Source organism: Dasypus novemcinctus, chromosome 30, assembly GCF_030445035.2.
Source record: "Dasypus novemcinctus isolate mDasNov1 chromosome 30, mDasNov1.1.hap2, whole genome shotgun sequence".
Lineage (NCBI taxonomy): Eukaryota > Metazoa > Chordata > Mammalia > Cingulata > Dasypodidae > Dasypus > Dasypus novemcinctus.
In genome coordinates, this window is record NC_080702.1 from 26,544,787 (window position 1) to 26,613,497 (window position 68,711).

At 58.2% G+C, this 68,711-nt stretch overlaps 2 protein-coding genes, 1 long non-coding RNA gene and 1 pseudogene across 3 annotated transcripts; 2 read left to right on the forward strand and 2 right to left on the reverse strand.

Annotated features, from left to right (window-relative positions):
* Positions 1 to 7,126: 7,126 nt before the first annotated feature.
* TYK2 (tyrosine kinase 2) lies at positions 7,127 to 39,956 on the reverse strand. Its single transcript, XM_058290480.1, is given in 32 exon segments — positions 7,127 to 8,447; positions 8,449 to 8,463; positions 8,547 to 8,657; positions 9,351 to 9,468; positions 9,627 to 9,799; positions 10,522 to 10,640; positions 10,940 to 11,132; positions 11,470 to 11,576; positions 11,998 to 12,148; positions 13,830 to 13,984; positions 14,072 to 14,207; positions 15,083 to 15,210; positions 16,443 to 16,530; positions 16,611 to 16,694; positions 16,697 to 16,795; positions 16,889 to 16,992; positions 23,559 to 23,748; positions 23,852 to 23,960; positions 25,950 to 26,107; positions 26,197 to 26,373; positions 28,320 to 28,665; positions 30,132 to 30,211; positions 30,213 to 30,257; positions 30,260 to 30,298; positions 30,637 to 30,699; positions 30,701 to 30,739; positions 30,741 to 30,792; positions 30,937 to 31,007; positions 31,010 to 31,058; positions 37,167 to 37,378; positions 38,984 to 39,130; positions 39,883 to 39,956. Coding segments are annotated over 30 exon segments (3,513 nt in total). The 5' UTR covers positions 37,361 to 37,378; positions 38,984 to 39,130; positions 39,883 to 39,956; the 3' UTR covers positions 7,127 to 8,327.
* Positions 12,144 to 13,012, forward strand: LOC131276899 (uncharacterized). The gene is made up of 2 exons (XR_009184126.1): positions 12,144 to 12,487; positions 12,581 to 13,012. It is a non-coding gene; the product is annotated as an uncharacterized lncRNA (long non-coding RNA).
* On the forward strand, positions 20,286 to 21,345 carry LOC139437872 (acidic leucine-rich nuclear phosphoprotein 32 family member B pseudogene; annotated as a pseudogene).
* Positions 39,957 to 58,742: 18,786 nt separating the features above from the next.
* CDC37 (cell division cycle 37, HSP90 cochaperone) lies at positions 58,743 to 68,251 on the reverse strand. Its single transcript, XM_058290146.2, has 8 exons — positions 68,094 to 68,251; positions 62,784 to 63,065; positions 62,602 to 62,710; positions 62,407 to 62,522; positions 62,196 to 62,318; positions 61,156 to 61,338; positions 61,010 to 61,081; positions 58,743 to 59,259 (listed from the first exon to the last, which is right to left on the reverse strand). The coding sequence occupies exons 1-8, from the start codon at positions 68,193 to 68,195 to the stop codon at positions 59,104 to 59,106; spliced, it is 1,143 nt and encodes a 380-aa protein (XP_058146129.1). The 5' UTR covers positions 68,196 to 68,251; the 3' UTR covers positions 58,743 to 59,103.
* Positions 68,252 to 68,711: the final 460 nt, after the last annotated feature.

Here is a 68,711-nt window from a genome sequence, read left to right on the forward strand (position 1 = left end):
ATCCCAGATGTAGTTTGCATCCAGGTGTAACTTACATTCCAGGAGTAGCATGTATCCAGGAGTAGCTTGCACCCCAGGTATACCTTGCATCTCAGGTGTAGCTTGCATCCAGGTGTAGTTGGCATGTCAGGAGTAGCTTGCAATCAGAGGTAGCTTGCATCCCACGTGTAGTTTTCACCCAGGTGTAGCGTGTGCCCAGGAGTAGCTTGCACCCCAGGTATACCTTGCATCTCGTGTAGCTTGCATCCAAGTGTAGCTGGGACCCAGCAGTAGCTTGCGTGCCAGGCCTGGCTGGCCTCCCAGGGGTAGCGTGCATCCTGCGGGACAGCGCCGGTGGCCGGGAGCCCCGGCTCACAGGGCCGATGTGGAGCAGCCTTCATCGTATCCTCAGGGGTAACACGATGATGGTACACGCCCCCCGAGCGCAGCACCGTGATCTGGCACTTCGCTGCCTGTGCAGAGCTGCTACCCTTCACCCTCAGCCCTTGAGGTCTCCTTGTGTTCTCCGTCTCACAGCTCAGGGCAGTGAGGTGACGGCCCGTGGGGAGTTGGTGGGTGAAGGGGGCAAGGAGCAGGGGGTGGCAGAGTTCACCCTGTGTAGCCCCGTGGCTTCAGGTGGGGAGATACAGCTCAAAACTGCAAGGCTGCCAGGACGCTTCAAACCAAAGGACAAAGCAAACGTAATCCCGGGAGATCCGCCGACGGGGTATTTCCTGATGGTGTGAGTTGAATTCTATTCCCCCCCCCAAAAGGTGTCCCGGCACCTGTGGATGTGACTTTATAGGTGTACCCCAGAGAAACTGTGGGTCCGTTCCAGAATACTGAATATCACAAGGAAGCAAGGCACACCAATTTTTGGTGTTTCAGTACATATGAAAGTGATGTTCACTCTACACTGTAGTCGGTTAAGTGCAAAGTAACAGTCTAAAAAAAAGTATGGACTGAGAGGTGAAGAATCTTCATTTGTCTAGTTTTTGTTATTATTATTGAAATAATGAAAATGCCCTAATAATGATTGAAGGATGAACGTACAACTATGTGATTATACCAGGTACCATTGATTGGACACTGGATGAACTGTATGCTTTATTAATATGCATCAATAAAGTTGACTTGTATAAAAACAAAAAATAAAAGTACAGGGGAGCAGATTTAGCTCAAGTACATTGAGCGTCTGCTTCACATGTGTGACGTCCTGGGTTCAACCCCTGGTACCTCCTGAAAAAAAACATACACAATGTACATTCATTTTTTACTTTTTTTAAAAGATTTATTTTTTATTTCTCTCCCCTTCTCCCCCATTGTCTACTCTCCGTTCATTCACTGTGTGTTCTTCTGCGTCTGCTTGCATTATCCAGCGGCACTGGGAAACTGCGACTCTTTTTTGTTGTGTCATCTCGTTGTGTCAGCTGTGTGTGTGTGCGGTGCCACTCCTGGGCAGGCTGCACTTTCTTTCGCACTGGGCGGCTCTCCTTACGGGGCGCACTCCTTGCGCGTGGGGCTCCCCTACGCGGGGGACACCCCTGCGTGGCAGGGCACTCCTTGCGCGCATCAGCACTGCGTGTGGGCCAGCTCACCACGTGGGTTAGGAGGCCCTGGGTTCGAATCCTGGACCCTCTTATCAATTGAGCCACATCCACTTCCCAACATAATGTCCATTTAATTAAGACAATGGACATGTCTTAATTAAATGTGACATAGAGCATGAAGTGAGCACGTGCTGTGGGAAAAAATAGTGCCGAGAGACTCGTTCGATGACACGTGTTGGCCCCAAACCTTCAAAAGTTGTGAAAAATGCAGTATCTGCAAACTGCAATGAAATGAAGTATGCTGATATTTAGAAATAGTCCGTGCAGATGGAATTAGTTAAAATGAGGGCACACCGGATTAGGGTGGCCCTAAATCCAGGATGCCTGGCGACCACATAAGGAGGGTGAGATTTGAAGACAGAAGAGATGCGGGGGAGGGGAGGCAGGTGGAAAGAGTCACGCGGCCACAAGCCAAGGAATGCCAAAGGGGACTGGGAAACGCCAGAAGCTGGCAGAGGCCAGGAAGGCGTCTCCCTTGCAGCCTTCAGAGGGACGGTGGCCCTTGTCGACACCATCTAGCTTCCAGAACCAAGAGAAAAAAACATTTTTTTAAGACTTATTTTTATTTTAAAAGGTAATGGTTTTAGTTGAATTATGAGATGAAAAGATAGTAAAGCCCCGTTTACTACTTAGATGAAAGAAGATTTTTAAAAATAATCATTGCACAAAATACCAAGGGTGGGGTTATGCTGTGATGTTAAATCTTCTCCATATTGTTGGGTTTTTTTAAAGATTTATTTTTTATGTATTTCTCTCCCCTTCCTTGCCCCCCCCCCAGTTGTCTGCTCTGTCCATTCGCTGTGTGTTCTTCTGTGTCCACTTGCATTCTTGTTGGCGCACAGGAATCTGTCTCTTTTGTTGCACCACCTTGTTGCGTCAGCTCACCACGCCTGCCCGTCACACCAGCTCACTTGCTCATCTTCTCCTGGAGGCACCAGGAACTGAACCCCGGACCTCCCATGTGGTAGGCAGGAGCTCAATTGTTGAGCCACGTCCACTTCTCTATTTTGGTTGTTTTCAGTTGCCCAGTTTGTGTTAATTTAGGATGGCAGCCCTAGGAAATTAACACACGTGGAATTTGAGAAGCCAATTTAAAAAGTCCTATTAAAAATGACAGGGAAGCGGATGTGACTCAACTGATAGAGCGTCCGTCTACCATATGGGAGGTCCAGGGTTCAAACCCAGGGCCTCTTGACCTGTGTGGTGAGCTGGCCCATGCGCAGTGCTATGTGCACAGGGAGTGCTGTGCCATGCAGGGGTGCCCCTGCGTAGGGGAGCCCCACGCGCAAGGAGTGCGTCCCGCAAGGAGAGCCGCCCTGCATGAGAAAAGCACAGCCTGCCCAGGAGTGGCACCGCACACACGGAGAGCTGACGCAGCAAGATGACACAACAAAAAGAGACACAGATTCCTGGTGCTGCATGACAAGAATGCAAGTGGACACAGAGGAACACACAGCGAATGGACACAGAGAGCAGACAACGGGGGAGTCAAGGGGGTGAGAAGAAAAAAAAACTAAAAAAAATGACATCCTCCTATTTTGATTTGCATCCAAAACATGAGATGGATGAATGGGTAGATAGGGGATAGATGCTGAAAGATAACTGCAAGTTTATTTATTTTTTATTTTTTTATTTTTTAGATTTTTATTTATTTCTCTCCCCTTCCCCCCCACCCCCATTGTCTGTTCTCTGTGTCTATTTGCTGCAATCTTCTTTGTCTGCGTCATCTTGTGTCATTTCTCCATGTGGGCTGCGCCATTCCTGGGGCAGGCTGCACTTTCTTTCGCACTGGGCGGCTCTCCTTACGGGGCGCACTCTTCATGCGTGGGGCTCCCCTACGCGGGGGACACCCCTGCGTGGCAGGGCACTCCTTGCGCACATCAGCACTGCGCATGGGCCAGCTCCACACGGGTCAAGGAGGCCCGGGGTTTGAACCGCGGACCTCCCATGTGGTAGGCGGGCGCCCTATCCACTGGGCCAAGTCTGCTGCCCGGAGAACTGCAAGTTTAGTAACATGTTAATTGTAGAATCTCTCTCGGAAGTGGATGTGGCTTAAGGGATTGGGCCTCCGTCTACCAAATGGGAGGACCCGGGTTCGATCCCCGGGGCTTTCCCGGTAAAGGCTTGTTCACATGGTAAGCCACGCAGGGAGATGACGATGCGACAGAAAGAGACGGAGGGGAGAGTCGAGGCGAGAGGCAGCAGAGCCCAGGGGCTGAGGTGGCACAAGTGCCAGGGAATCTCTCTCTCCATCAGAGGTCCCCAGGATCGAATCCTAGGGGAGAGAAATGAGAAGACAAAAAGAGAAACAGAGGCTCACACAGTGAATGGACACAGCAAAAAACCCCAGCGGGTGGGTGGGGGGCAGGGGAAATTGTAGCATCTCAGAGGCAGGCAGATGGAAGGTCACTTGATAATTCTTTTCACCTTTTCTGGATGTCCGAACATTTTTCAAGATGAAATGTTGGAGCATTAAAATCGTACCCCTCGTGCATCTGGGCCTTGAGCCCTGACAGCCGCTCATGACACAGAAAGGAGGACAGCCAGACCTCGTGTCCTCCTGCGGTGAAGTCTGGCCAAGGAACAGAAACTGAATCTGACTACCTGTTGACAGGAAGCTCAGGGGACAGAGCGAAGTGTTAAAACTACGGCCGGATGATGGTATCATGCTGGGACAGTCAGCAACACCAGCGCCCAGGTTTCTTCCACAAACATGTTGCAAGAGAGAAAACAAAAAGAGAGAGCAAGAAAGAGGAACCCGGAGATGAAAAAAAGACTTAAAGGAACTCAGCTAATGCACTTTGGACACCCGGTTTGGATTTTTATGTGAACAAACTACAAACCAACAAACAAAGGACAATTATTTAAGAGACCATTGGGGGAAACCGATGTGGTTCAGCCACCTGGGCCCCTGCCTACCACACGGGAGGTCCAGGGTTCGATGCCCAGGGCCTCCTGGTGAGGGCGAGCTGGCCCATGCAGAGTGCCGGCCCACACGGGAATGCCGCCCTGTGCAGGAGTGCTGCTCTGCGTGGGAATGCCACCCAGTGCGGAGAAGCTGCCCCGCGCAGGAGTGCCGGCCGACACGGAGAGCTGGCGCAGCAAGGTGATGCAACAAGAGAAGCAGAGGAGAAAAATGAAGACAACGCACCAAAACAGGGAGCTGAGGTGGCGCAAGAGAGCGATCGCCTCTCTCCCACTCTGGAAGGTCCCAGATCGGTTCCTGGAGCCGCCTAATGAGAAGACAAGCAGACACAGAAGAACACACAGCGAAGGGACACAGAGAGCAGACGATGGGGGGGGGATGGAGTGGAAGGGGGGAAAGAGATGAAAATAAATCTTAAAAAAATAAAGAGACCATTGGGGAACTTTACACATGAACAGGCAATGCCACAGTGATGAAGGCTGAGGAATTATTGTTAAACTTTTTAGGTGCCACACCGATCATTGTGAGCAAATTCTTGTATCTCGGAGACACGGACCAAAGATTTTACAGACGGAACGATCGGACGTCCGAGATTTGTGTCGTATAAGTACCCAGTGGCGGGAGTTGGAGTAAGCCCGCTGCTGAGGGAAACTGTTGACACTGGCTTAAGTGGAGATTTATTCCGTAATTCTCTTTGGCTTTGTATATGCTTCAAATGAAAGGTTTTTTACAAAAAGTATAAGACCGGGAACTCTGTATTTGCTGTGTGATTTTTCTGTAAAGTAACATGTGCTTTAAAAGAATAAAACTCGAGAGCCGTTCTCCCCACGCTCCCGCGCCCTCTCCGGCCAGCTCGGCCCCTCCCATGCGCCCTGGGACCCTGTCTTGCGCCCCATCCGCAAGCTGGGCCCCTGTGACATGCCGGACAGACCATCGACAGCCCGGCCACTGCCATCTGCACCCCCTGCCCGACCCCAGCCCCGCACCGGACGGCCTAGAGCCCTGCGCTGGCGCGGCCATCACCGCGCACCACGTCCCAGCGACAGATGGCCGCCTTTGACCCTCGGGACTGGCCTACGAGGTATCTGAGCCCGGACAACGATCCAGATAGTCACCACCCAGCAAGCGGCCAGCATTCCACGTCCAGCGGTGCCCATTCCCGCCCGCTCCCAGGGACTTCATCTGCCCTGACCAGAGACGGCTGCCAGGGCCCGGGTGGGCCGGGCAGCCAAATCGAGTCGTTTTTTTCCCCCTGTGGACCAGTTATTTTTGCTCAGATTCCAGTCATCTTTAGTATTTGCAGCTGTCTCTCACAGGTGTGCCTTTCCCTCAAAACATTAAGCCCTGCTCTCTGCCCAGCTCCTTTACGCCACCAGGACAAAAGCCTTTTGATTATTTTCAATAAATGTGAGATACTATTAAAAAAAATAAAAAAAGTCTAGGGAAGCGGAGGTGGCTCAAGTGCTAGGGCCTCCCCCTACCATATAGGAGGACCCGGGTTCCATCCCTGCAGCCTCCTGGTGAAAAAGGAGAAAGCGTGCCCGCACGGCGAGCCAGTGCCCTCACGAGTGAGTCACGCAGCAGGATGATGACACAACAAAAGAGAGGAAGGGGAGAGTCAAGGTGCAGCGCAGCAGAGACCAGGAACTGAGGTGGCGCAATTGACAGGGAACCTCTCTCCACATCAGAGGTCCCCGGGATCGAATCCCGGTGCATCCTGGAGGAGAAAGATGAGAAAAGAAGACAGAAAGAGAAACATCCAGAAGATCACACAGTGAATGGACACAGACAGCAAAAACAGCAGGGAGGGGGAAGCGGGGAATCTCAATAATAAAAAAAAAGTCTATTAGAAAAAAGCACAAGAAGCAACAATAACTGCAAGGGTAAGCCACATAATTTTGTTCCGACGTGGTTAAGGAACTGGCCTAGCCAGTATCAAAACACATTCTGGGGGGGGAGGAAGTGGCTCAGTGGTTGAGCTCTGGCTTCCCACATACGAGGTCCAGGGTTCAATCTCCAGCACTGATACCTCAAAAAAAAAAAAAAAAAAGATTTAAAAGGAAGAAAAAATTAAAAAATAAAATTAAAAAACACATTTTAGGGAGCGGATGTGGCTCAAGCAGCTGAGCGCTTGCTTCACGGGAGGTCCCGGGTTCGGTTCCCGGTGCCTCCTAAAAAAACGAAAAAGCAAACCAGCAACAACAAAAAAAAACTCAGGGAGCCGATGTGGCTCTGTGGTTGAGCACCAGCTTCCCATGTATAAGGTTCCAGGTTCAATCCCCCAGCCCTGGGACCTCAAAACAAACACACCACCTTCTAATGGCAACAGCTTTCAGAATCGCCAGGCCCGGAGCCTACCAGCGGCCACTGCACTGCCGGCGGTTTATCACGCCAGTACTCTCACGCGCAGGTGGAAAGAGCGGCGCTCCGCGGTTATCTGACTGCGGCAGGGGTGAAGGGCTGGCGAGAGGTGGGATGGGAAACATCCCCGGGAGGGGAGAGGGCTGATAACCCTTCACCTCTGGCCACCACACAACCATCATCTACAAGAGAGGAAGCTCACGGATCCTCGGTGTCCAGGAAAACAGACAACAGATACAGAACCCCGCTCTGCAGGTTACCCCCTTTTTTTTTTGCAAAAAGACAGGAAAATATAACATCCGCACAGATTTCCTTGTGTCTAGATAAAATATCTCCAGAAACAAGACACAGGAAGCCTGACGACGCGGGCTGCTCCAGGGATGAGCCATGAGTGGCCAAGGGATAGGGATGGGAGATGTTTTACCACCCGCTCTTCTCTGTGCTGTTATCACTTGGAAATACAGCCCAATCTACTCGTTTCCGACACGTCTTTTAGTTATGATAAAAAATTATTTTAAGGAAATATTATAAAAAGCAACTGTTATTCAAATAGTAAGGAATTGTTCAGCCCGGAGTCTTGCAATGCACGAAGTCCCATGGCAAGGAAAATTATTTAAACGCCTTTCACAAGATATCTGGTTATGTAATCCGAGTCAAGGCCCCTGTGAAGTAGACACACTTTGGCAAACATCTGAATAACAATAATAATGTGTATTAAGCGCTTCCTGTTTGCTGGTCTCTCTGCTCAGCATTTTTCACACGTGGCCTCCTTGCTCTTTCGTCCATCCTAGGAGATAGCAAGATTGCTGATCCCCGATTTACAGCTGACGAGCGTGGAGGCCCAGAGAAGGAGCACCATTTGCCTGAGGTCACACAGGGAGGAAGGCATGAAACTGGCAGGGCCTTATCTTCATGGCACGCGCCGCCCCCCCCCCCCCCCGAGACTCTGTGCACTCTGCAAGTTGTGACTGAGCGCCTCCTGTGTTCCAGGCACTGGCCCGGGCGCCTGCTGCTGGTGATTTGGGGACGTGCAAAGGTTTCATGGTTAAATCCAGTTTCTTCTGCAGGTCGTCTCCCTTGAACCACAGGCCCCAGGAAAGCGAGGCTAGTGAAACGGCCTTGTCGAACGAGGGCCACTAGGACCACAGTCTCCAGCAGACGGAAGAGGAGTTGATTTCTGGCCTGCAGACAGGTGGGGCCCAGAGGTGGAAGCTGGGAAAAGGCAAAAGGATTTCATTTGCGGGTCTGGCAGGACTTCTGCCCCTCCTGGGTGCCTGCAGGACCACGGAAGGACGGCCAGTGCCCAGAGGTGGGGTCTCCCAGCTGGAGGAAGGCACGCGGAGTGGGCGAGGCGGACCTGCCCCTCTTGGGGTGGGGAGCAGGAGGTGCCCTCGGCGGGTGCCGCCTGGCCCGAGCCCCGTCCCCGGCGCAAGCAGGGCCGCGGGCGCGCTTCAGCACACGCTGAAGACCGAGAGCGCCTGGTCTCGGTACTTCTCCTGGGCGCTCCTGAGGATGGGTACGAGGTGCTGGAAGGTGGGGCGCACCGAGGCCTCAGTCTCCCAGCAGTTTTTTCATCAGGCGATAGACCTGGGGAAGGAGGAGAAGGGGAGCTGCGGGGCCCGCTCGGCCCTGGGGCCTGGGGCCTGGGCCGCGAGGGGGGCCTGTCTCACCTCACAGGGACAGCCCTCAGGCCGCGGCAGCCGGTCCCCCCGCTCCAGCAGCTCGGTGAGCCTCAGCACTGTCATCTGACCCTGCGCTGGGCCGATGAGCTCCAGGAACTTCTAGGGAAGAAGCAGATGAGGCGGGGCGGGACGACTGAGCAGCCAGGTGCGCCGATCCTTCGCCGCTGCCTCGACTACTGCTCAGCTGTGTGACCTCGGGTTTACAACCTCACTTCTCTGAGCCCTGGTTTTCTAATCGGAACAATCTCACCTGACAGCCACCTCCTGATGAACTGAGTCACAGGGTGACTCTGATCCAAGGGTTTGCTGTTCTTATGATGCCTCAGAGTAAGCCGTTTTTGCTGGCCCAGAATCATATATATATTTTTTCTACCAGTCCCCCTGATGTGTCCTGGGGATAAATCCCTAATATGCTCTTGGCTCCGCCCCCAAGCCCAGGATCAATCACTGTGGCCCACGAGTCAAGGGGATTTTTGCTGGAAAGAAAAGGGCCCTTGGTCCCCGCAGCTGGGAGCATGGGTACCGGGACAGCTAGGGGCTACTGCCACCAGACGGAGCATGTGTTTGAAAAAGATGACCCCCATAGAAACCAGGGACCAATCTTGATGGCACAGGGGGGTCAAGAGGCAGCCCCCAGCCACCCCGAGGTTTATAAACAGCAGCGTCAGCCGTTTCGATTTTGCCACAGTCCATTTGAGTGGGGTTTCTACCACCCCCTTGCTTTGCGAATGGCTCGTTTTACGGACGCGGACCCCCAGGCTTGCTGGGGGGAAGTGGGGGGGCGGTGCTCACCGTAGGGGGACTCTGCCTGGAGTCGCAGCGGGTCAGCAGCTCATACAGGGTGACGCCGAAGGACCAGACGTCAGAGGCATAGTAGAACTTGCTCTCCTTCAGGCACTCTGGGGCGTACCTGGGGGGTGGGGTGCTCAGGGCGGGGTACCCGCCAAGCTGGAGCCCTCCGCTGGGGTTTCCCGGGGGCCCTGACACCTGACCCCCGGCCTGCAGCTCTCCCCTGCCCGCGCCAGCGGGACCCCGGCCGACGCCCTCCCGCCCAGGCCTCCTGGTCACCAGAACGCGGGGCTGTCCCCGTCCTCGCGCACGCGGTAGTACTCGCGGCCTTCGGGCACGGCCTTGGCCAGGCCGAAGTCCCCGATCTTGACCAGCCTGTCGTTGTCCAGCAGCACGTTGCGCGCGGCCAGGTCTCGGTGGATGTAGTGCTGCGCTTGCAGGTAGGCCATGCCCTGGGGGCGGGGCGGGGGGCTCTGGGCAGGCGGCCGTGCGAGGAGCCCGGGGCGCGGGGCTCACTGGGCGGGCCGAGCGAGGAGGGCGGCCACGGGCCGAGCAGGAGGCCCAGGCTAGCATGCCGAGCGAGGAGGGGGCCCAGGGGCTGGGCGGGGCCGAGCGAGGAGGCGGGCCCAGGGTGTGGCTGAGCGAGGAGGCGGGCCCAGGGGCTGGGCGTGGCCGAGCGAGGGAGGCGGGCCCAAGGCACTGGGCGTGGCCGAGCGAGGAGGCGGGCCCAGGGAGCCGGGCATGGCCAGGGAGGAGGCGGGCCTGGCTGGTGGGGCGTGGCCACACGAGGAGGTGGGCCCGGGGGCACTGGGCGTGGCCAAGCGAGGAGGCGGGCCCGGGTGGTGGGGCGTGGCCAAGCGAGGAGGCGGGCCCGGGTAACAGGGCATGGCCAAGAGAGGACGCATCCAGCGGCGCAGGGCGTGGCCAACCGAGGAGGTGGGCTGGGCGGCAGGGCGTGGCCAAGCGAGGAGGCGGGCCCAGGTGACACGGCGTGGCCAAGCGAGGAGGCGGGCCCGAGGCGCTGGGCGTGGCCAGGCGAGGAGGCGGGTCTGGGGTTCCGGGCGTGGCCAAGCGAGGAGGCAGGTTGGCGGGCAAAGCAGCCAGGATGCAGCTTGGGGCCGGACAGGGCCAGGTGACAGGAGGGGGCGGGTGCCCGGGGCAGAGGCGGGCCCACCTCGCAGATCTGCTGGGCGAAAAGCAGCAGCTGGGCCAGGCCGACGCTGTGCCGGGGCAGGTAGTCACGGAGGCTTCCCAGGGGCACGTACTCCATGACGAGCTGTACCGATTTCTCACCTGTGGGCAGAAAGGGGAGGCGGATGGGGGCGAGGAGGAGGAAGGCGGGAGGAACCCCCACTCCGCGGCAGCAGGCCCCACGCAGTCCCCGATGGGGCGGACCCCTCAGCCCCGCCTACCCTGGACCCTGACCCAAAGCGGACCCAAGCTCTGAGTCCCTGGCCCCGCCCCCGAGTCACCAGGCCCCACCCACCTGAGGGCTCAGCCCCTGAGTCCATGGCTCCGCCCCCACCCAGCCCGCCTGGGGCCTCCCAGCAGCTCTGACCCCGGCCCCGCCCCCAGGCGCCGGCCCCGCCCACCTGGGTCCTCGCAGCAGCCCTTGTACTTGACGATGTGCGGGTGGTAGAGCGCGCGCAGGATGTCGATCTCGCGCCTCCAGCCCGGGAGGAGCTGGGGGCCGCAGTCCGCCTTCAGCGCCTTCACCGCCACCATCTCGCCCGTGCCGTCGTGGGTCGGGTCGTAGCAGCACAGGCTGACCTTGCCGAAGTGGCCCTGGCGGGGGCGCGCAGGAGAATGAGCCCCGGCCCTGCCTTCCGGGCGGGGGTGCTCGGCCGAGCCACAGGCCCCACCTGCGCCTCCCCTCCTGCTGGCCGGGCCCGCTCGAACCTGGGGAGGGATTCTCGGCCAAGCCCCGCCCACAGCCCCCCCATTCCCCCCACCCCCCCCCCCCCGCGGACTGACCCCTAGGCAGGACCCTCCTTAGCTCGTCCCCAGGCTCCTGCCTGCCAGGTGGGCCTCCCAGAGGCCCAGGCCCCGCCCCCAGGCCTGCCGGCCCCGCCCCCAGGCCTGCCGGCCCCGCCCCCAGGCCCTGCCGGCCCCGCCCCCTCACCTCGCCCAGATCCCGGATCTTCTTCAAATAGCGCTTCTGGAAAACCGTGGGGTCCGGGGCCGGCGAGTCCGAGTTCACGGCCGAGACATCAACGAGATCTGGAGGAGCTGCAGGGGGTGAAACGTGACCCCCGCCCCCTTTGCCAGCGGCCAAACAGCCGGCCGCTCCCCCAGCACCCCAGCCCCCGGGGAAAGGAAACACTTTTTGTTGGCAACAGCTTCCACACTCCATTTCCTGCCCAAAATACAGAGGCCCTGTCCAGACCGCTGAGTTGGGGGGTCAAAGTGGATACTTGTATGTTCTGAGATCGGGTCAAGGGCACCGATATGTCATCCATGGAGAAAAGAAGGAAAACACCCATAGGAAGAGGCCGTGGGTCTCTCCAAGCAAAACACAGGAGAGGTCTGAGCACCGCGGGCCCTTGAGGCACTTAAAACGCGGCACGTGGTCGCCCTGCGCTGGCATCGGCGGGGTTCCCTGCCTTGCCCCCACCGCCACCCCGGCCGCCCCCGGTATGGCGGGGCTCACTTTGAGGCTGCAGCCGCGTGAGGTCGCGCAGCACGGTGCGGAAGGACGGCCGCTGGGCCGGCTCGTAGGTCAGGCACTGGCTGGTGAGCGTGGCCAGCTCCGGGCTCGAGGGCTCGGGCAGCGGCAGCTGCCTCTGGTAGAAGCGTTCTTTCTGCAGGGGGAGGGGGGACGAGGGGGGACCCGCGGGGGTCAGCGCTGTCCTCCCCCGGGGGCTTGGGACCCCCTGTCCCCGTGGGGAGGTGCCGGGCCCCCGGGAGCAGCGGGGTGGCCTGGGCTCTGGGCACTTCCATTTCCTGGGTGAGGCAACGGAGGCTCCACAATGGGGAGACGCGTGCCCGTGGCCCCAGCGCCAGGCGGGGAGCCGAGCACGGCTGTCTGCTGAAGCAGCTCCCACGGGGCTCCCCTTTCTCTGCCTGCAGGAAGCTCCCAGGGGAGGCATCTCCCCAAATGCACCAAAGCCTGGAGGTCAAGGCCACGCCCACTGCCCAAGGTTGCCCCTTCTTCCCTGCCTCACGCGGGCCATTCTTTTTTAATTGTGTTAACACGCGGACAACATGGCATTTCCTGTTTTCATCACTTCCAGGTATAAGATTCAGTGGTGGACGGCGGACTTGGCCCAGTGGTTAGGGCGTCCGTCTACCACATGCGAGGTCCGCGGTTCAAACCCCGGGCCTCCTTGACCCGTGTGGAGCTGGCCCATACTCAGTGCTGATGCGCGCAAGGAGTGCCCTGCAACGCAGGGGTGCCCCGCGTACGGGAGCCCCACGTGCAAGGAATGCACCCCGTAAGGAGAGCCACCCAGTGTGCAAGAAAGTGCAGCCTGCCCAGGAATGGCGCCGCACACACGGAGAGCTGACACAACAAGATGACGCAACAAAAAGAAACACAGATTCCCGTGCCGCGACAACAACAGAAGCGGACAAAGACGACGCAGCAAATAGATACAGAGAACAGACAACCGGGGTGGGGGAAAGGGAAAATAAATAAATAAATCTTTAACGTGGTGCAATCCTCAGCACGACTGAACCACTGGGACAGTTCTGAGCTCAGAGGGTGTGGTGGTTTGGAGCTGTAGGTGCCCCCCAAAACCAGTTTCTTATGCCTCAGCCATTCCTTTGGGGGTGAACCCATTGCAATGAGGACCTTTCGATGAGGTGGCTTCGGTTAGGGTGAGTCCGGATGGGAATCTGTCCTACCACGGGAGTCCTTTACAATTAGCACGAAATTCCAAGGGAAAGCCACGGAGCAAGAGGCTGCAGGTCAACGGAAGCAGGAAGAGAAGGGAGAGGCGGCCATGGGCCTGGCCGGGTGACAGAGGAGCCCAGGACTGAGACGGTGGCAGCCAGGCCCACATGGCAGGCACCGGGAAGAAAGCATCGCCTTGATGTGCTCTCTTCCTGGCCGCGACATCCCTGCTGCTAACGGCGAGCCCTGGCACGGCATCTGCTCGGGCAGCCGAGGAAACGCCACCAGATCCCACCTCCCCGGGGAGCGTCGCCTCACCCCTCCGGCCGGGCCAGGGGCGCGGCGTGACCCGGCTGTGTGCCAGGGGCTGCCGATCCCCCCGGCCTCAGGAGTTCCGGACAGTTCTCCCCTAGTGACCGACGGCCTAACTGAGGACCAGAGAATGAGGCAGCTCGGGAGACCCCCGCCTCCAGGCGCGGGAGGCAGCTCGGGGAGACCCCCGTCTCCAGGCGCGAGCGGCAGCTCGGGGACACCCCCGTCTCCAGGCGCGAGATGCAGCTCGGGAGACCCCCGCCTCCAGCCGGCCCCTCTTGACACCTCATTGGGGCCCCCTCGGTGGGGAGGGCCCGGGGGTCCCCTGGACCTACCTCGGAGGGGCTGCGGCCCTGCAGGGGGGCCTCCCCGTCGAAGCACATCTCCAGGAGGGTGGCGCCGAAGCCCCACTTGTCGGCCGCGGGGCTCAGGCTGTGGGGCCCGCCGGCCAGGCTCTCGGGGGCCGTCCAGGGGATCCGCTCCACCCGCTCTGGGGGCCAGGGTCAGAGGTGACTGGGGGCGGGGGGGGCGCGGGGCGGCCCACCCCCCCGGGGGTCGGCCCCGCCCCGGGCCTCACCTTCCCTGGAGAGGGCGGCCAAGCCCACGCCGGGGTCGCTGAGCTTGACGAAGGGGCTGCTGCCCTCTGCCAGCCCCGGCCGGGCCAGCAGCAGGTTCCGGCCGCAGACGTTGCCATGCGCCAGGCCCTTGTCCTCCTGGGGTGGGGAGGGGGGCGGTGTGGCTGCTGGGGAGGGCCCCCCTCCGCCCCGCGCAGGGACAGCCCACGAGAGAAGGGTCATCACTGGCAGCGTTGGGGGCCTGTGTGCTTGTCACCGTGGCCGGGCCACACGGGGCCCAGAGCAGGTCCTGCCCGTTCTCCCATTTTCTGTGGCAAAGGCCCTCGAGCAGGGACCCCACTGCTGGCCTCCAGCCCCAGCCAGGCACGCCCCTTCCCCAGGGCCTTTGCACATGCCGCTCCCACTGCCTGGCACGCCCCTCCTCCCCTCTCTGCTGCCTCCTTGAGGCCTTCCCTCACCCGCCTATTTCAGACTTCAGCTCTCATCCCAAATGGGGCAGCTCCTTATCTCCTTCCGGCTTTATTTACGCGACCCCCCCCCCCAGTTCTTACTATTTTCTCATGTTACATACGGTACTTAATCACCGATTCTTGTTTGTCTCCCCCAATTTAAATGCCAGGAAGCCTGCCTGCCTGGTTCATTTCTCTGCCCCGGGGCTTCGGACAGGACCTGCCCACAGGGAGGCTGAGAAAACACTGAAAGAATGCACGAAGGGGCCCGCGGGGGGGCTCCAGGAACAGAGGGGCTGGGGGCTGGCGGCGGGAGAGTATTCCAGAGGCAGCGAGTCCCCAGGGCCTGGGATGCCAGGCCGCGGAGCTGAGCTGTTTTCCTCTTCTGAGGGCTATGGGAGTCACAGAGGGCGTGTGAGCAGGCGAGGTGCGTGAACAGACCCGGGTTTTGGAAAGACCTCCTGGGGCCTGTGTGTGGGCTGGGGGACGTGGCCAGGCCTCCTCACGCTAATGGCCTGCCCCCCCAAGCCCCGCCCTCCCTCTGCCCCAGGCCAGGCCCCCTACCAGGTAGCTGAGGGCGCTGGCCAGCTGCTGGGCCACTGCCACCTTCCACGCCACGGGCACGCGGCCCCTCTCGCGCCGCAGCCACACGTCCAGGGGCCCGTGCTCCACGTGCTCGGTCACCATGATGTCTGCAAAGGCCCGGCTGCTCCAGGGGCTGCCGCCTGCCCCCCGGAGGCCAGGGGCAGGGTTGGGGCGGGGGGGGGGAGCTTGGGGGGGGCTAGAGGCCGGGACTGGGGGTGGGGAAGGAGCGAGCCGGGTTTGCTCAGTGGGAACGTGAGCTTGAAGAGGGATTAGGGGAGAGCAGGAAGGCAGGTGCGGGCTGCGGGGGGCTTGGAGGGGGCCGTGAAGGGTGAGTGGTAAAGGCCAGAACGGGACCTGGGAGCTGGGGTGGGGTGTAGACGAGTGGAGGTGTGGGGGTGAGCGTCGCCTGTGCCCCCCAGGAAAGGCACGTGGACGTCCTCACCCCCGGGGGGCCTGTGGCCGTCGCCTTAGTTGGAAGGAGGGTCTCTGTGGACATTGCCAAGTTAACACGATGTCCCAGTGGAGCCGAGTGGGCCCTGAACCCCAGAGGACGGCGCCCCTGGATGAGGAGAGGCCCCGATGCGGGCCAGAACTGGAAGAGGCGGGGAGGCGTCTCCCCGGCAGGCCCCCGGGGGCACGGGGCCCTGCCCACCCCCATCTCCACTGGGGTCTCCAGGAGGGGGCGTTTGGTTAGGGGAGCCCCGGGCACCAGGGCGGGAGGAAACCTGGACCAGAGGGTGCGGCTGGGCCTTGGGGAGGGGCGGAAGGGCAGGGGCTGAGGTCGGGGGCGGGGGGGGTGTCCCAGAGCGAGAGGGCTGAGAGCGGGGACGGGCTGGGGGTGCAGATCGGCGTGCAGCTGGGAGTCGGAGCGGAGGACCGGAGGCCGGGGTGCAGGTGAGGGTTGAGGGGCAGAGCGGGGGCTCAGGGAAGAGGTCAAGGGTCGGCGTGTATTCAGGGCTTGGGGTGCAGGTGGGGGGCAGTTGGGGATCAGGGTTCAGTCGGGGGCTGGCTGCAGGTCAAGGGTTAGAGAACAGCAGGGGTGAGGGTGTAGGACGAGGGTCGAGGGTGTGGGCAGGGCCAGGAGTAGAGGTCAAAGGTCGAGGAGAGGTCAGGAGTGGGATGTGGGTTGAGGGATGGTGTGTTGTCGGGGGTCAGAGTGTGGGTCAGGAACACGGGCAGAGGTCAAGGGTCAAGGTGCACTTAGGGATCTGGGCCAGTCCAAGGTCAGAGTACATGAGCCAGAGCTGGGCTGGGGCGGAGCGAGGCCGAGGGGCGGGGCCAGGCCGAGGGGCGGGGCCAGAGCGGGGGCGGGGCTGAGGGCGGGGCCGGGCGCACTCACACTCGGAGCCGCGCACGCAGACGCCGTGCAGGAAGGCCAGGTGCGCGTGGGACACCTGGCTCATGAGGCTGGCTGTCTCGTAGAAGGCCTGCGGGGACGCGCGGCTCAGGGGGGCTGCCGGCCCTGCGCCCCGGCCCCCGGCCCCCCCCCAGGCGCGCCCAGGCTCACCAGCGCGATGTCGTGGTGCCCGGGGTCCAGCACCTTGAGCACCACCCGCAGCTCGGGCGCGCGGGGCGCCGCTGGGGGCGGGGGGCGTCCTGCTCGTCCTCCGCGCCCGCCTCGGGGCCCCCGCCCCCCACTCGCAGGAGCCCCTCGTACACATTGGTCCTCGTGCCCTGGCCCAGGTGGGAGAGCTGGGGGGGGGAGGGCGTCACCATGACGACGGCCGGCCAGGCCCCGCCCCCTGCCCAGGGGGCACCCCCCTCCCCAGGAAGTGGCCCTCGCACCTGGGTGATCTCATCCTGATGGATCTGGTGGAAGCTGAGCTGGCTGAGGTTGAGCTGCCCGGCGCTTTTCCGGGGTCCCCGCACGATGAGGAGGTTGGAGGCCTCTGGGGGGAGGACCCAGGGGGAAGGGGGCAGCGTTAAGGGTTGAACTCTGTGCCCCCAAAAGACGCGTTCAGCCAGGTGATTCTGAACGAGGGTGCTAAGTACACGAGGCGGGGGGACAGTCTCTTAACCAATGGGGCTGGGAAAACCAGATCCCCATGTGTGGAAGAATGAACTTGGAGCCCTACCTCACACCATATACAGGATCAACTCAAAATGGATCCGGGACCTAAATGGAACAGCTAAAATGATGACACTCTTAGAAGATAACATGGGGCAAAATTTCAAGACCTGGGATTCAGCAGTGGATTCTGGGATATGATGCAACAATAGAAAATATAGATCGTTTGAACCTGATTAAAATGAAAAACTTACGCATCAAAGGAAAGTATGGAGAAAGTAAAAAGACATCCTGCAGAATGGTAGAAAATAGTTTCCAACCATATAGTGGATAAAGGTTTAATATTCAGGAAATATAAAGAGCTCCTTCAACTCAACAACCAAAAGACAAACAGCTCTATTAAAAAATGAACAAAGGAGTTGAATAGACATTTCTTCCAAAGAAGACACGCAAATGGCCAATAAACAGATGCTTAACATCATTAACCATGGCAAAAGCCCATTAAAACTGCAGTGAGGGAAAAAGATTTGGCTCAACGGATAGAGCGTCTGCCTACCACATGGGAGGTCCAGGGTTCAAACCCAGGGCCTCCTTGACCCGTGTGGAGCTGGCCCACGTGCAGTGCTGATGCGTGCAAGGAGTGCCCTGCCACATAGAGGTATCCCCCGCAAGGAGCGCACCCTGCGTGAAAAAAGTGCAGCCCGCCCAGGAGTGGCGCCTCACACACGGAGAGCTGATGCAGCAAGATGACGCAACAAAAGAGACACAAGATTCTTGGTGCCACTGACAAGAACACAAGTGGACACAGAGGGACATATAATGAGTGGACACAGAAAGCAGACAATGGGGGCGGGGGGATAAATATAAATAGACAACTGGGGGGGAGATAAACATAAATAAATAAATCTTAAAAAAAAAACACCAAAACACTGCAGTGCGATACCCTTTCACACCCACCAGATGGCTGTTACTTTAAGAAATGGAAAATAAGTGTGGGGAGGACGTGGAGAAATTGGAAACCTACTGCACTGCTGGTGGGCATGTAAAATGGTGCAGCCACGGTGGAAAGCAATTTGGCGGTTCTTTAAAAATCAAATATAGAAGGACCATTTGACCCGGCATTCCCACTTCTAGGTAAAGACCCGAGGAGAGTGAAAACAGGGTCTCAAAGAGATCCCTGCACACCAGTGTTCATCACAGCATAATTCACAACAGCCAAGTGCCGGAAACAACCCAAACGTCCACCTCCCGATGAACCAAGAAAATGGGGCCCGTAATTCAGCCTGAAGAAAGGATGATGCTCTGAGACACGCTGCGACATGGAAGAAGTTTGAGAACAGGATGCTTGATGAAACAAACAAGACACAGAAGGGCAAAAACGTCTGCTATCACAGTTCTAAGAGATGACTAAAAATAGCAGATTTGTAAATAAAGAGATAAGAGGTTACTGGAGGACAGGGGACATGGAGGGAGAGGGGAAGGGAGGGGTAGTTGTTTGTAAAAATAAGATAAAATAAAGGAATGCCCAACGGAAAAGAGAAATTCTTTAGTGGAGGAGAGCTAGGGAAGAGAGGGGAAGTAGAGGGATGGCAAGTTCTCCGTGGCAGGACGATACCTACTAGGCTGAAGCAAGGGACTGAAAATGGCATCAAAGCCTCAAGACTGAGTGACAGGGAATACCATAGAAGCCTGGGGAGAGGGGCCTGGTTTGGGGACCCCAACTTGGGAAGACTCAGAGTCGAGAAAAGTGGCGGGGGACTTTGGGCGGGGGATTTTGAGGAAGTAAAAGACCTTCATTGTGCTTTGAGCCAAGGGGGAGAGGCAAGGAGAGTCACTTGACAAGTGTTGGAATCTGCAACAGGGGAGTGATGGTTTGAAGCTGTGTGGACCTCTGTAGGTAGGTTCTTAAAGCGAATGTGATCCTGGAGGTGTGGATCCCCGGGAAGTAGATCTTAAAATGAGACCCACCTCATTCAGGGCGGGTTGTAATCCTCTTACTTGAGTTCATAATAAGAGAATGAAATTCAGACACGAGAAAGGCACGGGAGCAAGAAGCCGGCAGCAATGAGAGCCAAAGGAGAAGGGAGAAACCAGCAGATGCTACGATGTGCCTTGTTGTGTGACGGAAGAGTCCAGGATGGCCGGCAGCCAGCCTTTGGGAATAAGGCATCTCCTGATGATGCCTCGATCTGGACATTTTCCTCAGCCTTAAAACTGTAAGCTTGTAAGTTAATAAATCCCCACCATTAAAAAAGCTGGCCCATGTAGCAGTTTGATATTATGGATGAATTCCAAAAAGTAATATTGGATTATGTTTGTAAACTGAGCTTCTCCTCTGGGCATATTAGATTATATTGGATTCAGAGGTTTCCTTGATTAAGTAATCATGGAAACCCCTTGTGCCAGTAGGGCATTGATTCCCCACACTTTGGTATGTGGGGACTCACAGATAAAAGGCATGGCAAGGGACAGAGTGGCGGGCTTTTAATATTTTGGGGTTTTGATGTTGGAGTTTGATGCTGATGGGGCCCAGGGAAAGAGACAGAGCCGTCCACCTGATGGTCTACAGCTGCCCTTGTGGAGAGAGGCAAAGCCTAGAGAGCCTCATGGTCTACAGCTGGCCTTGTGGAGGAAACAGAGGAGCTGAGCCCAGAGGAGCCCAGGAAGCCTGAGCCCTCGCAGATGTTGGCAGCCACCTTGCTCCAAACAGACTTTGGTGCTTTATGGCTTCTACCCCAAATAAATACCCTTTATAAAAACCAACGCATTTCTGGTATTGTGCATCAGCACCCCTTTGGCTGATACAGCCCGTTTCATGTATCTGCGTTTTGGCAGCCTCGCAGGTGAGAACGAGTGGCCAGCAAGGATCATGAGGTGTTTGGGTTTTCTCCTAAGGACAAAAGGGTTTCAAGTACGAAGTGGCAGATTGGAACTAGGAGCTCACAGTTAAAACCAAAATCAAGCCTGGCAGTCAAACCTGTCTGTAGCGGCCTGGAGTTGAGCCTTCATTAGAAAAGCAATAAAATAAAATAAAAGGCGAGTAACTTGGCTCCGGCGCGTCCACTTGCCCTCCGCTGCAAGCACACCTCACCGTGCGGGCCGGGACACCTCTCCCTGCTCCGCCTTCACTAAGAAGAGTTAAATTTGAAGAGGGGGGGAAAGAGGGAGCCATGGAAAATGAAGAGAAGGATCCACCTGGAGCTGAGGAGTCAGGCTGTGGCAGCAGTTCAAGAACTTGTCCTGGACAATCGCAAATGAAACGATGGGAAAACTGAGGGCTTAACAGCTGAATGTGTGAACTTAAGAGTTCCTCAGCTTAAAAAATGTAGGTTTGATTTCAGTGTCAAGTATCCCCAAACTACCTAAATTGAAAAAAGCTTACGCTCAGTGACCACAGAATCTTTGGAGGTCTGGATACGTGAGCAGAAAAACTTCTGGATCTCAACTTAAGTGGCGGGGAAGTGGAGGTGGCTCGAGCAGTTGGGCGCCTGCCCACCCTACTGGAGGTCCTGGGTTTGGTTCCCAGTGCCTCTTAAAGAAGACAAGCAAGACAGCAAGCTGACATGACTGGCGAGCTGGGCTGGTGTGGCTGGCTGACGCAATGAGATGACACAACAAGGAAACACAATGCGAGACACAACAAGCAGGGAGTGGAGGTGGCTCAAGCAATCAGGCACGGAAGGTCCCAGGTTTGGTTCCTGGTGCCTCCTAAAAAGAAAACGAGCAGGCACAGAGAGCACGCAACAAAGAGACAAAGAGAGCAGACAGCTAGAGCAAATGAGGGGGAGAAATAAATACTTGAGTGGAAATAAACTGAAAGATAGCACCTTGGAACCTTTGAAAAAGTGGGATTGTCTGAAGAACCGGGCTCTGTGTAACTGTGAGGTCAGGAACCTGAAGGAGGACCACGAGCGCGTCTTCAGGCTCCTGCCCCAGCTGACCCATCTGTATGGCTACGGCCGAGAGGACCGGGAAGCCCGATTCCAGTGCCAAGGTAGATGGTGTGGACGGAGAGGAGGATGAGGAGGATGAGGACGGTGAAGATGAAGGGCTTGATGAGGAGGAGGATGTAGGAGGGGAGGATGACGAAGATGAACTCAGTGGCGATGGAGAGGAGTTTGGACACAATGGAAAAGTTGAAGCCGAAGATGACGAGGATGAGGATGAGGATGAGGAGAAAGACAGCAGGAAGGGAGAAAAGGGGAAGAGGGAAACAGATGAAGATGATGATTAAGACCCCAAAGGGGAAGCGGACTTGGCTCAATGGATAGAGCGTCCGTCTACCACATGGGAGGTCCGCGGTTCAAACCCCGGGCCTCCTTGACCCGCGTGGAGCTGGCCCATGCGCAGTGCTGATGCGCGCAAGGAGTGCCCTGCCACGCAGGGGTGTCCCCCGCATAGGGGAGCCCCACGCACAGGGAGTGCACCCCGTAAAGAGAGCTGCCCAGCGCGAAAGAAAGCGCAGCCTGCCCAGGAGTGGTGCCGCACACACGGAGAGCTGACGCAGCAAGAGGATGCAACAAAGAGACACAGATTTCCGGTGCCGCTGACAAGAATGCAAGTGGACACAGGAGAACACACAGCGAATGGACACAGAGAGCAGACAACGGGGGAGAGAAATAAGTTTAAAAAAAAAAAAGAACTGTTCAGTATTGGAGTACTCCTTTGGATTTGGTAGCTGTTTTTTTAAGGAAATAAAAAAGGTAGCTGTGATACAAACCCCAGGAAACACACTGTGGCAGTTTGGTACTGTTTATGAATTCCAAAAACAGACACTGGATTATGTTTGTAAAATGGTCTGTCCCTCAGGGCACATTAGATTATGTTGGATTCAGACGTTTCACTTTTACTTGATTAAATAATGATTGGGCGATGCCAGTAGGACGTGGAGTCCCTGTCCCTTGGTGGGCAGGGACTCACGGAGAAACCGCACAGACGGGAAGGGAGGGTGGCGTTTTAATGCTGGAGCCCGGGAAGTAAGCACACAGAGGAGCAGAGAGAAGGCTCGATTAGACCCGGCAGAGGCCCCAGGAAGAGACGAGCCGTTCACCAGACAGTCTACAGCTGGCCTTGTGGAGAGAGCAGAGCAGCTGAGCCTGGAGAGAAATGAGCCCCGGGAAGAGAGGAGCCCGGGAAGCCCGAACCCTGGCAGCCATCCTGCTCCAACACGTGGCAACAGACTTTGGTGAGGGAAGTAACTTGTGCTTTATGGCCTGGTAAAACTGTAACAAATAAATACTCGTTATAAAAGCTAACAGGTTTCTGGTTATTTTGCATCAGCACCCTTTTAGCTAATACACCCATCCACCCAAAGAGCCAAAGAACAGCTCTTGTGACATTCCGCCTTCCTCCATTTCGTGCCTCTGGGAACTCCACCACCAAGCTTGGGGACCTCGCCCCAACCACACTGTAAGCTTTGTGAGGTTTCTGTGCAAGGCTTGCCGGAGCGTGGCTAGCTGTGACGGTCATTCCTAACCAGTCACGGCTACTGGCTACCCTGGGGCTGTGACAGCATTTTCACATTCTGTACAACAGAAGCAGCTTTGAAAACAAAATCTTAGTATCTGGAGCCTGCTAAAAAAAAATAAGAAATAAAATAAAAAGTAAATAAAATTTAAAAATAATAAAAAAATAAGGAGAGATGTTCAAAAGTTCTAACTCGTGACCCACAAGCATGGTGTTATCTGCAAATAGGGGCTTTGAAGATGGGATTCGTTACACTGAGGCAGCACAGTTCAAACCCCGGGCCTCCTTGACCCGTGTGCAGCTGGCCCATGCGCAGTGCTGATGCGCGCAAGGAGTGCCGTGCCACGCAGGGGTGTCCCCCATGTAGGGGAGCCCCACGTGCAAGGAGTGCGCCCCGTAAGGAGAGCCGCCCAGCGTGAAAGAAAGTGCAGCCTGCCCAGGAATGGCGCCGCACACACAGAGAGCTGACACAACAAGATGACGTAACAAAAAGAGACACAGATTCCCGTGCCGCTGACAACAACAGAAGTGGACAAAGAAGAACACACAGCAAATAGACACAGAGAACAGACAACTGGGTTGGGGGGGAGAAGGGGAGAGAAAGAAATAATAACTTAATCTTAAAAAAAATAATAAAAAAAAGATGGGCCCTAAATCCAATATGATTCGTGTCCTGGCGAGAAGAGAGAAACGTGGACATGGCGATGCAGACCGAGCGGAAAGGCCGGGGGAAGATGGATGCAGTGACTGGGCGAGGCAGGTGCCAGCCAAGGCGGCTAAGGAAGGGGTCTCCCCAGCAAGTTTCAGGGGGAGTGCAGCCCCTGCCGGCACCTTGACTTTGGACTTGCGGCCCCCGGGAAGGCGAGGCATCACACTGCTGTTTTAAACCACCCAGCTTGTGGCACTTCCTTATGGCAGCGCTGGATGCAGAGGCAGAGGGTCCCAGCCCACCCCCATCCCCGCAGCCCCCCAGGGTCCTACCTCCCGGCCTGGGCAGGCAGCAGCGGCGCAGGGGGAAGCAGTCGTCGCCGGCCCGCAGCTGGCAGCCGTGCAGGGCGGCCCGCAGCTCGCGCACGCTGGCGAAGGAGCGGCCCCAGCCCTCCAGGCTGAAGGCCCCGGCCTGCTGCTCGATGGGGAACTTGCGCACGCGCAGGCTCGGCCCGTGGGGTGCCTGGGGGGGGGTGCAGCAGGGGTGACGCGGGCGGGAGCGGTGAGGAGGGATGCCAGGCAGGCAGGGGTGCCCCCTGCCCCAGCCCGCGCGGCCCCCGGCCCACCTGGCAGGCCTGGGCCACGGAGAGAATCAGGCGGGAGAGGCAGCTGGTGCTCCAGTGGATGAGAAAGAGGCCGGCCTCGGGCCGCAGCTTGGCCAGCACAAAGGGCTCCCTGGTGGGGGGAGGACAAAGGGTACCTGGGGCCGCTGCCGGACCCACACTTGGCCGCGGGGAACCGCGCCCGGCCGGGACAAACGCCAGGTGCAGCCGCTCACGCAGCGACACGGACCCCGGACACACGCAGCCGATGTGGCGCTGACACACACGTGGCCACTTGCACAGAGACGGGCACACGCACAAGTGTGGCGCACATGTCAGCCGCTCGCGCACACGGCAGGCTCCGTTGCTCACACAGGGACACGGGTGCCTGGAGGGCACCCCCCGGGCACACGGCCGCTCCCACTGCGTGCCTGTCTGGAGCGGCGTGTAGCCCACAGAGGCACGTTCTCAGGCTTCGTCCACACCTGTGGGGGTGACCCCACAGTAGGGGGAGCCTTCTGGCGAGGTGACTTCAGGTAAGGCGTGGCCCAGCCCAATCGGGAAGGGGCGTCATCCCCTCACTGAGGCCTTTGCAAGGGGGATGAGATTCAGACACGGAGAGGGAAAGTCACAGCGGCCGCAGCCCGAGGCTGGACATCAGCGGAGGAGAAGACACAGGCGCCGCCACGTGTCAAACTCAGGGCCGAGGGCCGCCAGCAGACTGCCACGTGTTCGGGCAGAACGCTTCGCCTTGACTTCCATTTAGCCTCAAAACCAGGAGCAGACGGACTTCCGTTCTTTACCCCGACCTGATTCGTGGTGTTTGCTTGGGCAGCCCAGGAAAAGAAGACCCGCGGTGACACGCGGAACGCCTGTCACACACCCAACGGGCAGCCGTCGCAGACACAGCTGCTCACCCCGGGGAACGGGCTCCCTGGGGGCAGTGGCACCCCAGAGCTGCAGGTGACGACAGGCACTGCAAGGTGACGCCGACACCCAGCGGCGCCCGCACGGATGTGGCCCGCAGACCCCATCCCAGCGGCTCGCATGGCCAGAGCCGCCGGGAGCTGGAATGGCCACGTCACCCTCCCCAGAACCACACGCTTGGGTCAGAGGGGCGGGGCCACCTCGGACACCCCCAGGGCCCGAGTTCAGTGTCACAGGCAGGACGACGCCCCTGACAACTCTGTGAGCCGACGTTCACCGGCCCTGAGCCAGCAGCACGCAGGGCCGGGCAGGCCCACCGATGACCGCGCCTGCCCTTCCACACAGCCTTCCGCCGTCGGCCACGAGGTCACAGGCAGCAATGCTGAGGGGGTGACGCACACACCACCGTGACCCGCATCTGCCCGGGGGCACCGCGAGGCCCCACACGGACCCCGGGAAGACCACCGGCAGTGTGTGATGCGCAGCCCCTGCTCGCCAAATCCCCCGTCCCGTCAGGTGCGCGGACATGTGGCTGCAACCTCAAACGCGGCCCCCAGGGGGTGACCCAGCGCACAGAGACCGGCTGCCACGTGACCAGGCGGCACTCTCCAATGACACGCCCGCCCATACCATCGTCCCCGGTGCACTCACACGCGCATTCGTGCGCACACGCATGCCTGCTGTCGTGTATCGCGTGTGTGCATGTTTGCACAGTGCACGCTCACTCACAGTGCAATACACACACACATGCATGTCTGTGTCCTCGGGCATGCACAGGTGCGTATGTGTGCCCGCAGGCACACGAGGCACACACCAGGCACTCGTGTGTACACGCCACGCACATACAGCACACGCAGTGCGGTTTGCACATGCACGCACTCGGCACGCTTTCGTGCTCACCCACGTGCATGCAAACATGCACACACACTTGTGCACTGGCCTGTACATGCACACACACGGGTCACTCATGTATGCACAGGTGCACACACGTAAGCAACGGATGGATACACCTGTGCACATGCCTGAACCTCAAATACATGCACGCACTACACACTCACGTGCATTTGCAGACACAGATGCACGCACAACCACACGCGCACCGAGACAGGTGCACACAGGCCACGTTCAAGCCACGTCCGTTCCAGCCTAGGCGGCGGCTGCCACCCACCTCCCCCCGCCCACTGCCCGCACTCACAGCAGGGGCCCGTGGATGCCCTCCCGGACGCTCATCACCAGCCGGGGGGGTGCCACCTCATGGCACAGGAAGTGGCTCGAGTCGGCCGTCAGGCGGAAATAGCCGTCGACCAGGGACACGAGGGACAGGGCAGCCGCCCGGGAAGGCAGGGTCAGCTCCTGCAGGTGGAGAGGGCGTGGGGGGCGTCAGGCGGCCGTGGACAGGGCCCCCCCCCCCTGCCGGCCCGCCCCCCGGCCCCGGGCCCCACCAGGCGCTGGTTGTCCTGCCGGTGGATGCTGACGTGCTGCTCGGCCACCACCACGTGCGTGATGGCCTGGAAGTCGCAGAAGTAGGCCCACGGCGGCTCCTGCGGCCTCACCTGGCCGCCCGCCTCCTGGGCCTTGGCTTTCTTGCCCCAAGAGCCGGCGTGGGGCTTCCTGGAACCCTGGAAAGCCAACACGGAGGGCCGCTGGATGGACCGGGGCTAGGCCTGTCCAGTCCCCCACACCTTTGCCCCCTTGGGAGAGCTAGCGAGGCCAGGGGACCCATGGGCCGAGGCCCAGGATCGCAGGTGGGACGAGAGATCTGCCCGGATGAGTGCACATTCTAGGGAAGCGGGTGTGGCTCAAGCGACTGAGCTCTTGCCTACCATATGGGAAGTCCCAGTGCCTCCTAAAGATGAGCAAGACAGCAAGCTGATGTGACAGGTGGGCGCAGTGAGCTGATGCAACAAGATGATGCAACAAGAGACATAAGGAGGAAAACATAATGAGTGACAACAAAGCAGGGAGAGAAAGTGGCTCAGGCGATTAGGTGCCTCCCTCCCACATCGGAAGTCCCAGGTTCAGTTTCTGGTGCCTCCTAAAGGAGATGAGCACGACAGCGAGCTGATGCAATGGGCAGACACAGTGAGCTGATGTAACAAGATGATACAACAAGACACAAGAAGGAAAATGTAACGAGAGACACAAAAAAGCTGGGAGTGAAAGTGGCTCAGGTGATTAGTCACCTCCCTTCCACATCAGAGGTCCCAGGTTCAGTTTCCGGTGCCTCCTAAAGAAGATGAACAAGACGGCAAGCTGATGCAATGGGCAGACGCGGTGAGCTGACACAACAAGATGACGCAACAAGAGACACAAAGAGGAAAACATAATGAGAGACAAAACAAAGCAGGGAGCAGAAGTGGTGCAGGCAATTAGGCACGTCCCTCCCACATAAGTGGTCCCAGGTTTGGTTCCCAGTGCCTTCTGAAAAGAAGACCGGCACACAATAAGCAGACACAGCAAAGGCAAACAACGAGGGGGTGGGGAGAAATAAATAAATAAAATAAATCTTAAAGAGAAAGAGATGCACATTCCAGAAGCCAGACCCTTGGGGAGGGCAGAGAAGCATCTAAAGCTCACACACACCAGGGCCCCAGAGCCCCAGCCAAAGGGATTCCCCAGAGGTATGGACCCCAGGGCACAGGCAAGAACACTCCCCAAAAAACAGAGCCCGGAAAGCTTCTTCAGCTGCCAAGAGGAATGAAATCCTGCTACATGCAGCTACATGGGTGGAACCCGAAGACACCCTGCTGAGTGAAAGAGGCCAGGCACAGGCGGTTGGCTAGCGTTACGACTCCACAGATAGGAAATAACTAGCACAGGGAAATGCCCGAGACAGAGGGGAGATTAGGCTACCGGGGGCTGGGGGGGGAGGGAATGGGGAGCCAGGGCTTCGTGGGCAGTTGCTCTTTGGGGTGTTAAAAGGGGTAACGTTTCGCTGTGAGGGTTGTCCAACACTGTGAACGCTGATGAACGCCAAGGAGCTTTAGGTTTGAGGACGGCTGGCTAAACCGGGGAGCGGTACGCTGTGCGTGTTTTACCATCGCTGAAGAATCCCCAAGGGGAATGGAGCCCAGGGGACGGAGGGACGGACACGCCCTGCGACCGAGGTGCTGGAACACGCGGGGACAGCAGTGGGCAGGGCCAACCTCAGAGGGGAAGGCCGGGGCGGGGCGGGAAGGAGACCCCCTCCCAGCCCTGCCGGGACCACCGAGTCGGCAGGCAGCGAAACACCTGCCGGGGAGGAGTCGGCGCCGCCGCACAAGGCCTGCTTTTAAATCCGGTGCACATTCCCGCTCCCTGGGCAGAACAGGTCCATTTCTAAACAGTCTTTTTAATCTGGAAGGAAGTGGCTGCGGCCAAGGCAACTAGGGTGGGTCTGGATCCTCCCAGAGCAGCCGGGAGTGCGTGGAAGAGGGCAGGCGGGAGTGCAGGCCACGGAAGCCAGAGGACGGCCAGGCAGAGGGGACAAAGCCGGGCCTTGTGGCTGCTGGACCCTGCGCCCCAGTCCTCTAAACCCACAGGTTGGGTGGTGTCCGTCTTAGCGCCCAAGGGGTGTCCTGCTCACCTCGGCCTGCGCCGGCCGCCACTGGATCCCGCCCGTGCCGGTCACCAGCACCTCGTGCGTGGGGGGTCCCCCGGCGGGCTCCGGCTCGTCGCCCCAGGGGCGGGCGGGCGCCCCCTCGGCCTGGGCCCGCAGCGCCAGGCGCTGCACGGGCACGCGCTCGGCGCCGAAGCGGGGCGCCAGCCGCTCGAGCGTGGCCAGGTACTTGACCATGACGAGCTGCGGGGACAGGCGGCCCGGCTGGAAGCGCCGCAGGAACCTGCGGAAGAGGCTGCGCAGCCGCAGGCGCGTCAGCGCGTTGTGCCGCCGGATGTGCTGCCGGAAGGAGCGCGGGATGCAGTCCTTGAAGCTGTGGGGACCGAAGTGGGGGGTTGTCAGCTGGGCGACCCAGGCCAAGCTGCGTGACCTCTCTGAGCTTCTGGAACGCGGGCTGCATGGGTGGGGGCGGGGAACAACGCGCGAGGAGGGGTGGCACGCGGGCGCTGCAGGTGTGGGGGTCTGGGGGGGGGGGGAACTGCCAAAAGTCCAGCTTCCAGCACCTCCCCGAAGCTCCCGAGGCCTCAGGCGCCCCGTCTGCGCAGTGGGGGGCTCAGAGCGTGATGCTTCCGCGCTCAGGCTCGGCAGGGCCGCGGGGGCTGTTATTACGGGACAGGCCGCTGTTGTTTTTTATCGTTAACGGGGTCGTCGACTGAAGGCACGGCTCTGGGGGGACCCCCCGTGGGCCCCCATCTGCTCTCTTCTCCCCATCGCCTGCGCTGGGGTGCCGTGCCCCAGGTGATGGGTTCTGGTGCCTCGGTCTCCACTGCCGTCCCAGGCTCTCCGCCCCCACCCCGTGGCCAGAGGGATCCTCCAGGTCAAGGTGCAAGGGCTGCCTGCTCCCCTGCTCCGATCTTTCTGGGAACCCCCCGCCCCCCCAAGCGCCCCACGGGCTCCTGCAAGTCCCATCGCTCCAGGTGCTCTGGGAAGGGGCCTCTGCGGCTTCTGCAATCGCGGTCCTCTCCCTCTGGGTGAGACCCCCTGCTCGGCCTTCAGGCCTCAGCGGGAAGGGGCTTCCCCAGCCACCCTCGTCCTCTGGAGCAGGGCAGGCTGCACGTAGAGCTGCTGGCCTTTAAGACCCAGGCACCCGTGCCGCCTCCTCCCGGCAGTCTGCCCGGATTGTCACTCCATGCAGCGACCCAGGAGGGCTCTGCCCTTGGCGGTGAGCAGGCTGGCTCCCAGCTGCTCCTTCCTTCTCCTGCGTTCTACAGGGTCCGCAAAGCCGATGGGCTCTGAGGATCCGCCAAGCTGCTACCCGCCTGCTCGCACCTCCTCCCGCTGTCCCCCTCACTCGCTCTGCTCGGGGCCACACCGGCCCTCCTCACAGCTCCCCCGACACGGTCAGGTACGGTCCAGCCTCAGCGCCTTTGCGTGTGCCCGTTTCCTCTGCTTGGAACGCTCTTTCCCAGAGGCCTCGCCCTCCTCTCCCGCAAACGCTGGCTCAATCGCCACCTTCTTGGCAAAGCCTTCCCGGGCGACCCCATTTTCTATGACAAACCCACCTTGTTTCCTGCTTGCTTTCTCCCAGTGCACTGGCCACTACCTACGCCACGGCGTTTCGCTTTCTTCTGTGATTTACTGTCTGTCTCCTTCACACGATGGGAGCTCCGGCAGGGCTTTTTTCCAGCTTGCTCACTGCTGGGCCCGCCACCCCCCCGGAGACACCTGGCACGTGTTTGCTGAATGAACGGAGGCAGGGAGGGCTGCCAGGTCCACCCAGTGCCTGGGGCACCCCTCCCGCCCCACCCCCCCCGGGGCCCCAGCCCCATTCCCTGCTACCTGATCTTCTTGGCCACCTCCTCCAGCGGGACGCCCTGGCGGAGCGCGAGGTGGCACAGGTGCAGGAAAGCCATGCCCAGGGCTCTCGTTCTTGAAGTGGTGGATCTCCTCGTCGCTCGACAGCTCCGCCAGGGACCACCACGGTCGTTCACGAACTCGTGCTTGCCCTGGGGCGTGGGGGAAACCCCACCCCTCCGCTACCGTTGCATCTGCCCATGTCTGAGCGAGGGTTCACGGGAGGGCCGAACACACAGCACGCGCGGGCCCGCCGCCCCCTCCCAGTGCCGGGCCCCGTGGCAGGCATTACTAATCGAGTCGCAGCGTTCCTGCCCATACAACCCTGAGATCCGGGACCCGTTGGCTCAGCGGCCGAAGGATCCCAGAGGGGCATGAGCTGAAACTTCTTGGCTATACTGAGTTGGGGAAGGAAGTGTGTGTGGGGGTTCGATTGTCCCCAAGTTCCCCCCCCCCACAAAGAGTCCTGTTTCCCTGGCCCTGCTCACACCTGCTCAAAGAGGTACTCGAAGGAGGCCGGGTCCAGCAGCTGCACCCCCTGCTCTGCCTCTTGGGGAGGAAGGCTCGGCCCCCGGGGGCCTGCAGCGGTGCACGGGCTGGTTCCTGGGGATGCATGCCGTGCCAGTTCCGGAAATAAAACCTGCAGGGGAGGAGGGGGCAGGGCTGGGCCTCTCGGAGGGCCGCCTCACCCCCCCTGTGCCCAGGTAAGTCTGCTGGGGCTGTGCCAGGGTGGTGCCCGTGGGGTGGGGGACGGAGCCAAAGGGGACGAGCCTCTGCCCCACTCTCATGGCGGAAGTACAGCATCAGGCCCGTGTCCCTGGGGGCTTCCAGGATGTGGTTTGGGGGCAGCCAGACCTGGGCCTAGGGCGTCGAAGAGGGGCAAAGAGGTTGAGGCAGGGTGGGGTGATGCCATGCAGCGGGGAAGAGACAGAGCTCACGCGGCCGCTCCTGCCGACAGCGCCGTCTCCCGCCACTAGAAGGGAGGCAGACGGTGCAGTGTGCAGCCAGGCTGTGGCCTCCCAGGGGAGACCGACACTTCCCGGCCTCCTCGGGCGGGCGAGGATGGGGCCACTGGACTGGTTTCTGGCCAGGGGAGGTGTGGGCAGAGGGAAGTGCATATTTCCAGGCCCGCCAAGAAAGTCTCCTGCCATCATTCCCCGCCCGGGGGATGCTGGAGGTCCCTCTTGCCAGGTGGCGAGGCTACAGGATGGAGGTGAACTGTCTGGCCTTGCATTTGATTTCAGGTAAGCCTTAAAAAATTTTAAGCTGGTGGCAGCGGACTTGGCCCAGGTGGTTAGGGCGTCCGTCTACCACATGGGAGGTCTGCGGTTCAAACCCCGGGCCCTCCTTGGCCCGTGTGGAGCTGGCCCATGCGCAGTGCTGATGTGCGCAAGGAGTGCCCTGCCTCGCAGGGGTGTCCCCATGTAGGGGAGCCCCCACGCGCAAGGAGTGAGCCCCGTAAGGAGAGCCGCCCAGTACGAGAGAAGTGCAGCCTGCCCAGGAATGGCGCCACACATACACGGAGAGCTGACACAACAAGATGACACAACAAAAAGAAACAGAGATTTCCCATGCCGCTGACAACAGAAGTGGACAAAGAAGACGACACAGCAAACAGACACAGAGAACAGACAGCCGGGGTGGGAAGGGGAGAGAAATAAATAAATAAATCTTTAAAAAAAAAAATTTTAAGCCCGGATTTTTTGGGGGTGGGGTGCTTGTTACTGCAGCAAAACCTATCCTAGACTGACGAACGCAATTCTACAAATCACTGGTCTCATCTCCGACCTCCAGCCCTGCAGAAACATCCAACTATCTTCCAGAGGTTTTCTCCCTGGACATCCGAGGCTACCCCAGATGTGTCTTGCTCCAAACTGATCTCGTATGCCCTCCCCAAACCTGCCCCTGCCAGCCACTTGATCCCTTCCCTGACTCCTCCCAACCACTCCACATCAAACGGGTCGCCAAGTCCTCTTCTTTCTGAGTCCCCCCCATTCTCTAGGATCCACTGATTTCCTTGGAAACCAAAGCCCAGCCTCATTCTAGCCCCTCGGCTTATCTCCCGGCCACCAGGCTTGACATCATTCCACGAACCAGCTGCCCCGGGCATCTTTCTTTCCACGCACATCATTTTAAGTATTTACCTAAACAGGCCGTTTGGAATAACTTATAGACACCCGTGCACTAGCCATCAGGAAAAGAAACAAAGCTTGGCAGTTACGACCGATGCACCTGTCCACATCCTCCTCCCTTTCTCCACTGTCAACAAGGTGAAACACAGTCTGGGTGACAAGGAAAGGCCGTTCCTCTTTTCCTCGCATTCCGGGGCTCAACCACACTGCAATCTCTCTGTTCCTTCTCCTGCTGATGGACTTTGGGACGGTCTCCCATGTCTCGTGACGGGAAATGGGGCGGCTCTGACCACTGCTGGAAAGCGTCTCCTGGAACACAGGAGCTCAGGGCCCACGGGGTATTCGTCGAGGAGTGGAACTGCTCGGCCCTCAGGGAACGCACGTTTCAGCTGTGTTAGATGATGCCACGTTTGCTCTCCAAAGCGGGCCGCATCCAGCTGCACTGTCTCAAAGCAGGCGGAGACTGCTCTTCCCTTGTGAGACAACGTCCCTGGGGTAGTTTGCGCACTCCATACCCCCAGAAGAGCATGACCTTAAACCCGACTCAATTCCCGTGGGTGTGAGCCCACTGTAAGACGGTCCTTCGGATGAGGTGACTTCGGTTAAGGTGTGGCCCCACGTCAAGCAGGATGGGGCATCACCCTCTTGCTTGAGGCCTTTATAAGCAGAAAGAAATCCAGACTTAGAAAGAGAAAGCCTCGGGAAGCAAGAAGCTGGAAGTTAACCGAAGCTGCAAGAGAATGGAGAGGCCCAGGAGATGGCCACCGTGTGCATTTCCATGTGACAGAGGAGCCCAGAACCCATGGATCGCCAGCAGCCAGCCCCAGAATGCCAGCCTTTGGGAAGAAAGTATTGCCTCGATGATGCCTCGATTTGGGCTTTTCTCCTGGCCTCGAAACCCTGAGCCAGTAAATTTCCATTCTTTGGGAGACAGATGTGGCTCAGCCGACTGGGCTCCTGTCTACCATACGGGAGTGTCCAGGGTTCAATTGCCCAGGGCCCTCCTGGTGAGGGGCGAGCTGGGCCACATGGGCCTGCTGGCCCATACAGAAAAGCTGCCTGGCGCAGGAGTGCCGGCCGACGCTGAGAGCTGGCACAGCAAGGTGACGCAACAAGAGACGCAGAGGAGAGAAAAGAAGAACACAGCAGAACAGGGAGCTGAGGTGGTGCGAGAGTGATCCCCATCTCTCCCATTCTGGAAGGCCCCAGGATCGGTTCCCAGAGCTGCCTGGTGAGAAGACGAGTAGACACAGAAGAACGCACAGCGAGTGGACACAGAGAAGACAATGGGGGGAAAGGGTGGGGGGGAGAAATAAATAAAAAATAAATCTTTAAAAAATTTTTTCCCATTTTTCAAACAACCCATTGCGTGGTATTTGCTGGAACAGCCAAGGAAACTCACACAGGCCTGAATCTCAGTTCTGGTGGTGGTGGAACCACAACATGGTGAAAGCACTTAATACTCACTGGATTATACGCTTGAAAGTGGTTAAAATGGGAAATTTTAGGAGGTATATATGTTCCACATAAAAACGTTAAAAACCCACAGAACTGTACAATACAAGAGTGAACCCCGGGAAACGGACTTTGGCCCAGTGGTTAGGGCGTCCGTCTACCACATGGGAGGTCCGCGGTTCAAACCCCGGGCCTCCTTTACCCGTGTGGAGCTGGGCCATTGCGCAGTGCTGATGCGCGCAAGGAGTGCCCTGCCACGCAAGGGTGTCCCCCACGTGGGGGAGCCCCACGCACAAGGAGTGCGCCCGTGAGGAAAGAGCCGCCCAGCGTGAAAAGAAAGAGCAGCCTGCCCAGGAATGGCGCCGCCCACACTTCCTGTGCCGCTTGATGGACAACAGAAGCGGGACAAAGAAACAAGACGCAGCAAATAGACACCAAGAACAGACAACCAGGGGAGGGGGGGGGAATTAAATAAATAAATAAATCTTTAAAAAAAAAAAAAAAAGAGTGAACCCCTTTTTAAACTATGGACTTTAATTAATATATAATTACAGGGAAGCAGACTTGGCCCAGTGGTTAGGGCGTCCGCCTACCACATGGGAGGTCCGCGGTTCAAACCCCGGGCCTCCTTGACCCGTGTGGAGCTGGCTCATGCGCAGTGCTGATGCGCGCAAGGAGTGCCCTGCCACGCAGGGGTGTCCCCCGCAGAGGGGAGCCCCACACGCAAGGAGTGAGCCCCGTAAGGAGAGCCGCCCAGCGCGAAAGAAAGTGCAGCCTGCCCAGGAATGGCGCCGCACACACGGAGAGCTGACACAACAAGATGACGTGACAAAAAGAAACACAGATTCCCGTGCCGCTGATAAGGATAGAAGCGGTCACAGAAGAACACACAGCGAATGGACACAGAGAGCAGACAACTGGGGGGGTAGAGAAATAAATAAAATAAATCTTTAAAAAATAACAATAATAATTATAATAATACTGGTTCATTGATTGTAAGAAATATGCCACCCTAATGCAAAATATTGATAACAAGGAAAAATAATGTAAAATAATAAAGGGTGTCATCTGGAACTCTGTACTTCCTGCGTTATTTCTCAATAAACCTACAACTGTTCAAACAAATGAACGAATGCATCAGTAAAACCAATCCCCCTCTCTGGCTTAAGCCTTCTATGGCTCCCCACTGCCCCCTGAGAAAACCCACCCCTCCGCAAGAAGCCAGCGTCAGTGGCTACGTCCTGGTTTCAGTTCGTACTTCTGCTTCCAAACTCTCAGAATTCACAGTCCAGTCACCCAGAGGAGCTTCTGCTTCCTCAAACGGGACCTGCTCTCGGGGCCCTCTGCCCACGCCGTCCCCCCGCCCAGGACGTCCCCCGTCCCCCGGCACGCCCGTCTGGGTCCCTTACAGAGCTGGTCACTGATGGGAAAACGGGGGCGTTGTGGAAACCGGGGGGGGGGGGGCGCCCTGTGCAGCCTGGGGTTCAGCGAGGGCTTTCTGGAAAAGGGAAGTGTCGGGGAAGTCCCCCTGGCTCTCCAGCCTCCTGTTCCAGGCTCTGGCTCCCCGCGGGAGAACGTCAAAACCGAAACTCCTCTCTCTGGCATTCAAGGGACCGTGAGATCTGGCCTCGGCGGTCCCTGCCGCCCCCCAGCTCGAGGTCACCCTCGCCCCCGACGGCCTGTCCTCTCTGCAGCAGCCAGGAGGCACCCGTGGGCACCTGAACCACGTCCCCTCGGTGCCCAGAACCCCTCCAAGGCTTTGCATCACTCAGTGAAAGCCGAAGTCCCACAAGGCCTGCGTTCTCTGCCCCCACCCTGCCCAGCCACCTCCCCGCCCCCACCTCCGCCCTTCTCCTCTCTCCCCCCGCCCCCCGCTCCCTCTGGTCCAGCCACACCGCCTCCTCACTGATGCCCGCAAGTCTACACCGCAGGGCCTTTGCACCTGCTGGTCTCGCACCTGCCCGAATCCTCTTCCTCCAGCTGTCCCCATGACTTCCTCCCCCACTTCCTTCGTTTTTGCTCTCCCCTTCCCACCAACCCCTCCCCGGTTGTCTGTTCTCTGTGTCTATTTGCTGCATGTTCTTTGTCCGCCTCTGTTGTTGTCAGCGGCACGGGAATCTGTCTCTTTTTGTTGCGTCATCTCATTGTGTCAGCTCTCCGTGTGTGTGGTGCCATTCCTGGGCAGGCTGCACTTTCTTTCACGCTGGGCGGCTCTCCTTACGGGGTGCACTCAGTGCACGTGGGGCTCCCCTATGTGGGGACACCCCTGTGTGGCACGGCACTCCTTGTGCACATCAGCACTGCGCATGGGCCAGCTCCACACGGGTCAAGGAGGCCCGGGGTTTGAACCGCAGACCTCCCATGTGGTAGGCGGACGCCCTAACCACTGGGCCAACTCTGCTTCTCACTTCCTTCATTTTTTAAAGTTTTTTATTTTGAATTAATAGCAAACTCAAAGAACCATTGCATGGGAAGAGGATTTGGCTCGAAGGATAGGGCTTCCGCCTACCACACGGGAGGTCCAGGGTTCAAACCCAGGGCCTCCTGACCCGTGTGGAGCTGGCCCACGTGCAGTGCTGATGCGCGCAAGGAGTGCCCTGCCACGCAGGGGTGCCCCCCACATAGGGGAGCCCCACGTGCAAGGAGTGTGCCTGGAAGGAGAGCCGTCCTGAGCAAGAAAAGTGCAGCCCGCCCAGGAGTGGCAACGCACATACAGAGAACTGACACAAGATGATGCAAGAAAAAGAGACACAGATTTCTGGTGCCGCCGATAAGGATAGAAGCGGTCACAGAAGAAAACACAGCGAATGGACACAGAGAGCAGACAATGGGGGGGAGGGGAGAGAAATAAAAATAAAAATTAAAAATAATACAAAACCCACATGGAGAATTCCAACACACACACCCACACACACCCAGATACACAGATCCAGCGACTTTGAAATTTTTGCCACATTCGCCGTATCATTCCTTCCATCCATCCATCCGTTTTCTGAACATCTGAGAGTAGGCTGTATCCACCATGCTCTCTGATCACTTAACACTTCCCTGTCCATTTCCTCAGAACAAGGATATTTGCTCATATAACCACCTTCAGGGCATGACACGGTCAAGAAATGCACCACACTTCCTTCTCTTTCTCTTCAAATACCACCTCTTCAGGGACCCCTTTCCTGGCCACCCCAGCACCCCATATCTTCCTCCACGGCTTCAGGTTTTCCCACGCCCTTTTCTTACTTATTGCCTTTCTTGCTATCACCCCGACTAGAGCATCAGCTCCATAAAGGCAGGGCTTTGGGGATGCCACACAGTAGGTGCTCACCGAATGCCGGCTGAATGAATGGACGGACAGATGGCTGGACGGGGGGGGGGGGGGCGCCCCAGTAGCAAGCCCCACTCCCCCCGCCCTGGGGCCTGGGGCCCAGCCTCACCGAGTTTGCCTGCGACGTGGATGCAGATCTCCTCGGCGGTCAGCGAGTCCTCGTGGAAGGTGACCCAGGGCTCCCCACCGCCGGGGCCAGCCCAGTGCAGGAGGACCTGCAGGCCTCCCCTGGGGCCTGCGGGCTGAACGCCATCTCCACCGGGCCTGCCGCCCTGCACGGTGGCTCCCCGCTGGCACAGAGGCATGCTCCAGGCGGCCCAGCTCTGCAGGGAGGGACGGCCCATCAGCCCCACTGGCCTCGGCCGGGGGGCCCCTTGTTAGTGTCTCGACCTTCCACCCGTCCAGCTGAGCCCCCACGGAAGATTCTAGGCCCCTCGGCAGTACGGCCTTAGGCACCCAATGGCCCCCATCCCAGCCTCGGTTTCCACATCTGTTCAGTGGGGTTGGGAGAAGGCACCTCCGTCTACTAAATCCGTCAAGAAAATTAAAAACACTGTACTCTCCTTCCCCTCTGACAAATTTGCACCAATATAAAAATCCCCTCTGACCTCACCACGCCCCGAAATAACCGGGGAAGCAGATGTGTCAAACGGACCCACAGAAGGTATTTGGAAACCATATCCGATTAGGGTTTAATATCCAGAATATACCTAGAGCTCCCACAACTCAACAGCAAAAGATAAGCGACTCAATTTAAAAATGGACAAAGCAATAAAAAATTTTTTAAATAAATAATTTAAAAATTTAAAAATAAATTAAAAATAGAAACACAGATCTTGGACAGGCATTTCTCCCAAGAAGATATATGAATGGCCAATAAGCACATGAAAAGATGCTCAACTTCATTAGCCATCAGGGAAATGCAAATTAAAACCACAATGAGGTACCATTTCACACTCATAAGGATGGCTATTATTAAATAAAGAAATAAACAAATAAGCGTTGATGAGGCTGCGGGGCATTATACATCATATGCAAGAGGTGAAAGCAATACAAGTGTCCATGAACGAATGAATGGGTAAACGAAATGTGACCCATCCACAAAATGGACTATTATTCAGCCTCAAAAAGGAACGATGTACTACTGTGGATAGACTGTACAAGGCATGGGACTGCACAACACAGAAAACCATGTGGTAGAAGATGGGCTGTGGTTAACAGGACAAATATGAGTGTTCTTTCATGAACTATAACAAATGTACAATACTAATACATGGTGTTAATAATAGGGGGTGTGTGGAAAAAATTTATCCAATGTACAGTATGGACCATAGTGGTAACAGTCTAATTATGAAATGAAATTTTAAAAAGTCTAATTATATTCTTTCATAATCTGTAACAAATGTTCCACAACAATTGGAAGCTGTTGATGGAGGAGTGATGTATGGGAATTCTGCATAATATGTATGACTGTTTTGTAAGCTTACAACTTCTCTAATAAAATATATATATATATATATATATATATATATATATAAAAGGGATGAAGTACTGATACAGGCTACAACATGGACAAACCCTGAAGACTTCATGTCGAGTGAAATCAGTCAAACACAAAATAAAATACTGTATGATTCCCCTTAAATGAAAGATCTGGAAAATGCAAATTAAGAGACAGAAAGTAGGTTACAGGCCAGAGGAAGGGGGTGGAGGGAGGACGGGGGAATGGGGAGTTACTGCTTAAGGGGCGCAGTCTCTGGTGTGATGGAAAAGTTTTGGTAACGGATGGTGGTGACAGTAGCACAACCACTGGGAACGTAATTATCACCAAGGACATGTATGTTTGGAAGTGGCTAAATTGGGAAATTGTATGACGCCTCTATGTTACCACAATAATAATAAAAATTAAAAAAGGAAAAGAGACAGACCTGAGGCAAGTCCTGGCGCTTCCTGGGTCAAGTCAAGCAAATCATTGAGCCACTCTGGGCCTCAGTTGCCCCACCGGGAAAATGGGGGTGCTCGGGGCACTGCCATCAAAAGAGGGCAGATCTATATGTCACATGCACATCAAAGACCTTGGCACGTTAAAAAAAAAAAAAAAGATAAAAAATAAGATTTCACGAATATGTTTTCCCTTTCAGGACAAAATCCCCGCCTCCCACCTCCACTGCCACAACAAGGCCCGCTCCTCCGGGCTCCCCTAATCCAGTCCCGGGCCTTGGGGAGTGGGGGTTCAGGAGGGAAAGCCTCCCGAGGTCTCCTGCACCATCAGGGAAATCCCTCTCAGCGATTGCACCGACTTTCCTCACTTAAGACCGACAGCGATGGGAAAACAGAAAACCGCACTATCACAATGCCAGGCTCCTTGGGAATCCGCTTCTCCCTGAGCCTGACTTCTCATCTGGACATTGGGGATATTTAAAAAAAGCCCTTTCCTTCAAAGGTTGCTGGGACGAGTCCCAGAGGAGGCAAGAAGGACAGGCTCGGCCCAGGGCATGCAGAAAGCGCCTAATAAATGTTCCCCACGATCAGCTCTTCGTGTTTGAGACGAGACCCCGGGCGTGGGGATTCTGGGGGTGCCACCTGCCCTCGTTCCTGGTACCCCCCCCCCCAAACCCTAGGCCAGCTCAGAGGGTCGGGGCCGGGGGAGGCAGGCTGCACCCCCGCACCCACTGACACCCCAAACCCGGGTGGCGAGCGGCAGGAAGCCGGGCGCCTGTAGCCACCGCCTGCCCAGCTCAGCCAGGCCCCGGGCCTCCCGCGGGCCGCACCTGGAGCCCAGGTGACCTCCGGGGCGCGCCCCTTCCGCCGCCCGCTCCACACTCACCCTTCCCCGGACCGCGGCGGGAACCCGGCTCCCCACCCCGCCCGCCGCCGCGGCCCTGTCCGCGCTGAGACGCCCGCTCCCATTGGCCGCCTGAGACGCGCGCGCCCATTGGCGCCGCTTTTGCCATAACGCGTCCTTATTGGTCCCTCCGCTGCGACGGCGGCGCTCCGATAGGTCCGTGGCCTCGCCGGCCGCTCAGCCGTGATTGGCTGGGTCGGCGTCCTGGACGCACTGCCGCGCCAGCGATTGGCTACCGAGGGCCGGGCGGAAACAGGGAGGGAGGCGGCTCCCAGGGCCGGGCGGAAGCGGGCGCAGTGTTTGCGCGGAAGGGCTCGAGCCTCGGACTTTTCCACGCGGGCCGCCGGCCAGAGTCCGGCTTCCGGATCTGATCCCGGTACCGCCGCCCAGTGTCCTCGCCTAGGCGTGCAAGGCCGTGCCCGGCTGCCGTTCCGTCCTTCAACCCCCTGCCACGTGGCTCGCGCCTTCACACCAGCCGCCGCTATACCTGGCTCCCTTCTCCCCCGGGGGTAATTTCCCATGCACCTGCTCACACCTCTGTCCCCATGCCCTGCAGCTCTGTTCTGAGCTCTGTCCAGGTAGCATCTCGGATGCCCCACCACACCCGAGTTCTACTCGCCATTGGCCGAGTCGCTGCCATTTACCGAGAACGCTATCCGCGGGGCGCTTTACACCGTTCTCTCGTTTGATCCTGGTAACCGCGCCACCCCATCCCGGGGTGGGGCCTCTCATCCCCATTTCGCAGAGGAAGAAACTGAGGCACAGAAAAGTGGAGTAACTACCCAGATCACGCAGTACTTACAGGCAGAACCAGGAGCCGTAAGTGCACATGGCTCTGAAGACGGGGAAGTGTTGGGTTCCTCTAGGTTCTTGGTTATGTTGCATAAAAGAAATTAAGAAAACGCCAGTTTAGTTAGGCCAGTAAAAAAAAAATTATTGGGAAATGGGGGGAAAGAACAGAGCTCGCTGCGAAATGGGAGAAAAAGATGGAAATACTTACCAAGAGATTATGCGGGCTCCTCGAGGGAGAGATTGTAATCTGGCTTGCACAGTCACCTTTATTAAACTATTGATTACTTCTCCCATTGCTAATGGTAAGGGGAGGGGCCCCAGCTATTACTGGCTACCCCACCAACGGTGGGCGCCAATGGTGAGGACTGTTTGGAATATCCGGGGCCAAGGGGAAGTGTGGCACAGACAAGTCATAACTTTGTTTCTTGGAGAGGTATCTCAGGCTGTCCAGTAGCTGGCCCCCGAGTATTTCATTAGGTGCTTCCGGTGAGTTGGCACTTCTTGGGAAGCTGACTTCACTTGGGATAAGCACCCCAGCTGAGAATTCCTTTAACTGTAACAGCTGTGGGAGTGATCAAAACCACAGAGTCAGCAAATAGACACAGAGAACAGACAACCGCGGTGGGGTGGGGGGGAAGGGGAGAGAAATAAATAAATAAATCTTTAAAAAAAAAAAACACAGAGTAAGTTTCCTCCCATTTTGCCTCTAATTGAGAGTGATACCTGTTCTCTTGGCAGGATTTGGTCAGAAGCTGTTCTCCCGATTTTACTTTTTTTTTTAAGATTTATTTTCCCCACCCCCTTATTTACACTTGCTGTGTCTGTTCATCTTCTTTTTTTTTTTTTTTTTTTTTTGCTTATTTGTTTCTTTAGGAGGCACCAGGAACTGAACCTGGGACCTCTGATGTGGGAGGGAGGCACCTAATTGCCTAAGTCACCTCCATTCCCTGCTTTGTTGTGTCTCTCATTGTGTTTTTCTTCTCGTGTCTCTTGTGTCATCTTGTTGTCTCAGTTCACTGTCTTCTTTAGGAAGCACTGGGGGGAAGCGGACTCCCCTGCTTAAATCCCGAGCCGCGCCAGCCGACCTGGTAGCCAGCGGCCACCGGTGGCTCCTGGATGTGATTAAAACACCAGTTCCCCGGTTTCACCAGCCGAGTTTCAGGCATCCAGGCACCCCAGGGGGCTGGCGGTGAGCTTACTGGCCAGGGCGGCTCTAGAAAACCCATTTTACAGATGCACAGAGAGGTCACGTCCAAGGTCACACAGCAAGAGCTGGAATCCAAATCCACGGCAGAGGGAGCAGCTCCATCCTGCCTCCTCGCTCTGGGCGTGTTACCTTATTTCCTTACACCCCCCGAGGCAGCCAGTCCGCCTGCATTGCAACCACTTTTGCTAACCATATCTTTCTCTGAACCAGAGATTTCACTCCTTCGCATAAATGAATGCCAGGCATTTTATTGGTGAAATTAATGGCCCGTTCATTAGCCTCGTAAAGTTGAGAAACACGGACTCCCAGAGGTGGAAGGAACGGTTTTCAAGAAAGCGGACAAGGTAACATATGAGACTCAGTTTCCAAAACGCTGCAGGAACAGTAAGGAAAACAGAGCTGGCATTCCAAGCAGCCCATTAGTTGGAGGAAGTGGGTGGCCTGATTTCTAGAAGGCTAACAGGTTCAGAGAAACACAACATTTGGGATGCATCTTTTTTTTTTTTTTTCCAAATTTTTTTTAATGGGATGCATCTTTAAGGCAACGTGGGGGCAGTGGACTTGGCCCAGTGGTTAGGGCGTCCGCCTACCGCATGGGAGGTCCGTGGTTCAAACCCCGGGCCTCCTTGACCCGTGTGGAGCTGGCCCATGCGCAGTGCTGATGTGCACAAGGAGTGCCCTGCCACGCAGGGGTGTCCCCCACGTAGGGGAGCCCTACGTGCAAGGAGTGTGCCCCGTAAGGAGAGCCGCCCAGTGTGAAAGAAAGTGCAGCCTGCCCAGGAATGGTGCCGCACACATGGAGAACTGACACAACAAGATGACGAAACAGAAAGAGACACAGATTCCTGTGCTGCTGACAACAACAGAAGCAGACAAAGAAGAACACACAGAGGATGGACACAGAGAGCAGACAACTGGGGGGGGGGGCGGGCGGGGAAGGGAAGAGAAATAAATAAAAAATAAATCTTAAAAAAAAATAGGAAGCATTGGAAACTGAACCGCAGACCTCTCATGTGGTAGGCGGACGCCCTAACCACTGGGCCACATCTGCTTCCTAGTTCTTTCTATTTTCCCTGAATATTGGGGCCTGCAGGAACTATAAAGGTGACATTTAATTCCAAGGGCAGTTGCTAGACGTTGGGTTATTTGGCTAATAAAGGCTGGCCCATTGGCACTTTGGAGGGATTTAGATAGTGCAAACGTGGGAATGATTTCCCTTGGGAGGGCTTTAGCCACTTTGTTTGCGGTTCCCCTTCCAGTGAGAAACGCTTCCACCCATCCAGTGAAAGTATCGACCAGTCCTAAGAGGTACTTACTGGCCTGGCAAGATGGCACGTGGGTCAAGTCTACCTGCCAGTCGTCCCTGCGTCTGGATGGTGTGCTAGGGGGGGAGTTTTGCTAAGCCTCCTGTTGTTTGGTTCTTTAATTGCACACAAGGAACAACGTTGGGTGCCCAGCCCTGGCCCTCGACAACCCGTTTGGCTAAGCTGGTCATGGCATCCCTAGACGGGTGGCTTGGTGGAGTCCGTGAAGGACCTTCCACTGTCCAGCACCTGGCAGGTAGACTTGAATTTCCTTAACAAGTCACCCAGTAGCTTCCAGGGTGAACCCCAGGCCAGCTGCTTTCATTTTCCTACCCTGGGTAGAACTGGAGCCTTAGGCAGGGGGCCAGGATCTGGGACAAGGGCTAAGAGAGAGACGGGGGTTTGCGCTGCAGCTTTAGCTGCTGCATCGGCTCGGGCTTTCCCCCTGGCTATAGCAGTGTCTGTTTTCTGGTGCGCCGGGCAATGCATCACCGCCGTATCTCAGGGCGACAGAACAGCCTCCAGTCGGTCCAGGAGATCTTGCCCGTGCTGAATTGGTGACCCACTGTCAGTAAGCAAGCCTTGCTCCCACCCCACGGCGGAGGGGGCAGGGAGGACAAGGAAAGCATACCTGGAGTCTGTGTAAAGATTAGCAGCTTTTCAACTTCGGGTGAGGGCGATCAGCCCTGCCCTCTGGGCTCAGGTCCCAGGGGGAAGAGCTTGTGCTTGTGTGGTTTCGAATTGAGAGACCACTGCACAGCCTGCCCTTTTGATTCCTTCTTTAGTAAACTTGTTTCCCTCTGTGAACTACTCAAAGCCTGGGTTTGCTAGAGGCTTGTAGAAATTTGATATTGTTTATGAATTCCAAAAATAGATACTGAGCCATGTTCCTAAACTGGTCTGTCTGAAGTATCACTCTTAACTTGGTTAAATATTGGTTAAGGCTTTGAGTGGGCCTACGCCCATAGGATGTTGCATCTCCGCCCCCTTAGTGGTCACAGAGAAACCAAACCGCAGAGAAGGAAGTTGGGAGTTTTGAGCTGGAGCCTGGGAAGTAAGCACACAGAGGAGCAGAGCAGCTGAGCCCGGAGAGAAACAAGCCCCAGCAAGAGAGGAACCCTGGAAGCCTGAACCCTGGCAGACGTCGGCAGCCGTCTTGCTCCAACACGTGGAAATAGACTTCGGGGAGGGAAGTAACTTATGCTTTATGGCCTGGTATCTGTAAGCTCCTACCCCAACTAAATGCCCTTTATAAAAACCAACCGATTTCTGGTATTTTGCATCAGCACCCCTCTGGCTGACTGATACAAGGCTCATCTTTTAAACGTGGCTTGCTTGAGTAGTTTTGGTTAAGAGTCTCAAGGCAGGAGTGGAGAAGGGGCCCCTGGGATCTGACCTTGACCCCTCTGCCCATAGCAGGGTGGCTGGGTTGAGGGTCTGATACACCCTTCGCTGCACCTCGGGGGTCTCTAGTGATTGAGCCTGGTGATCAATTAGCCGGCCACCTGTAAGCCTTGGTGGCCCTGACCTCCAGCTCGTTTTCCCCTGTGTGGGGTGCAGACTGGGAGAGGCTGCCCCCCATGTTACCTGGGTGGCTTGCTCGATTAAAAGGGCTGTCGCCCCCGCAGCTCTCAGGCAAGGCGGCGGTTCCCTGCGCTCTTAGCCAGGAGTTTAGGGACAGAAGCTACTGGTGGAGAACTCTCACCCCGTTTCTGGACCCACATTCCTACGGCCCTTCCTCTTGGTTCCAGAAAGAAAGGCTTGTTGAGGTTGGGAATTCCTGCGGCTGGAGGGCTGAGGCCTGTTTTAAGAAATGGAAGGTTCCGGCCCGTTCTAAGGGACGGTCGTTGGCCCCGCAGCGGCGCTGCACAGCCGCCGGGCTATTTCACCAAGCCTGGGTACCCACGGTCTACGGCGACCGCGCAGCCTGCGGAAAGCGCGCCGCTGTGTCGTCGTTTGTGGCTGGGAAAGGCCAGGTGATGGCGTAGCAGGCTAGTAAGACGGGGGATCGATAGACGGAGCTGGAACCTGGCAGAGGGGCCACGGGGACATCGGTAGCCCCCAAGAGGGCTGCGGGAGGACCCCCAGCCCCAGGATTCTGCCACCCAGAACAAAGACTTCTGGAAGCAAGGAAAAGCCCCGGGTGTTCCCTAGGGACTTTATCATTGGGTCCTCGCTAAGGGATTGATGGGTGGAGTGACCAATCAAAACAGCCAACCGCTGGAGCCCCTCCCCTGCCATTAGCTAAGGCGTGGGATAATTGACAGTTTAAAAGCAGGCACAGGACTGAGCGTGCTCCCGCCCTGCTCTCTCGCCTCTGGATCCGTCCCTGCCCTCTGGGTGCTGCTCTCGCCATTTTTCCTCTGCCACGTGGCCACGCAAGTAAACCTGGGCATTTATAACCTATCATGGGGAATTGTAGTCTGTAAAGTAGCCCTCTTTATCCCTTTTCACTCCCTTCCTCTCTACCTGGGACCCCTGCTCTGTTCTTTTTTCTCCCATTTCTCTTCCCTCCCTGCCTGAATAAATTACCGGCCAGCATGCTCTTGCAATTCATTTCTGCAGCACAGCCAAGAACCTAGATAGAATCCGGTAAGAATGGTTTGAACTTTTTCTGGGGAGAGAGACCTTTTCCCAGGGGTGAGAAGAAACCCCAAGTAGGAGACTTTGGCCAAGAGGTTTGTACCTTGTCTGCCGACACTCTGTAGCCCCTCTCGGCTAGGCAACTAAGGACTGAACTGGAGCTGGCATGGGAAATGTTGTGTGCTGGGCTACAAACCCACCGGTCATCCACGCGTCGCGAAAGGGGAGCTCTGAGGCAAGTGGGGAGCAGCTAGGTCCTGAGCCGAGACGTTCCCCAAAACTGGGGGCTGCCTCGGGACCCCTGCAGCAATGCAGTCCACGTAAGCTGGACTGGAGGTTTAAAGTTGGACTCCTGGGAAGCGGATGTGGCTCAACGGATAGAGCACCTGCCTACCACATGGGAGATCCAGGGTTCAAACCCAGGGCCTCCTGACCCATGTGGAGCTGGCCCACGTGCAGTGCTGATGCGCACAAGGAGTGCCGTGCCATGCATGGGTGTCCCCTGCATAGGGGAGCCCCATGCACAAGGAGCGCACCCCGCAAGGAGAGCTGCCCCGCACGAAAAAGCACAGCCTGCCCAGGAGTGGGGCTGCACACACGGAGAGCTGACACAGCAAGATGACGCAACCAAAAGAGACACGGATTCCCAGTGCCGCCTGATGAGAATACAACCGGACACAGAAGTACACACAGCGAATGGACACAGAGAGCAGACAATGGGGGGGAAGGGAAGGGGAGAGAAATAAATCTTTAAAAAATAAATAAAGTTGAACTCCTGCCATTCGAAGGCAGAAAGGGCTTGGGAGTCGCGGTGGAGAGGAATGCAGGAAAAGGCATCCTGTAAGTCTAGACCAGGGAGCCACGCTGCCGTCTCTGGGACCTGGTTAGGGACAAGCCGGTGAGCGGGTGTGACAAAGCCATTGACTGCTCTTAAGTCTTGGCCCAGCCTGTCAGTGCCCCTGGGTTTTTTCACGGGAAGACCGGGTGTGTTGCACGTCGTGGGTGGGAGGCTTCTAATGGCTTCCTCCGTAAGGGGGTACAGCTTCCTGGGAGGGCCGAGCTAATAGGGAGTCCAAGCAATGGAAACTGGGGGGGAGCCCAGACGGGCCTGCCCGGAACCCACCATCCCAGACTGTGTTAGCCAGCCAAAGGCATGCTGATGCAAAATACCAGAAATGGGTGGGTTTTTATAAAGGGTGTTTATTTGGGGTAGGAGCTTACAGATCCCAGGCCGTAAAGCATAAGCTACTTCCCTCATCAAAGTCTATTTCCACGTGTTGGAGCAAGACAGCTGCTGACGTCTGCGAGGGTTCAGGCTTCCTGGGTTCCTACGTTCCAGGGTCTTGCTTCTTCCTGGGCTCAGGGTTCCTCTCTTCCTTCCTCTGTGAGCTGACTTCCCAAGGTTCCAGCTTAAGGCTTCAGCATCAAACTCCAACATCAAAAACCCTCCACTCTGTCCTTTGCTTTTTATCTGTGAGTCTCCACCCACTAAGAGGCAGGGACTCAACGCCCTAATGACGTGGCCCAATCAAAGCCCTCATCATAACTCAATCACGCCCAGGTACAGACCACATTACCAACACAATCCAATATCTATTTTTGGAATCCATAACCACATCAAGCACTACAGTTGCATATTCACTTCAATCATTATTTGTTTTTAGAATCTATCATTGATTTTTTTGTGTTAAATTTTTTTTTTTAAAGAAAAACAACCTGACCGTCCTTTAACTCGTACTGCGGCCCCGTGGTGTTGCAGAGAGTAGCCTCTTCGGTTTTCGGCCGTCGGTAGGCAGGTTGCCCCAGTTTCTGAGTAGACACCCCAATGGGGAAGACACCTCAATGCTGGACTGCTGGAGGAGCCGCCCGTTATCCTAGGGGAGGCTGGAGAATGTTGGGCAGCCTGGGGGCGTCACACCACTAGTTCTCTCTGAACGGATTGCTCTCCAAGCCTGCGTCCTGGAATCTGGGGCCTTGCTCGCCGGCCCAGGTCCTGGGGGTCGGGAGCCTTAGGTCTCTGGGTGTCCGCAGAGCTTTAGAGATTTTGGGGGTGTCTGGGTCCAGCTCAGACCAAACACCCAAGCCAGGCTGACCCGAGGAAAGGGGGCCTTTCTTTTACCTACTTTGCAGATGGCTTCGAGAGAGCAAGCCCCATAGCTGCTCCCAGGGCTGAGTTCCGCAGTTAAACCCGACATTTAAAGCCCATTAAAGGGAAGCGGACTTGGCCCAGTGGTTAGGGCGTCCGTCTACCACATGGGAGGTCCAGGGTTCAAACCCCGGGCCTCCTGACCCGTGTGGAGCTGGCCCAAGTGCAGTGCTGATGCGCGCAAGGAGTGCCCTGCCACGCAGGGGTGTCCCCCGCGTAGGGGAGCCCCACGCGCAAGGAGTGCGCCCCGTAAGGAGAGCCGCCCAGCGCAAAAGAAAGTGCAGCCCGCCCAGGAATGGCGCCGCACACACGGAGAGCTGACGCAACAAAAAGAGACACAGATTCCCATGCTGCTGACAACAATAGAAGCGGACAGAGAAGTAGATGCAGCAAATAGACACAGAGAACAGACAACCTGGCCTGGTGGGGGGTGGGGGGGGAGGGAGAGAAATAAATAAATAAATCTTTAAAAAATAAAATAAAGCCCATTATTAAAACTAGAGGGAAGGAGATGTGGCTCAAGCAGTTGGGCTCCCATCTGTCATAGAGGAAGTCCAGGGTTCGATGCCCTGGGCCTCCTGGTGAGGGCGAGCCGGCCCACACGGGAATGCTGCCCCGCACAGGAGTGCCACCCCGTGCAGGAGTGCCAGCCGACACGGAGAGTTGGCACAGCAAGATGATGCAACGAGAGCACAGAGGAGAGACAACAAGAAGACGCAGCAGAAGAGGGAGCTGAGGTGGCGCAAGAGAGCGATCGCCTCTCTCCCACTCCGGAAGGTCCCAGGATCGGTTCCTGGAGCCGCCTAACGAGAAGACAAGCAGACACAGAAGAACAGAGCGATTGGACACAGAGAGCAGACAATGGGGGGCGTAATGGGGAAATCAATCAATCAATCTTTTTTAAAAACCCCCAAAATGAGAGACTAATTGTCCTGTGACTTGCTGGCAAACAGCCTCAGGGACCTCTCCCCCTGACAACCTCTGCCCCTCCCCAGGGTGGAGAAGGCTCATGCCTTGCTAACAAATGCATTTTCAGTTTCTAGGGCATTCTAAAGCGTCTCGCAGACCCAAAATGAGGGCAGCCGTAGTTGGAATTAATTAAAAGACGTTACCTGGGGGTCTAAAGAAACCACACGAGGGGTGGTAGCCATTCTCCACTCAGAGAGGGTCTGGCAACTCCTGGTGGACTGCTCGGCTCAGCCCACGTGCCCAGTCAGGTCTCAAGGGCAGCGTCACCCGCCATCCAGAACTTCCTTGGATCTACACGGCGTGGGGATTCGGCCCGACCCCCTCCGGAGAGGGAGCCGGAAGTTCAGGCAGACTGAGTTGATGTCCCATGGGAGCTTATCCAGGAATCCCCTAGCCATTAACACCCATTAAATTGCACAACAGAAAGAGGGCATGGGGACGCAGGTGTGGCTCAAGGGATTGCGCTCCTGCCTACCACACGGGAGGTCCCAGGTTCGGTTCCTGACGCCTTCTAAAGAAGACGAGCAAGACAGTGGGCTGATGCAATGGACTGGTGCAGTGAGCTGACGCAACAAGAGGATACAACAAGAGACACAAGGAGGGAAGTGGGCTTGGCCCAGTGGATAGGGTGTCCGTCTGCCACATGGGAGGTCCGCGGTTCCAACCCCGGGCCTCCTCGACCCGTGTGCAGCTGGCCCACGTACAGTGCTGACGCACTCAGGAAGTGCTGTGCCGCGCCAGGGAGCCCCACGCGCTGGGGGTGTGCCCCGTGGGGGTGGCTGCCCAGCACGAGAGAGAGTGCCACCTGCCCAGGGCTGGTGCCACACACGTGGAGAGCTGACGCAACAAGATGTCACAACAACAACAAAAAGGAGACATAGATTCCTGAGCTGCTGATGACAACAGAAGTGGACAAAAAGAAGAACACACAGTGAGTGGACACAGAGAGCAGACAACTGTGGTGGGGCTGGGGGAGGGGAGAGAAAGAAATAATAAATCTTTAAAAATAAAATAAAATAAAAAGACATTTTTAAAAGAGACACAAGGAGGTAAACATAATGAGAGACACAGCAAGGAGCAGAGGTGGCTCAAGTGATTAGGTTCCTCCCTCCCACATAGGAGGTCCCAGGATCAGTTCCTGGTGCTTCCTGAAGGGAAGACAAAAAGACAGTGAACACAAACAATGAGGGTGTGGGGAGAAATAAATTAAAAAAATAAATCTTTTTTGAAAAAGAGGGCACAGACAGGGTGTGAGGAGTTTTAGACTTACAAATCCTTGCCGGGTGTCAGGGAGGGTTACCCGCCTTTAGGCCTCCTGGCTGACTCGCCACATGAAGACAGGGAAGTGTTGGATTTCTCTAGGTTCTTGGCTATGTTGCAGGAAAGAATTTAAGAGGACGCCAGTTTAGTTGGGCCAGTAGAAAAGAATTTATTGGGCAATGGGAGAAGAGAACAGAGCTCGGGAGAGAAAGATGGAAATGCACACCGAGAGCTGGTGCGTGCAATTCCAGGCTTGCGCAGTCACCTTTATGAAAATCTTCGATTACCCCTCCCCTTGCTAATGCTAAGGGGAGGGGTCTCAGTTATTACTGGCTACCCCACCAAAGGCGGTCCCGGAAAGAGAAACTGGGATGTCAAGTTTATGCTCAAGGTCCCAGCAAGGGCTGGCAGCCACGTTGCCTGTGGGGCCGTGCTGTCTCGTCTCCACATTTCCTTGGCTAACCTGCTTTAGCTGCTTCACTAAATAGGAGAAAAGACAGACCTCCCCTGGCTGGGCAGCTGTGGAAATTCAGTGTGAACCTGCAACTAGAGACCTAGCCCGGTGTGGGAAAGGGTCACATTTAATTTTAAAAAATTTTTTTAAATTTATGTCCCCCCTCTTGCAGCTTGCTTGCTGTCTGCTCTCTGTGTCCGTACACTGCGCGTTCCTCTGCATTTTTGCTTGTCTCCCTTTTTCTTGTTGCATCCCTTTGCTGAGTTGTCGCTCCATGGCGACACTCTGTGGTGCCCGGGCGGGCGGCTCTCTGCAGCCCGCGGGCGATCCTACCTTCACCAGGAGGCCCTGGGACTCGAACCCAGGGCCTCCCGTATGGTAGGTGGGAGCCCAACCGATTGAGCCACAGCCGCTTCCCACATTTAATTTTCACAAAGTGGTAGCCGGAGCCGGCTCTGCCGTTGGAAGAGGGTGTGCAAGGGGTTTGGCTCACCAGGAATTTGAAAAGGGGCGCCAAAACGAGGGGAGCCAACGGTGAGAAGCGGGGACGGGGCCGATAGTGAAAACGGCGCCAAACTGGAAAAGCGCGCCAGGAGTGAAAGCGGCGCCGAGCCCGCCCAGCCCGCCAGAGTGTAGAGAGCGAGGGAGCGGCGATTGAGAGCAGAACGGGGAACTTGTTAGACGCCTCGGATAGGCTGTAACCCCTGAAGTACCCAATCAGTGGGGAGCAGGGGAGGGACCGCGTGTTAGGGTTAGGGTATAAATGGCAGCATTTCTCGCTGTTTGGGGCGCCGCCCATTTTGCCCAGGTCAAGCGCCCGTTCTTGCAAGATCGTTAATAAAATTCGTTTCTAATCCACAATCGGATGAGCTTTTGTTTGGTTACAGGTGCAGCTTGAGTTTGGGTGCTGGGAAATGAACAATGAGCCCATCCAGCCCCACAAGCGAATAAATGGTAGCAGGAAAAAATTTGTGCTAAGGGAGACGTGTCCAGAGCATCGATATGTTGAAAATAAAAGAGAGGAACAAAAAGATGGTATGGATTTGTATTTCCTTGTACCTGTTTAGCCCACCTCTAGAAGACATCAAGAAAAATAGGGAAGGGAAGCAGACTTGGCCCAGTGGTTAGGGCGTCCACCCACCACATGGGAGGTCCAGGGTTCAAACCCCGGGCCTCCTTGACCCGTGTGGAGCTGGCCCATGCGCAGTGCTGATGCGCGCAAGGAGTGCCCTGCCACGCAGGGGTGTCCCCTGCGTAGGGGAGCCCCACGTGCAAGGAGTGCACCCCATAAGGAGAACCACCCACGTGAAAAAAAATCACAGCCTGCCCAGGAATGGCGCCGCACACATGGAGAGTGGACACAGCAAGATGACGCAACAAAGAGAAACAGATTTTCAGTACCGCTGACAAGAATGCAAGTGGACACAGAAGAACACAGAGCGCAAATGGACACAGAGAGCAGACAATGGGGGGGAGGGAAGGGAGAGAAATAAAAAATAAAATTTAAAAATCTTAAAAAAATATAGGAATATTGGCCATGTCAGGGAGGAAAATCTTAGGGTCCCCCTTGGGCGCCCCTTTTCTCTCACACCCACCTCTGGTTCATCAGCACATTGGGGGGTGGGCTTCGAAATCTGCCTTCTGGGCCAGCCCCTGTGTTCCCCTGCCTGCGTCACTGCCCTGCTCCCCAGCTCCTGCCCTTGCCCTCCCCATCTGTCCCCCGGCACGGACCAGAGGGAGCCTGCAGTGACAAGGGGCAGGCCGCGTCCCCCCTCTGCCCAGAGTCCCCACGGCTCCTCCTTCCCGAGTCCTCTCCCTGTGGCCCTTAGCTCTGCCCGCCTCCCTGCCCTCGCCTTCTTCCGTACCCCCTTTTGCTGACCCCCCGACATGCCAGGCGCTTTCTTGCCTCAGGACCTCTGCGCAGTCTGTCTCCACTGCCAGGGACGGGCTTCCCCAGATTTTTGTGTGTCTCCTCCCCTCCTTTTCTTTAGCTCTTCAAATCCTAAATTGCCGTTGGGTGTGCTTCTGACTTTATCAAACTGTATTGTGCTGTATCTGTTTTTCTGCCCCTGGACTCTGTTTACTCAGCGACACATTTTTGGAATTCCCTGGTGTTGACAAGAGTGGCCCAGGAATGCTCCTTTTGGGACTGTTTCCAAAACTTGTTTCGCATTTCTGTTTTTTTAAAATTTTTATTTATTCCCTCCCCTTTCCCCCCATTGCCTGCTCTCTGTGTCCACTCGCTGTGCGTTCTTTTGTGTCTGCTTGTCGTCTCACCAGGCAGCTCCGGGAACCGATCCTGGGACCTTCTGGGGTAGGAGAGAGGCACTCACTCTTGCACAACGTCATCTCCCTGTTCTGCTACATCTTCTCATTTTCTCTCCTCTGTGTCTCTTGTTGCATCACCTTCCTGTGCCAGCTCTTAGCGTCGGCTGGCACTCCTGCATGGGGCCATTTTCCCGCATGGGTCGGCTCTCCACATAGGCCAGCTCTGCGTGTGGGCCAGCTCCACACGGGTCGGGAGGCCCTGGGTTTGAACCCTGGACCTCCCATGTGGTAGGTGGACGCTCGATCTGTTGAGCCAAGTCTAGTTCTCTCTGTGCCTCTTTTTGTTGCATCATCTTGCTGGGCCAGCTCTCCACGTGGGCCAGCTTGCCCTCACCAGGGGATCGAACCCAGGACCTCCCATATGGTAGACGGGAGCCCAGTTGCTTGAGCCACATCTGTTTCCCCGTTTTATTTTTTAGATACGGTTTTTCTTATTTTTTTAAAAAGATCCATAGATTGCGTAAGTGTTAAAAAATAGAGCAGATTCCCATATGCCCCACTCCCAACCCCGCCCACATTTTCCCATGTTAACAACATCCTTCATTAGTGTGGTACACATTTTGGAGCCTTGCCATTAAGCGTGGATTAGAGTTTACATTGTAGTTTCCACCTTCTCCTGCACAATTTTGTAAGTTCTGACCAGGTCTATAATGGCTTGTATCTGTCATTGTAATGTCATTCAGGACAATTTTTAAAAAGATGTATTTAATTTATTTATTTCTTCCCCTGCCTTGTTTGCACTAGCTGTGTACTTGTCTTCATCTTTTTTTCTTTTGGGAGGCACTGGGTTCCAGGATCTCCCATGTGGGAGGGGGACACCTAATTGCTTGAACCACCTCCGCTCCTGCTTGTTTTGTCTCTCATTGAGCTTCCTCGTTGTTTCTCCTTGTGTCATCTGTCTGCATCGCCAGCCTGTTATGTCAGCTTGTTGTCTTGTTCTTCTTTAGGAGGCACCGGGAACCGAACCTGGGGCCTCCCACGTGGTAGGCGGACGCCCAACTGCCTGAGCCCCATCCGCCTCCCCCATGACTTGTTGAGCTGCCTTTTTCTGTTATTTCATTTCCTCGAATTTGAAATAAAGCTCTTAAAAAATAAACAAGAATAAAATCACTCTCCTTTTCGCTGCCGTGTCCTAGTCAATCTGTCACGCCTGAATTGCCCATTCTTCTGTTGATGTGATTTCCAGGGTGTTGCTACCAGGAACGTTCTTGGGAGTGTGTGAAAACACGGGGACTGTGTTAAAGGACGACGGTAATGAAAACCAATCACCCAGGGAAGCGGCTGTGCCTCAATCGGTTGGGCTCCCGTCGACCATACGGGAGGCCCTGGGTTCGAGTCCCGGGGCCGCCTTGTGAAGGCAAAGCTGGCCCGAGTCCGCGGAGAGTTGGCGCAGCAAGATGACACAACAAAGAGAGACAAGCAGACACAGAAGAATCCGCAGCGAATGGACACAGAGAGCAGATAGCAAGCAAAGCCGCAAGGAGGGGGGCATAAATTAATTAATTAATTAACAGAAATCCAACAATCCCCCAGGCCAAGAAATACCTCCTCATCTCGCCCTAGAAGCACCCCGTTCCAGATCAGCCCACCTCATTTCCTGTCCCCTTCGCCTGCTGTGTTTTTCTTTGCTGCCCTTTTCACCACCTGATATTTCCCTGGAAGTTGCTCTGAGCACCGGTGTGACACCTGTCTTGTTCTCCGCTATGCTCCCTGCACCCGCAGTCGTTGGCACCCAGTGGGTGCCCAGGAAGCCGGCGTGGGGGGAGCAAGAGGCTTCGGGAGCCGTCGGGCTGGGGCGGGAAGGAGCCTGGTCTGCCCTCCTGCCCGCCATGGAAGGCCTGGCTCCCCCCTTCCAGGCCCCGCTTCCTCCCTGCCACAGGGAGTGCAGCCAAAGGCAGGCCAGGGTGCCAGATTCCTCAACAGCCAGCCCGGAAGAGGTGGGGAGCCTCCGCTGGGCTTGGGGCCTGGAAGAGAAGAACAGGAAATATCAGAGGAGGTGACTAATAAGAACAACACGGTGATAACCGCGGTAATGAAAAGTATTAGCAACAGCTCCCGTGCTCCCTCCCCTGATCGCTAAGCAGAGGGCCAGGAGCAGCGAGCCTTCTGAGGTGGCCTGCACCCCCACCGGAGGCCGAGGAAGCTAGGACAAAGGCCCGTGTGCCCCCCTGGCCCCCTCCCCTCTTTCCTGAGCTATAGCGCAGACCAGGCCTGGGCCACGCTGGAAGGTTCCAGGCCTCACGGAAGGGCACGGGACTGTCAGCGCTGAAACTGGACGGTCCAGAGCAAACTGGGAGAACCGGGCGCTCGGCCCCGGTGGGTTTCCAGGAGGAAGCGGGAGGTGGGGAATTCCCCTGACTCAGTGAGGCCTGCAAAGAGGGGCTTCCCCCTGGGTCAGGTAAAAGCTTCCCCCCCAAAATTCCCTGTGTGTTCTTCCCAGTGGGTGAGTTCAGAGAACGGTCAGCCCCCTTCCCCAAAGCAGCCCGTGATGCTGGTTTCCTGAGAATTCTTCCCGGGAAGTTCCGCGCCCTGTCAGGCACGCGTGCGCCTGGGGCTTCTAGAACATTCTCACAGTCCGGCAGTGGGTGGGACGCTCCCTGCCGGGCCCGAGAGGAAAGAGAGGCATGGGGCTGGCGCCAGACAGCCTGAGTTCAAGTCCCGGCTCAGCCGCCGTGCAACCCCAGGCTGTGCCTTTGCCTGGCCGTGCCTCAGTTTCCTTCTCTGCAAAATGGGACTTACCGGAGTCCTAACCTGAGGGATGTATCTGGCACATTCGAGGAGTCGATACCGTAGAGACCTTGGAATGGAGCTTGGAGTGGAGCCAATGCTTTTAGGGCTTTCATTTAACTATTTCCAGGCGATGGTTTCTTTCCATTAGGGCAGAGATCTGTTTTGTGGATTTATTATTTCATTTAACTATTTGCAGATGATGGTTTCTTGCCATTAGGCAGAGATCTATTTTGTGGATTGGTTTTATGATGAAAAATAGTTCAGGTGTAGAGAGAAATAATATCACCATCGATTCAGGTTAAAAAATAATAAAATAAAAAATAATAAAACAAAAAATAATGAAACAGCATAAACACAGCAGAGGACGGCTGCCTGAAATTCCCTCCCGGCTTTCCCTCAATCCCTCGGCAGTCCCTGCATCACATTTTGTTCAGTTAAATCCTTCTGGGTAGAATTCTGTTTGCTGCCAGGACGCAGCCATGCTATTTCTGGAGATGCGTCCGAGAGCCAGGATGCAACTTGTGGGAAAAGGTGCACAGGGTTTTCTCTGTGGGATTGTTTATAAACGCAGAGGCTGGCGAGAACCCAAGTGTCAATCAAAAGGGGCTGCTGGGAGAAAGACAGAAAGGGACTGGTGGGAAAAAAAGCCCTGACCCAGAGCCAAGAGCTGCTCGATGAGGCCGTGTGGGAAGAACGAGGAGGTACTGATGTATGGACAAGGGAAGATTGGCAAGCCACGCTATCCGGTGAAAAAAAAACAAGACCCAGCAGGGATTACAAAGCAATGGGGTGCCTGCCTCCCACCTGGGAGGTCCTGGGTTCGGTTTCCGGCACCTCCTAGAGAAGACGAGCAGATGAGGGAACGAGGGAGCCATCTGGGGTGGGGATGGGGGGATAACAAGAACAACAGAAAATGAACACAGTTGGAGAACTCATATTTCCTGATTTCAAAACTTACTACAAGGCTCCGATAATTAAAACAGTGTGGTGCGAGCCTAAGGCTAGCCCTATAGACCGATGGAATAGAATTCACCCATCCATGGCCAGTCCATTCAACGAGGAAGGAATCATCTCTTCAACAAATGGTGCTAAGACAACTGGAAATCCAGCTACAAAGGAATGAATGTGGACCCCGACAAAACCAAAATTAGTTAAAAATGGATCAACGACCTACATACAAGAGCTAACACTATCACATACTTTGCAAGAAAACATTGGGAGATAACTTCAGGACCTTGGAGTAGGCAATGAGTTTTTAGATTCTACCCCAAAAGCACAAGCAACCAAAGAAAAATTGATACAGGGGACTTCATCCAAACTGAAAACTTCTGTGCATCAGAGAACATTCTCAAGAAAGTGAAAAGATAGCCTATGGTACGGGAGAAAATATTTGGAAACCATGTATCTGATAAGGATTTCATATCCAGAATATACAAAGAACTCTGACAAATCAACAAAAGGACAAACACCCCAATAAGAGCTGGGCCTAGGATTTGAAGACTTGTCTCCAAAGAAGATATTTGAATGGCTAAGGAGCGCATGAAGGTATCCTCAAGACCGTGAGCCATTAGGGAAATGCAAATTAAAACTGCCGGGAGATACCACTTCGCACCCCCTGGGATGGCTTATTATGAAATAAAAACAAAACAAAAACGGAAAGTAACAAGTGTTGGTGAGAAACGGGAAGCCTGGTCCGTTGTTGGTGGGAATGTAAAATGGTTTGGCCGTTCATAGATTTACCATACGACCCGGCAATTCCGCTCCTAGGCATATGCCCCAAACAGCTGCAAGCGAGGAACTCAGACAGATACACAACGACGTTCACTGCAGCCTTAGTCACGATGGGCAAAAGGTGGAACGAGTCTTGTCCACGTACTGCACGTCATATTGTCCACTTGGTTGAAATGAAAAGGGAAAAAAAAAAGAAGAGAAAAATCACTGATCCCGGCTGGTGGGTGGGGATCATCCCATCTTGGGGTTGCTGGCCGGCTGTGCTCGGCCTTCCACAAAGCCCTTAGGGACGGCCACTCGGTTTTGCAGCTCAACGTCGCCCCCTGCTGCTGACTGGTGCGCACACAACGGCCCTCCCGTGACCCTTTTTTTTTTTTTTGGGACACTCTGGCAAAAGTCGTGCCCGGCGCCTTCCGGGCGCTGGGGATGTGGCAGGGATGGGAAAGGCCCGCGTTGTGCCCTGGTGGCACCCAAGGTGGGGGAGGGGTGGCGCTCCACGCCGCTGGGAAGGCGCCACAGAGGAGGTGGCCCTGAGCCGCAGGCACGGGCGACAAGCAGCGGTCGGAGTGGCTGCCCTTTGGGGGCACGTTCCTTAAGCTCGCAGGTGCCTGTTTACCGGTCCTTTCTGGGAGCCTTTCTCCGGGCTTGAAATAGCGACTTGCGCCTTCGGAAGGCACCCCGTTTGAGGGCTGCCGGGAAGGGGGTTCCAGGAAGGGGGACCAGCCCCGGATCCGAGCACCCGGGTGCCAAGCGCTGTTGGCCCGCAGCGTCCTCTCGGCCCCTGTCCCTGCCTCCCTTTGCGGGGGGAACTTGGCACCGTTAGCCTGGACGCTGAGGCAGGGCGCTTTTGCCCGAGGACCCGCTGATACAGGTCATTCTGGGTGGTCAAGGGACAGCAAGGAGGCCCTGGTGACGGGGGCCAAGTGATGGGGCAGTCTGGGCTTGGAGGTGGGAGCCGCGGAAGGTTCCCGGGAGAGGGGCGTCGTGCCCTCAGGGGCCCGCAGGCCTTGCCCACCTGCTGGGGGCGGAAGTGGAGGGAGAGGGCAGCCCAGGAGGTGGGGGCCAGGCAGAGGGGATGGGGGCCCGACCCGGGGAGGAGCCGAGCCCCCCACAGGGGAACTGAGGCCTGAGGAGGCCACGTCGCCCCTGGGTGGACGGTGGGACCCTGTGCCCAGGCAGGGCAGACGGCGTGGGGGTGGGCTCTGAAGGGAAGATAAGTCCTGAGAGCGGGGGCGGTGGGAACGCAGGGCAAGGGGCTGGAGGAAGGGGCGCCCCCCCAGGTGGCTCTCGGGGTGTCAGGGGCCCCCTCCCAGCCCCGAGAGAAGAGCTGGGCCGACAGCCCGTCCCGGCGGCCCCGGCGAGCCTCCGAAATCCTTTATTTGACGACCAGTGCTGTGTAGCGAGGAGACCGACAGTGCCCAGAGCCGGCCCCCCCTGCAGCTGGGGGGCCCCCCACCCCACGGGGCCGGCCTGGAGGCGCCCGCCCCTCCCCAGACCCCCGGGGCCTTTGGCGTGTGCTGCTGGGAGGACGGGGGGCTGCGGGCGGTGGAGCCCCTGGGCTCAAAGGGGACTCGGGGGAGCGCAGGGGGCGGTGGGGCGGGGGCGCAGAGAGAGCAGAGGCAGCGGGGAGCTGGGGGGACCGTGTCTGTTTCTGTTTCCGGGAAGGGGGGAGCGGAGCGCCCCGGCGGGCGGGGGCGGGTCACGCGCTGCCGTCCTTCTCATCGCCCGGCTTGGGGACGGCTTCCAGCAAGGGGTCCGTGGGCCCGGCCTCCTCCCCTTCCTTGGCCTCGCTGGCTTTGGAGTTGGGGACCCAGAGGCCGGAGTCGATGCAGCGCTGCATGTGGTACTTGGCGTCCTGCGGGGAGAACGGGGGAGGGCGGGTGAGGCGGGGCTGCCCCGCGGCCCGCCCGCCCCTGCGCGAGCTCGGGAAGAATTTTCCGCCAGGGTGGGGATGGTCTAGGCCCAGCATGGGAGCCACTCGTGGCCACGGAGCACTTGAAATGTGGCCAGTGAGGTAGAATAAGGGCCCTGGGAATTTTACTTAGTTTTGATGTACTCAAAATAGCGTAAGTCTAGGGAACAGATGTAGCTCAAGCAGTTGGGTGCCCGCCTCCCACACGGGAGGTCCTGGGTTCGGTTTTTGGTGCCTCCTAAAGACGACAAACAAACAATGAGCAGACAACGAGTGCAAGAAGTGAGAGGAAACAACGAGCAGATGGACGAGGGAGCCACCTTGGTGGTGGTGGGTGGGTAGCATAGGTCTAGAACAGGGGCCAGCCAACTTTTTCTGTCAAGGATCACAGAGCAAATATCTTAGGCTTTGCAGGCTACATGGTTTCTGTCACAGTGAGTCAGTCAGTCAACCCAGAACTTTTCAGCTCTGAGGCTACATGGCAAAAGCGGTCAGACGATCAGAGAAGCAGGGAGCGTATTTATCAAAGACTAGGCAGTGGGTCCAGAAGCTACACTTGTGCTTTAAATTTACACTCATCAGAGTTTAGTGAAATTTGACCGACGCTTCCTAAAACCCCTGGGCCAGCTCTGCGCCTGGACCCGTTTCACAGATGGGGAAACCAGCGTGGCCGGCCAGGAAGCCACGTGGCAGAAACGGGGTCGCACCCAGGTCTGTTAAGACTCAAGGGAGGGAAGAGGACTTGGCCCAACGGATAGAGTGTCCGTCTACCACATAGGAGGTTCAAACCCAGGGCCTCCTGACCCATGTGGAGCTGGCCCATGCGCAGTGCTGATGCGTGCAAGGAGTGCCCTGCCACGCAGGGGTGTCCCCCGCGTAGGGGAGCCCCACGCTCAAGGAGTGCGCCCCGTAAGGAGAGCCGCCCAGCACGAAAGAAAGTGCAGCCTGCCCAGGAATGGTGCCGCCCACACGGAGAGCGGACACAACGAGATGACGCAACAAAGACACGGATTCCCGGTGCCGCTGACGAGAATGCAAGTGGACACAGAAGAACACACAGCGAATGCACACGGAGAGCAGACAACAGTGGGGGGGGAGACTCAAGGGAGTGGATGTAGTGCAAGTGGTTGAGCGGCGGCTTCTCACACATGAGGTCCCAGGTTCGATCCCTGGTACCTCCTAAAAACAGAACAAGCCAACAAACGAAAACACCCACTCGGGGAAGCCGATGTGGCTCAGCGGTTGAGCACCAGCTTCCCACATGGAGGTCCCGGGTTCAGTCCCTGTACCCCGGAACCTCAAAAGAAAACTTGCAAGCCCGTGACAACCAGGAGAGCGCCGCTGGACCCAGTCACGACGGCCAGGGTTTCCCGTATGCATTATGTGCATTCGTAGTGAGAAACTGGATAAGGAGACTGAGGCCAGGCGGAAGCATCTCGAGGGGCAGACAAAGGTGGGCTGGCCTCAAAGGCACACGCGGCCGCGGGGACAATCGCCGGGGACGGGCGCTCGCGGCCTCGTGGCCGCCCCAGGAGCAGAGCCGGGCCCACGGCAGGTGCCCAGTCGGTGCAGCAGACCGTGGGGCCACAGGCCCGCTTCCTCCCCCACCAGCCGGGAGGGCGCGTCACGGGGGGGACAGGGGCAGGCCCGGGCGGGGGGTGGCTGTGGGGGCCCCCGGGGCGCGGCGACTCACGGTGGGGTCCATCTTGCTGATGGCGTCCTGGAGCATCTGCACGTCCTTGACGTCGAAGCACTTCTGGAGCTCCTGGGGGGCGGGCCGGGGGTCAGCGCCCGGGCGACGGGGAGCCCCCCCCTCCCCCGCCGGGGCTGGGGCCGCACCTCGGGGAGCGCCTCGTAGACCTCCACGGGGTCCAGGCCGCCGGGGCCCAGGCGCTTGCGGCGCTCCTCCTCCTCGTACTCCTTCACGGCCTTCTCGATGCGCAGCTTGGCGCGGCCCCGCACGCGCTCCTTGAAGGCCTCCAGCTCGTCGTTGAAGCCCTCCATGTACTGGCGGTCGGCCGTCTGCGGGGGCGCGGGCTGGTGGCCGATGGCGCGCACGGGGGGGGGGCCCGCCTCCTCGCTGCCCCAGGCGCCCCCCAGCCCGCCCGCCCCCAGCCCGCCCGCCGGCCCCCGTCTCCTCCGGGTGCTCGTGGAGAAAGCCTGGGGGTGGCCTTGAGAGTCTGCCCCTCGCCATGTCCCGCGGGCTCCCCCTGCACAGTTGGTCCAGGACCTGACCCTCCACGGCCCCACCTGCTGCCGCCTCTCTGACCGTCCCCCAGCCCGCCCGCCGGCCCCCCGTCTCCTCCGGGTGCTCGTGGAGAAAGCCTGGGGGTGGTCTGGACTCTGCCCCTCGCCCTGTCCCGCAGGCTCCCCCTGCACAATCGATCCAGGACCTGACCTTCCTAGTCCCGTCCAGGGCCCCACCTGCGGCCGCCGCTCTGACCGCCCCCCAGCCCGCCGGCCCCCCCGTCTCCTCCGGGTGCTCGTGGAGAAAGCCTGGGGGTGGCCTTGAGACTCTGCCCCTCGCCCTGTCCCGCGGGCTCCCCCTGCACAGTCGGTCCAGGACCTGACCTTCCTAGTCCCGTCCAGGGTCCCGCCTGCGGCCACTGCTCTGACCGTCCCCCAGCCCGCCGGCCCCCCATCTTTCCTCCGGGTGCTCGTGGAGAAAGCCTGGGGGTGGCCTTGAGACTCTGCCCCTCGCCATGTCCCGCGGGTTCCCCCTGCACAGTCGGTCCAGGACCTGACCTTCCTAGTCCCGTCCAGGGCCCCGCCTGCGGCCACTGCTCTGACCGCGGGCCGCGGGCTGGCGGGGGTGGGGGGCTGGGCTCCCCGGCTCCCCTCCGACACCGCCCCCGCCCCGCCCGCTGGGGGCCCCCCACCTTGATCTTGGTGAAGAACTGCCGGAAGCAGGCGCGGGGGTCCACCTTCAGGCTCTTGGCCAGCTCCAGGATGAACTGCATGACGATGGTCTGGTGCGCCACCTGCTCCATGAGCGCGCACTTCTGCGGAGGGCGAGCGGGCGCCGCGGCGTCAGCGCGGGGCGGGGGGCCGGCAGCGGCGGTGGGGGGGCCCGGGCGCGGCGCCGCTCACCTCCTCCACCTCCAGGTCGATGCACCAGATGACCAGGTAGTTGGCGGTCTCCTCGCACACCAGGTGCACGTTGTCCGACAGGTACTTCTGGCTGTCGTCCCAGCGGCGGAGCATGCCTGCGGGGGGGGGCGGCGGTGAGGGGCGCGGGGCCTCGGGGGGCGGGGGGGGGGACGGCCGCGGCCCCCCCCAGCTCACCGAAGTGCTTGATCTGCTTCTCGTGCTTCTCCACGAAGCTCTTGTGCTTCTGCTCCCTCACCTCCTCGGACTCCTCCTCGGCGCGCTCCGGCTTCGTGTTGACCATGCTCTGCGGGGCGCAGGGGGGAGGGCGTCACGGGGGGCCTCGGGGCGCGCCGCCCGCCCCCCCGGCGCCCGCCCACCTTGCTGAAGCCGTCCTTGCTCAGCGTGTCCACGTTCCAGGGCAGGCTCTTCTCCTTCTTGCGCAGCGCCTCCAGCTTCTGCTCCCAGCCGCGCTCCTCCTTGCGCAGCTGCTGCGCCTCGGCCTGCAGCCGCGCCAGCTCCGCCGCGCCGCCCGCGCCCTCGGCCACCTCCAGCGCCCTCAGCTTGCGCTGGCACTCGGCCACCTTGCGCTGGCACTCGAGGCGGCCCCGGTCCAGCTCCTCCTTCTCCTTCTGGAACTGCTCCATGCGCTCCACCCGGGCCTGCGCGGGGACGCGGGCGGCCCGTCACTCGGGCACCGGCCCGTCTGGGGACCGGCCTCCCAGCTCCGCCGTCCCCCACTGCCTGCGTCCGAGTTGGGGCCTGCCCCTCCTCTGCCCCAACCCCTCCGTGGCTCCCACCTCCCTCAGGACCCCACATCCACCCTGCGGCCCGCCAGGCCCGGAACCCTCCGTCCTGTCTCCACCCTGCCTCCTCTGACGACTCTCCCTTTGCTCACGGCCCCCGCCCCACGGGCCGCCTCTCCTCTCTGCACACACCGCGAGCCCCAGGGCCTTTGCACTGGCTGCGCCCTCCGCCTGGAGCGCCACAGGGCTTACGGCTTCGCAGCCTCCCAGTCTTGGCTCAGAGGTCGCCCCGTGGTCCTGTGCCGGGCGCCTGTGGGGCGGCGTCACCCCCCCCACCCCCCGCATGGCCCAGCCCCACCCCAGCCTGGCCCCTGGCTGGGAGCCGGCCCCCTCCAAGGAATGGGAGCTGGGGAGGGTGGCGGGTTCATGGGGCTCGTTCCTGGGCTCGCCTCCCAGCCTCTCCCCCACGTAAGGCTGCCGAACCCCTCGCTGGAGCCTCCTGCGGCCACTCTCTCCCGCCCGTGAGCCCCCTCAAGCCAACTCGGGGTCCCAAAGCCGCCTCCTGCCTTAAGCCCCCAGAGCCCGGCCCTCTGCTGTGCCCCCCTTAGCACAGGTCTCCCCACTCTTTGCCCCCAGCCCTGCCTCCTCTCCTGCTCGGCCTCCGAGCCCGGACGGTTTTCCCTTCTAGGTGTTTCTTCAGTTCACGCCCCCACCCCGGTCCTTGCACCTGGATGGCGCCCGATCCCCCCCACCCCCAGCTGTCTCCAGGCCAGTGCGCTCCTGAGCCCAGCCGGATGTCCCCCGGCCTCCTGCCACCACCCCCGACGTTGATGCCCAGGTACCTCGTCTTCCACCGCGCCCCAAGTGCCGGGATGCGGCCCCGTCTCCAGGCTTCGGGCCCTGCTTGCACTGACGTCGCGCTCGGACCCCCGGGCTCCCCCCAGGCACACGGCTCCAGCACCCCCAGTCCCTGGCCCCCCCTCCAGCCCGCCCCACAGGGCCTGCGCGATCTTCATCACTGCTGCCTCCCACCCGGGCCGGAAGGGGCCTCGGAAGCGAGTGCAGCTGACCCCAGCTCCGCCTGCCGCGACCCGGCCCGCTGGGGTTCGGATGGGAGCCCCCGGCCCCTCCCCGGGCCCCTCGGCTGGCAGAGGTCCCACGGGAGCTGGGCCCGGCCTCCTCCTGTCCCGGGCGTGCTGGCCCTGGCCGGCCCCCGCACGCAGCCGCGCACGCCGGCCTCTGGGCTTCCGAGCACGCCCTCCCTTCCCAGAGCCCTAGGCCCTCTGCTTCTCCTGGCGGACGCCTGTCTCGCACCCAGGCCCCAGCTCGGACGAGCGCCTTCCCCAGGTGCCCCGGCCGGGGCGTCGCTGAGTCCCACCCACCCTTCTGCCATCACCCTGTGCAGGGGGTCGCCACATCCCACGACGGCCACGGACTGGCCGTGTGCCCCTCACTCTCTGACCCCTGGTGTCCTCGTCTGTCAGAGGTAACCCAGCACGCCTGCTCGCGGGGCGGCACTGGGCAAGGCCACGGAGCTTGTGCCAGTTAAGAGCCCAGAGCCACGCTGGACGGTGTGAGCGCCATTTCCGGGCTGGCTGCTGTCACCACGCACTGTCCCGGGGGACACCCCCCTTCTCTCTTGGGCTCGAACAAGAAAATGTCCCTCAAGGGCTCAGCTCCGTTTCTGGCCCTGAGGGGGCACTCTCCAACTGGGGGTGGCTGGACCTTGGTCAAGCAGCTGAAACCTCCTTGTGCCTCAGTTTCCCCCTCCGGGACACGGGACCTCACGGGATTGCCATGAGGACAAGATGGGTTACGCCCTGTCAAGGCTTCCGGCACAGCACGCACGCGGCCTACCAGAGCCACTGTGCTTCCCAGTGTCGCTGTCATTGTCACCAGCGATTCCCTTCTGTGCCCGATTGGAGCTCCGGTCCCAGGTTCCGGTCCTGGGCTGGGAGGCCTGGGCCCAGCTCCAGTGCCTGAGCGGGCGGGCACAGCCCACTCCGAGGCTCGCCTTTCCCCTGTGGATTATGGGTCGAGAGAACCCACACCTCACGGACGGTTAAGTGACGGGAACCTTGGCCTCTGCCGCCCGCCTTGTCCACGAAGGGCCGATGTCACCCTGGAGTCCTCCCACCGCCCCTGGAGGGTCTCTCAGCGGCTGCCGTCACAGCCAGACCCACACTGCGGCAGGAAGTGACCGTCCGGCTCGTCTCTGCTACGTGGCCACTGAGCTCTCCAGGCGGCTGCCAGGGAGGACGCAGCTAAATAAAGGTGTCCGGGGACTGGGCGGGGGGTGGCCGTCTGCCCGGCCTGGGCTTTACGCCTCGCGACTGGGAGGGGGGCAGGGCAGGAACCAGGGCTGCAGGAAGGACCACACAGAGGGGGAAACTGAGGCTCACGGACTCTCGCTGCTCTACGGCTTGCTGGAAGGAGCGGCGAGAAACCAGCGCCAGCGGCTTGTCGCTGGGCAGGGGAGCAAGGAGGCTGGGGGCGCTGGCTTGTCCCAATGTCCCTTCTGGAAGCTTTGGAATTCTTTCACCATGAGAATGAGTCCCCGAAATAATAGTGATGATGATAACTGCTAAAACTTAAGAGGCTTTATTACGTGCCTGGTCAGGCGCATTCCGGATTTTAAATAACGAGATCCTCCCAAACATCCTACGGAGTGGGTACTGGTAATAGTCCCAGTTGGGGAAACCGAGGCACGGGGAGAACGAACAACTCGCTGGAGGTCATGTAGCTCGTCAGGGGTGCCGGAGCCCAGATCTGCAGCTAGGTGGGTGGGCCTGCACTTGGACCCACGGAGCCAGGCTAACTTTTTACTAAACCTCTCGCCTCTTCTAGAACACTCCCGGCCAGACCCGGAGCCAAGTTCCAGGCGGACCCAATCTCATTTCATTCTGACAGGTGTCTCCCTCCGCTCCAGGGTGAGGCGGCCAGTGGCAGGGCTGGGATTAGACTCCAAGGTAGGGAAAGCAGATTTGGCCCAACGGATAGGGCGTCCGCCTACCACATGGGAGGTCCGCGGTTCAAACCCCGGGCCTCCTTGACCGTGTGGAGCTGGCCCATGCGCAGTGCTGATGCGCGCAAGGAGTGCCCTGCCACGCAGGGGTGTCCCCCGCGTAGGGGAGCCCCACGCGCAGGGAGTGCACCCCTCAAGGAGAGCCGCCCAGCGCGGAAAAAGTGCCTGCCCAGGAGTGGCTCCACACGCACAGAGAGCTGACCCAGGAAGAAGACGCAACAAAAACAGACAGAGATTCCTGGTGCTGCTGACAACAACGGAATCGGACAAAGAAGAACACACAGCGAATGAACACAGAGCAGACAACTGGGGGGGGTGGTGGTAAATAAAAGATAAGTCTTTAAAAAAAAAGGGAATTCAAGATTGCCTGTTGCAAAGCCCCGCTGCTGGCCTCCTCTCCTCGCCACTGCCGCCACGGGACCCTTGAGACTAAGGCAAGCCGTGAGGCTCTCATCGGCAATACAGGAAGAAGTTGTGAGCTACCCAGGGAGGAGGCTGCCTCAGGAGAGGGGCACCTCAGCTGGCAGGCACCTGCTTTCCTGAGGAGTAACAAGGAGCAACCTCTTTATGTAACAGAAACACGTATTCCTTGAAATAGTCTTTATGGTTTTGTGGCGCTCCTAAGTACTTCTTTTTAAAATGCTACATGGGGTAAAAAAGGGAAATGCCAGAACTTTCTTACTACACTCCAGTGGCTTGCCCAGAGGGTACACTACCCCGGAACCTCAAGTTTTAAGGAACAGAAGGTTGAGAGGGACTGGGGGCCAAAGTGCTGCCGCAGAAGGATGGGGGAGCACCCTTCCAGGAGTTTCTGGATAAATCATTGGGAGTTGCCGCACGGGAGGGCAGAGTGGGGAATTCCCCACCAGAAGGTTCTGGGAGTATAACAGGCCCAGGTAAGGGGGGTACAGGAGCTCTAATTGGGGGAGCAGGAGGTTAGACCCTTATATCTTATAAGGGCCACTGGGCTGCCTGTGAGCACTTTGGGGGCAAGGGGAGGGACAGGAGGACATGGGTCACCCAGACTTGGGATTCTAGGATCTGGATTTGGGGATTCTGCTGTGGGCAGGTAGATAAAATAGGGGGTATGAATACAAAATCAGACTGGGAGGGCGTGTGGGCGAGAGCAGGGACAATTCCAGCATCGGAGATGTGGCAGATCGGGTTGGCGCCAGGGAGGGCAGGGTGAACGTGGGGTCCAGGGGCAGGGGCTTGGGTGTGATTTCCCAGCGCCCGGGGAGGCCCATCTTGGGGGTGGGTGAGGACAGGGCGCTGCACTCCCAAGTTACAGCGGGCTGGAGCTGGGTGGGAGCCGGGCCGGAAGCCACGGGGGCGGGGTTCCTGGTGTCATGGAAAACGGTATACAGTAGGCTAGAGGAGAGGGGGCGGGAATCGGAGCTCCAGCAGGATGGGGAGCGGGCGGTTGGGGCCGGAGGGAAATCTCGTTTCCAAATCCCAGTCCTTGGTGGGACGGGGGACCCTGGCGGAGCACCTTAGAGGGTCTGGGGTCCCAGGCCCGGAATGGGTGTCTCGGGGTAGGTTTCTTATTCGGGTGGGAGTAAACCGGCTCGCTGTCTGGATCTGATTGGGAATTCCCAGTCGAGGCCAGTCCCTGGACAGAATCAGAACACTGAGAGCGGAGACTGACAGGCAGAGCCCTGGCAGTTCCCAGACGAGACTGAGGGGGTCCCCAAGGCTCGTCCTGGGAACCGAGACTCTGGGGAAGGGGTCCTTAGGGGCTATCAGGAAATCTCACGCAATAACCGGCGGGGGTAAACTGAGGCAGGGGCTCAGGAGGTGACTCGAGGGAGCCCGGGCGACACCCGGGGGTCCAGGCCGGGGGGGTGGGGGGTCCAGGTGTCAAGGGCGGGGTCCGTCCCCGGGCGGGCTCAGGGGGCGAGGGCGAGCGCAAGCGCTACCTGATGCCGCCAGCGGAAGAGGCTGGCCGTGTCGATGTTGGGGTGCGTCTCGTCCTCATCGTCCGACACCTCGATGTGGTCCCACACGCTATAGTCCACCATCTTGCCTGGGCGGCCCGGCCCGCTCCGGCTGCGGCGGCGGCGGCGCGGAGGACTGCGCCGGCGCGGCCCCGCCCCTTCCGCTTCCGCCCGGGGGCGCGCTCGGCCCCCGCCTCGCCCCTGACGTCACATCCCTAGCAACAGCGGCGGCGGCCCTGGCGACCGAGGCCGCCTTAAAGGGCACGGCGCACGTGTCTCGCAGCCGGGGAGTCCCCTCGGGAGAACCCGGCCGCGCCCGGCGCGGGGGGCTGCGCTGGGCACCTCCTGGGGGGTCACCCGGGCGTGAGCTCCGGCCTCGGGCTCCCCTCATGTCCAGGCCCTCCCGGAGGGGGGTGGGGCGCTGGCGGCAGCCGCGGGAGAGGGGCGCGGGGGGAGTCGGCGAGACCGGAGGCGAGGATGGTCCCCTGGGCCGGGCCGCAGTGACGTCAGCGCGAGTCCCCTGCAGGGGGCGGGGCCTCGGTCCGCCCCGTCACCCTGGAGAGCGGGGTACCCTTTCCTGCGCGGGGGGGAGGAGAGAAG

What these genes read in the sequence shown, in the direction of transcription:
- CDC37 (XM_058290146.2), bottom strand. Translation starts at nt 68,195, where the DNA reads ATGGTGGACTATAGCGTGTGGGACCACATCGAGGTGTCGGACGATGAG. An exon ending in TCGACCTGGAGGTGGAGGAG is followed by an intron (nt 62,319 to 62,406) that starts GTGAGCGGCGCC and finishes CGCCCTCCGCAG; the next exon opens with AAGTGCGCGCTCATGGAGCA. An exon ending in TCTACGAGGCGCTCCCCGAG is followed by an intron (nt 61,082 to 61,155) that starts GTGCGGCCCCAG and finishes CCCGCCCCCCAG; the next exon opens with GAGCTCCAGAAGTGCTTCGA.